Here is a 70,597-nt window from a genome sequence, read left to right on the forward strand (position 1 = left end):
CGTGGATATGCATGGTGATTTAGTTGTAAGAATATTTGTTATAGCATTGTTTCTAATATTTAAAAATCAGAAGTAATCTAAATGCCCAGTAATAGGAGCTTGTTTAAATAAATTATGGTATATCCAATCAGCACAATCCTATGTTGAAGAACAACGTAATCACATGGGGGATATTTTCACTGCAGAAAGTGGAAGTACTTTAAACAACCTACAAAAGTAAGTATAAATGATTAATTAATTCAATTAAAATAAGTGTTAAGTCTATCAGAATTGCCGTTGTGGCTTAGTAGGTTAAGAACCCCACTAGTATCCATGAGGATACGTGTTCGATCCCTGGCCTTGTTCTGTGAATTAAGGATCTGGCGTTGCCGCAAGGTGCAGCATAGGTCACAGATGGGGCTCAGATCCTACATCGCTCTGGTTGTGGTGTAAGCCATCAGCTGCAGCTCTGATTCGACCCCTACCCTGGGAACTTCCATATGCCACAGGTGCAGCCCTAGAAAGGACAAAAAAAAAAAAATCAAGTCCGGAAAAGATTTTTTGACTTGACAAATGAAAGCAAGATGTGGGTTTTGTTTGCTGGAAAATCATAACACTTTTTTTTTGGCCTCCTTTTTCTGTTCTCTTTTCATAGTTCAGATGATTATTATAAATTATAGCAAGTTTATATTTTTCGGATAAGCTTAAAAGTTTAATACTTTGTTGGATAATTGAGCCCCAGGGGAAATAATATTATTGTGAATGACCTTTCTCTAAAATCGGTTGTTTTCTCAGGTTCTTATTTCCAGTAGCTTGTTCATCACTCCTTTTGCCTTCTGTATGGCATGCATTTAGTCGATGTGTCACACATAGTTAAGTATATAAAAAGCCTATGTTTGAATTAGTAGAAGTGCACCATATATTCAGTTAATATTCCAACTTTAGTTGGACACCACTGCATAAGGCTTGCAATGTTGTTATTATGCTGCTGCTAAGATACTTGTAGCAGCTGGAGCAGATGTTAACACACAAAGATTAGGTGATGACATTCCACTCCATGATTCTGCTAGCAGCAGGCACAGAGATGTAAGTATGACAGAAAGATCAATAGTATGCTTTTCCAAAATATAAATTTAACCCAGTGTAATTTAATTCACTTCTAAGTCATACAGTCTCTTGTCATATTTTATTCATTGACTGATGGGCTCATCTTTATTTTATTTAATCTTTTTCCTACAATTGCTATCATATATTTAGCATTATCTTTTCATAAAATCTATTTAATTTGAAAATTAAACAACTTGGCAAAATTTTTATTTTAAAGGGCCATTCTACTGTCAGATATTTCAGTGTAGGTGTTAAAGAGGATTTTACTTATAATAAAAATTTTACATTCTCATGCTGCCTTTTTTTTTAAAGACTTGTTTATATTTAATGATCCCTCTGTTTGTAACATCTGTTCGTAAATTTTAGCTGACATTGTTTATTTAATATATTCAGATGGCTTATGTATGTAATAATAAGCACAATTTAATCAAACATAATTATATATGCTTATGCGTTTGATGGCATCTTCAGTTTGTTTTGATGTAATATTATGAATCATGCTGGTTTTTAAATTTCATCTGCATTTTCAGTCTCTGGCATGTTACTATCAAAGCCTTAACTGGTCTCTGTTGTAATGAAGCTCATGTTTTAAGTGTGTTTAATGCTTACTTCCTTTGCTGTAACCTGCTTATAGCCAGAGCAAATCAACCTGGGCACTGTTAGCAGTGGTTCTAAAGCATGATTTTGTTTATCAAATACTAAATAGTTGTTCTCTTTTACTTAATGTTTACTTTTATCAAAGAATCCTTGTATAGTTTAGAAAGTTGCAAAGTGCTACTCAGCTTATAAGGAAAACTGTAGGCCTCTCCCATCCCTCCCCACTTCCCAGTACCTTTAGCCCAGAGCCACTATTGTGGGTGTTTCTTCCAGTAGTTGTCTTTTTATTTAATGAGATATAAGCTTGTTTTGCTTTTTTAATTTATTTCATTTTTAATAAATCATCTCCATTAATTTTATTTAAAAAATATTTTTATTATAGTTGCTTTGCAATGTTCTGTCAGTTTCTGCTGTACAGCAAAATGACCCAGTTATACATACATACATACATACATACATATATATATATATATATATATATATATATATATACATACACATTTTTTTCTCACGTTATCCTCCACTATGTTCCATCACAAGTGATTAGATATAGTTCCCCATGCTATACAGCAGGATCTCATTGCTTATCCACTTCAAATACTATAGTTTGCATCCGCTAACCCCAAACTCCCAGTCCATCCCACTCCCTTCCCCTTCCTTTTGGCAGCAAGCCTGTTCTCCATGTCCATGAGTTTGTTTCTTTTCTGTGGAATGGTTCATTTGTGCCATATATTAGATTCCAGATATAAGTGATAGCATATGGCATTGGTCTTGCTCTTTCAGATTTACTTCACTTAGTGTGAGAGTCTCTAGTTCCATCCATGTTGCTACAAACGGCATTAGTTTGTTCTTTTTAAGGCTGAATAGTATTTCATTGTGTGTGTGTATCACATCTTCCTAATCCATTCATCTCCTGATTGACTTTGGGCTGTTTCCCTGTCTTGGCTGTTGTGAATAGTGCTGTAGTGAACATCCAGGTGCATGTGTCATTTTCAGTGAAAGTTTTGTCCAGATATATGCTCAGGAGTGGGATTGCTGGATCATATGGTAGTTCTGTATTTAGTCTTCTAGGTACCTCCATACTGTTTCCTTTTTTTTTTTTTTTTTTGAGTAAAGTATAGTTGATGTACAATGTTGTGCCAATTTCTGCTGTACAGCCAAGTGACATGTGTATATATATATATATATATATATATATATATATATATTCTTTTTTCACATTGTTATTGTAACATTCTTTTTTTTGTATTCTTTTTTTTTTTTTTTTTTAATCATGGACTTGGAGAATAGACTTGTGGTTGCCAAGGGGGAGGGGGTGGGAATGGGGTGGATTGGGAGCTTGGGATTAATAGATGCAAACTGTTACCTTTGGAATGGATTAGCCATGAGATACTGCTCTGTAGCACTGGGAACTATGTTTAGTCACCTATGATGGAGCATGATAATGTGCGAAAACAGAATATGTACATGTATGTGTAACTGGGTCACCATGCTGTACAGTAGAAAAAAAATGCATTGGGGACATACTGTTTTCCATAGTGGCTGTCCTAATGCTTTTTAAATTTCTAGTCACTAGTTATTGGCTTCCTACAAAGGATTTTAATAAACATCGCTGCTTGGAGACTCATAAAGTATACTATCATTGTATTTTTTCTTTTGGATTTTTATTTATTACCTTGGTTAATACACTGCCTTGTTCTAATTTTTCTTACTTAGTTTTCTATGTATCTATTTCTGTATTTTCTTACTCTCTCTGACCTAACTCTAAAATATCTCTGAATAAGGTTAAACATATTGATCAGGTTATTATTTTTGAGACTATCCTTGTAAATGAGATATCTTGTATCCTCTATTGAGACTAGCTACTCTCTAGATCGGTGGCATAGATGCTGTCTCTTTGCCATTAATCTCACATGAGATTCTTGGTCTCTCTGTGAGATTCCCAGTTTCTGAGTACCCGTCCAAACCCTCTGAAGGATATTAATTAAATGGTTTGTTGCACTTTCTGCATGATCATGGATTTCCCCAAGATTGTTCTAATCGCTCTGTTTTGGTATGTTTTTCAAGTTAAAGACCTTCTGCTAACTCGTGTTCATTCATATTTGAATGAAATTCTAAAAACCCTGATTGACAAGATGTGTGAGGTATGGAGCTTGTTGACTGGTGGTTTCTCTGTAATGTGTCTCGAGGACGAGATGGCTCTTTTGTCACAAGTGCCCTAAATGTCAGTATTTGTAAGTTCTTCCTTTGTACAGATAGTTTCTCCAAAAAGAAATACTCTACTTTCTTGTCTGAGTGACACAGGAATATCTTCCAGCATCCTGGAAGCCTAGAAGAGTTCTTAGATGACAGTGGTTAGGGGTGCCCAGGAACTCACTTTCCTCTGGAAACTGTTACTTAATCCTCCTGATTTAAGTAAATCCACTGTGTTGATACCTAAACCTAGAAACTTACTCTTTTTTTTTTTTTTTGTCTTTTTGCCATTTCTTGGGCCGCTCCCGTGGCATATGGAGGTTCCCAGGCTAGGGGTCTAATCGGAGCTGTAGCTGCCAGCCTATGCCAGAGCCACAGCAACGCAGAATCCGAGCCGTGTCTGCGACCTACACCACAGCTCACAGCAACGCCGGATCGTTAGCCCACTGAGCAAGGGAAGGGATCGAACCCGCAACCTCATGGTTCCTAGTCGGATTCGTTAACCACTGCGCCATGATGGGAATTCCTAGAAACTTACTCTTATTTTGAGAATAAACCCATCTCCTTCAAGGTTCATTCAACTGGCTGCGAGGGCTTGAGAAGTGAACCATAATCATTATAATTATTATTCCCCTAGTTCTTCTCAAAGGCCTGTGAAAGTTTGAACAGTTACATGACCACCGTATGCCAGGATCATCAGTACTCTATCTCATGACCCGTCTTCCTGCAGTCCAGCTCAAAAATCCTGTTTTAGAGTTCTTAGACTTGGCTCCTAGGACTGCTCTTAGCAGCATCTGCCATAGGTTGGGTACCTTGGAATTCCAAAAGAGAAGTCTGCACGTGATTGCAAAGATTGGGGGAGGGACGTGATCTCAGGAACAAACCTGTAAAGATTGGAGGAGGGACGCGATCTTAGGAACAAGTCTGTAAGGATGTGCCCACAACAGGGCAGGACAAAGGAACAGGCTAAACTGCAAAGCCGTTTCAAAGGCCTTTCTACAAAGGCCTCAGCCAGGCTCACAGGGGTTCTTGCTCCTAGGATGCCCTTCCTAGACAGTCTGATTTGAGGTAAGAGAGTCCCCATGTGGACCAAGCTGCTGTCAGCAAGGAGGTATAATCCTTAATTGATGCTCACTCACTGAGTGGGGCCAGGGATCGAAGCCATATCCTCATGGAAACTAGTCAGATTTGTTTCCACTTGAACCACAAAGGGAACTCCCAAATGGGACCTAATTAAACTTAAAACTTTTTACATAGCAAAGGAAACCCTAAACAAAACTAAATGACCACCCAACAGAATGGGAGAAAATATTTGCAAATGAAGCAACTGGCAAGGGATTAATCTCCAAAATATATAAGCATCTCCCTAAACTCAATATCAAAAAAATAAACAACCCCATCAAAAAAAAATTGGCAGAAGATCTAAACAGACAATTCTCCAAAGAAGACATACAGATGTGAAAAGATGTTCAACATCACTAATTATTAGAGAAATTCAAATCAAAACTACTACCACCTTACACCAGCCAGAATGACCATCATCAAAAAGTCTACAAACAATAAACCCTGGAGAGGGTGTGGAGAAGAGGGAACCCTCTTACACTGTTGGTGGGAATGTAAATTGGTGCAACCACTATGGAAAATAGTATGGAGATTCCTCGAAAAACTGAAAATAGAATTATGATATGATCTAGCAGTCCCACTCCTGGGCATCTATCTAGAGAAAAGAATGACTCAGAAAGATACATATACCCCAATGTTCATTGCAGCGCTCTATACAATTGCCAAGACATGGAAGCAACCTAAATGTCCACCAACAAAGGAGAGATTGAGGAAGATATGGTACATATACACAATGGAACATCACTCAGCCATAAAAAGGAATGAACTAACGGCATTTGCAGCAACATGGATGGACCTAGAAATTATCATGCCAAGTGAAGTTAGTCAGACCGTGAAACACAAACGTCGTAAGATATCACTTATATGTAGAAGCTTAAAAAAGGATCCAAAGAACTCATTTGCAGAACAGAAACTCATAGACTTTGAAATACTTATGGCTACCAAAGGATCCAGGTTGTGGCGGAAGGATGAGAGTTTGGGATGGAAATGTTCTAAAATTAGGTTGTGGAGGTGCCCTTGTGGCTCAGCAGGAATGAATCTGATTAATAGCCATGAGGATGCAGGTTCGATCCCTGGCCTTGCTCAGTAGGTTAAAGACTGCGTTGCCATGAGCTGTGCTGTAGATCTCGGCCATGGCTCGGATCTGGCATTGCTGTGGTTGTGGCGTAGGCCAGCAGCTATAGCTTTGATTCAATCCTTAGCCTGGGAACCTCCATATGCCACGGTTGCAGCCCTAAAGAGACAAAAGACAAAATAAATAAACAATAAAAGGGGTCAGGGACTGCTGGTGACAAGCAGAGTGCACCCACTGGGGCAAGGCCAATCCAACACCGTTGGTGAGACCTCTAAGCAGACACTTGCCATGCAGGACCTGCCATCAGACTCCCCAGCTCAAAGGCCCAACTGGGCTAGCTCACCAGTGGCAGCAGGGGCCTGCCCTGAACAGACTGACCCAGTGTCTGAGCTTGGCCATTGGTGAGCTAGCAGCAGGGACAGGAAGCTGCTTCAGAGGGCCTGAGGCTCCGACAAATGCCAAACAGCGTTCCTCCACTGGTATATAGAAGAACATGCTGTCACTCTCTGGGGACTTCTTTATAGGTCTCCTTGGAGAACAGGCCTCTCCCCACCCCCACGGGGGACTGATGAAGGTACATTTCTGAGCAGCAAGGCCAAGGGCTGACACTTAGGCTGACAGATTTTTGAGGCTTCGGGTGGAGATGGCCACAAAGGAGATTCTAAGGATTTGTAATTATGCAATTAAACACGCCCTGGAGTTCCTCAGGGCCTCTCAGATAAGGACTGACAGGAGACAGGATGAAGCCAGGTCTCAGCATCTGTGCACACACCCTGCCCTCTTTATCAAGTCCCACTCCTTATGAGAGATAAGCATCCATGCTGTCACTGAACTAGTTCCCAGAGAAACCAAACCAACACTTCCTGGGGACTCCTGGATCTGCTCTTTGCCTGCCCTATTCTCATAGCCTCTGAGGACCCCCTACTCTTGCTGCTTTTTTCCAAAAAAATCTCTCCTATGGACGGAGGTAACTTCCTCTTTGGAGGGCAGGGGGCTTCCTCCTCAGGCCAGCTCACCATCAGCCTCCAATGATCCCAGGAAATGGGAACCACCTGGCAGCAGGACCAGATTCCTGGGACATGATGGGGCTGCCTCTGTGTCACTGCACCCATCAGCCCTCAGCACTCACCTCAGCCCAAAGAGCTGACTCCTTCCATTTCTCAGGCCCCGGAAGGGTGGCTGGCATAAGGCCAGGTGAAGATGGGGGAGGTGCCAAGCCTGGAAAGGGGCAGGCCCAGGCCCAGGAGAAGGAGGAGGCAGCAGTGAGGGTGTTGGCTGAAGACCACAGTGTCTCAGTAGGGAAGGAGGGGCTGCAGGGGCTGGGGTATCTCAGGATCCCTGAGTGGCTGGGGCCAGAAGTATCTGAGGAACAGGCCTCCTTCGGAAATTCAAAGTTGAGCTGCTAAGCCACTGGCTCCTGGACTCTATAAGGCCAGATCGAAGACTGTAGACAGGCCTCTGGGGCTGCCACCCTCGAAAAGGATCGTTTTCAGGTGAGTGTGACATACTGCTGAACACATGGACTCCTAGCCTCAGTTTCCAGGATCTTTCTCACTGCCTTAACTTCCAGCTAGCAAGAGGGAGGCCCTTTCCCTGAAGCCAGGGACCTAGTGGTCCTCAGAGACAGCTGGAGCCGGAATACACACCTGCAGAAAGAAGGGGATGTCAAGTAGTGACCTCAAGGCCAGGACCTGGTTGGAAGTAGCTTGGCTGCTCCCACACCAGCCCATGGCTGCCTGATCTACCCCAACCTGATCTCCCAGCTGCCCTGTGAAATCCTGGGTACTCCAAAACCCCCATACCTAGCAGCCCGCAGCCCTCCCTTCTGGGCAGGGCTGACTTCGGGAGCCCTAGCTTTTGTCGGGATCAAATGGGAACCAGGACATGCTTGGCTCCAGGTCCCCAAGCATCCTGGGGCTCCTTTCTTCTCTGGGGCTCCTTTCTTCCTTGAAGGCAACCCTGAGTGCCCTCCCAAGAAAGGGACCCCAGAACGTTTGTATGTATGTATGTATCTTTTTAGAACCACACCCGAGGCATATGGAAGTTCCCAAGTGAGGAGTCGAATTAGAGCTGCAGCTGCTGCAGCTGCCAGCCTCTGCCACAGCCACAGCAGATTCTTAACCCATTGGCGGGGGGGGGGGGGGGGGGGGGGGGGGGGGGGTGGCCAAGGATTGAACCTGTGTCCTCATAGATACTAGTCCAATTCACTACTGCTGACCCACAGTGAAAACTCCCCAGAACTTAATTTAAAATATGACCTGCAACTGAGTCACAGGCCAGCTGGACTCACCTGTGGTTGGGCAGTTCCAAGCTGAAAAATTGGGGGCAACCAAGTGTCGCTGGAACCAATAAAATCTTCCTCAAATCCCATGTTCATATGTTGGCTGAGCTTCTTCCAGACTGAGGCCATCCTTGGGCACATTATTAATATACATTTATGTAGCAGCACCTGCACCCCTGGGGGTTGGGGGAGCGTCCTCAGAGATAAAGGCCACTGTTTCTTTCCCTTCAGAAGCTCATGGGATGGAACATGCAAAGGGAGAAGGTGACTGTGAGGTTCAGGGTGAGACCTTCTGCAGGAGGTCACCTGTGGATGGTAACCCTGGAGTGAATTACGGGGAAAGGAAAAGCTGGGGAAGGAAGGGCAGAAGGTGCCAGAGATGACGGGGGAAAACAGGCAGGGGCCAAGTCACTGCACATCCAGTGATGCAGAGGAACGTTCCCTGCCTTTCAGGGAACATCCAGGGCTGGGCTCCTGGGAGCTGAGGGTAGGGGGCACATCTGCCCCTTCGTATGGGGCTTCCGATGCATTTAATGGGCTGCCCACTTGCTCTTCTCTCCCTAGCCGTGTGGTGCTGGGCTCTGGTGGTGGTGCTGCTGCTGCTGCTGCTGCTCCCGCCGCAGCCGATGGCACCGCGTGCGAGCCAGGCCTGGCCTCTCCAGAAGTCCGTCGTTTTCCAGCTCACTGAGCAAGGCCCCTGGGTGAGCGGGGCCGGCAACACCACCGTCTTGCACTGCGAGGGGCTGGCCGCCGCGGGGGTCACGACCCTGACCCTGGCGAACCGCAGCCTGGAGCGCCTGCCCGGCTGCCTACCGAGCACGCTGCGCGACCTCGACGGCAGCCAGAACCTGCTGCGTTCCCTGAGAGCGCCCGAGCTCGGCCACCTGCCGCGGCTGCGGGTGCTGAATCTGCACCACAACTGCATCGCCGCGCTGCGCTGGGGCCCCGGCGCTCTTGCGGGCCTGCGCACGCTCGACCTCAGCTACAACCTGCTAGCCGCCCTGCCGCCGTGCGCCGGGCCGGAGCTGCCCAGCCTCCGCGTGCTGGCGCTGGCCAGAAACCAGCAGCGGGCGCTGCAGCCCGGGGCCTCTACCTGCTTCCCCGAGCTGCGCCTGCTCAACCTGTCCTGCCCCGCGCTGGGCCGCGACGACCAAGAGGGCATCGCCGACGCCACCTTCACCCGGGCAGGCGGCGCGCCCCTGGCCGCGCTCGAGGTCCTGGACCTCAGTGGCACGTTCCTCCCGCGCAGTGAGTGTGGGCGCCCGGAAACCCGGGGAAGGAGGACCGTGAACTTTCTCCAGGGGCGCTGCCCCAGGCACCTGCTGGCAGGACCGCTCAAAGACACCCTGCTCCGAGGTTCCCCAAGCCCAGACCACCCAGTTTGAAGCTCCCCACCTACAGTCCCTGAGTCCCAAGAAGCTTCACTCCTTGAGTCCCAAGAGGTGGGGACTATCTCCGTTCTGCATGGGAGGGAACCGGTGGACAGAAAGGGGAGTGGCTGGCGTGCGGCCTCACAGGTCATCAGCGATGCCTTCACATCAGAAGTCTGGCGTTCTGGGTCCAGAGCCCACACTTTTAGCTGCTTTGTTCTGCTCCCCAGCAGAGTTGGTCAATGCTTGTAGAATGGGGAGGTGGGGGGGGGGGATGCAACACCTCGGAGGCCGATAGATGAATTTGGTACCAAACATTTAGTTAACGTGAAGCACTCGATGCTCTGAGGATGCAGTCATTGATTTCTACTCCGTTGGCCAAAATTATTTCTGTGAATGTTGCATCCTTCAAACAAGATAAAGGAGGGAGGAAAGAGTGCCTCTTCTCCTGTACTTAACATATTCTGACTCTGATTCACAGGATTGGTTTTATTTTTAAAACACACTGTATCACCTGTTCCATCATCAACAGGAGAACAAAGAACAAGAGCAGGAAACAGAGGGGAAGCCTCGGGTTCTCTATTTATTAGGAGAGGCACGAAATTGGGTTTCTGGGCTGCCTCTAGCCTCGCTCCTTTTCTCGTTCTCCCTTGCATTCCCTCAAGATTTATCCACTCCAGGGAGACAGCAGAGTGAAGGCTGGGGTGCTTCCGTGTGGGGTTTATCAAAAGGATGGAGCAACAGCGGACTTGGAAAGTGTCCTGGGGCCAAGCACTGGCCCTGACTCTGGCCACTGTGTGGCCTTTAGCCAGTCTTTCTCTTCTGGAGCCTCAGCCACCTGGGGCTGGAAAAGGAAGGACCGGTTGTTTCTGAGGACCCTTCCAGGTGACATGGCCCACACATCTGAGATTCCCAAAGCTGCCCACTCTGCCCATGCTCCTCAGTGACCTTCACCAGTCACCTTGTTACTCTCCTCTTTTCCTTAATGCCAAGCCAGCCTCCTTCTGGGTAGTGGACAGCTTCTCCTCTGTGTTTCAGTTCAGGCAGGATGGATCAGAGACCTGCCCAGGCTCAGGTCCCTCTACTTGAGGAAGATGTCCAGGCTGAGGAACTTGGAGGGGGATATTTTCAAGATGACCCCTGAGCTGCAGGAGCTGGATTGTCAAGATTCGCCAGCACTTACCTCTGTCCATACACACATCTTTCAAGACACGCCTCACCTACAGGTCCTTCTATTCCAAAAGTAAGTTTTCCTGAATCAGATGACTGATTTTTGCCCATTGTAAGGAGTTAAAGAGGTGTAACTATTTAATAGAGCAGACTAGACCTTACTTGTCCTCCCTCTGCTCCTTCGAGTCCTAGCCAGTGTCTTGTTCTTCCTCATCCTTTTGGTGGTAATATGGGTATGTCCCAGAGAGTCCATCCAGCATAAAAACCAGGCAACTCAGTCCTGCCCAGAGCCACATTAGAACTCTAGACTCTCCGAGTCCCCACTGTGGCACAGTGGCTTAAGGATATGGCTTGTCTCTGTTGTGATGCCATTTGGATCCCCAGCCTGTTGCAGTGGCTTGAGGGTCCAGCGTTGCCACAGTTGTGACTTGGATTCAATCCCTGGCCCAGGAACTTCCATATGCTGTTGGTGCAGCCAAAAAAGAAAAAGAAAAATTCCAGGAGTTCTCATTGTGGCTCAGGAGGTTAAGAACCTGACATAGTGTTTGTGAACATTTGGGTTCAATCCCTGGCCTCGCTCAGTGAATTAAGGATCCAGCATTGCTGAAAGTCACAGATGTGGCAATGGATCTGGTGTGGCTGTGGCTGTGGTCTAGGCTGGCAGCTGCAGCTCCAGGTCTATCTCTAGCCTGGGAATGTCTATATGCTGCAGGTGCAGCCCTAAAAAACAGAAGCGAAACTCAAAACTCTCACGCAGACAAATTTTCCTTTAAGCCCAGGATGAAAAGCTCGCAATGGGAAGAGGGGATAAGGGCATCAGGATGGTCTCTATTTCTCCATCCACCTGCTTCCCCATGTGTTTATGAAAACCAGCCCCTTCCAGGCCTTGAGCAGATCCTACTTGCACCACAGCCACAGCAGTGCAGGATCTGAGCCACATCTGCGATCTACACCACAGCTCAGGGCCACACCGGATCCCCGACCCACTGAGTGAGGCCAGGGGGCAAACCCGCATCCTCATGGACACTGGTTGGATTCGTTTCCGCTGGGCCACAATGAGAACTCCATCCACCCTCCTTCTCAAGAGCAACTACTGTCCTGGCTTCCAGCAGGAAGAGCAGTGTCCCTTTGAAGATGATTTCAGGCGATCTCATTTCCTAGCACCCCCCAGCTGGGCCTTGGGAAGCAAGCACTGAGGCCTCACCATCACTCTCTTTGTAGCCACTTCTACTTTTGTATCTGCTAGCTCCAGTTTTCTTCACTCTGGGGCTTCTCATGAGGGGAAAGGAGATAGAATGTGCAAAGCCTTTAGCTCAATGCCTGGCACATTGTGTGCCCTCTATAACATAAGTGAAGATGACAGTAGCTGTGATGAAGGTGATAGGATATGACGGTGATGGTGGTAACGGTGACTGGGATGATGAAGGTAATGCTGGTGAACTGGTGATGATGTGGGTGAAAAAGACATCACCTCTGGCTCGGGCTCCTCCTTTGAGTTTCAGGCTGATGCAGCTTTGTTTAAGGTTATCAGATATGGAACCAAACTGCCTGTGCTCAATCCTGTCTGTACCACTTACTAGCTGAGTGATGTGGAGCAAGTTGCTTAATGCCTCTGTGGCTCAGTTTCCCCATCTGTGAAATGGGAATAATCATCAAATTCTCCCCTACTGGATTGTTGTGAGAGGAAATGCTTTGATACATGCCTAGAACAGTGCCTGGCACAGAACGAGAGGTTGGTGTTATGACTACTGGGCATCTCGTATGTCTCATAGGTCCTTCAGCATCTAGCAGTCAGCTAGATACAGGAGCCTGGAGTTCATGGAAGGCCTGGGCTGGAGGTACCTAACGGAGCATCCTCAGCACAGAGATGGCAGAGGAGGCATCAGGTGATAATGGTGATGATGCTGATGGAAATAGTGGTGAAGACACCAGTAACATTGATGGTGTTGATAGTGATGATGGTGGTGGTGGCGGTAATGACAGCAAGGACCCTACCTTTAGGGGGTGCACAGTTCAGTGCTGGCAGCAAACATCTGCCAATTGTCATGATGCATTGGGATCAGTAACAGGCACACACCAGGTTACAGTGTTATAAGGCAAGTGCGGTTAGTGAGCAGTTCCAACAGAATGGACGAACAAAAGCGATCCATGTCTTCAAAGGTGAGTTCAAACTCACCAGGTGGAGAAAGGCAGCCCAAACCCCAAGAAAAGCAGGCATGTTGTTCAGAAGTGGTGGTTGCTTCCTCTTATCCCTACGCTTCTCAATTCACTACCATCTGACCACCCACTTCAGCTTCGTGATGGAATGGAACCAGTGGCACTTCAGCTGCTCTGTCCAGTAGACACCTCTCTGTCCATCGAGCCTCTTGTTGAGTCTTTCCTCCCTATTGAAACTCTCCGTGTGATCAGAATGCTGCCTCGGTATTTCTCCAAGCTTCCTGATACGCCTTCTTAAGGTCCTTGGCTATTTCCACTTCTTATAACTTATTTTTGTATGTCATTTCCCACCCTACTTGCGCCTGCTAGCCCTGTCCCCACCCCTTTGTCTGATGCCATAGGATCTGGCAAAATGTGGGGTGTTGGTGGCATTCATTCTCAAGGGAGCCAGAGGCAAGCGGACTGAAGAGTCAGAGCACTTTTGTGCTGTGGACTTTTGTAGCAGTCTGTGAAACCTATGGGCTTTTCTCAGAAGAATGTTCTTTTTTTTTTTTTTTTTTTTCTTTTTAGGGCTGCACCTAAGGCATATGGAAGTTCTCAGGCTAGGGGTTGAATCGGAGCTGTAGCTGCTGGCCTATGCCACAGCCAAAGCAATGCGGGATCCAAGTGGTGTCTGTGACCTACACCACAGCTCATGGCAATGCTGAATCCTTAACCCACTGAGTGAGGCCAGGGATCAAACCCCCATCCTCATGGGTACTAGTTGGGTTCTTTTTCACTGAGCCACAATGGGAACTCCCCAAAGAATGTTCTTATATACATAAGTTATGTACACAGGATTCCAAAGAAGCCAATTATTGTCATCAAAATATTTTTAGGGAATTCCCAGCATGGCTCAGCAGAAATGAATCCGACTAGGAACCACAAGTTTGCGGGTTTGATCCCTGGCCTTGCTCAGTGGGTTAAGGATCTGGTGTTGCCGTGAGCTGTGGTGTAGGTCACAAACACGGCTCAGATCTGGTGTTGCTGTGGCTGTGGTGTAGGCCAGTGGCTGCAGCTCTAATTAGACCCCTAGCCTGGGAACCTCCATATGCTGCAGGTACAGCCCTGAAAAGAGGACAAAAGACAAAAAAAAAAAAATATATATATATATATATATAGTTTTTTAAACATGTTTTAGGAACATATGTGTATGACATGTGCTTCTTTATTTAACACCTTAAATAACAAAATTCAGCAACAGGTTCAATAACTTCCATAATTTTGATGATTGTAAATGACGGAAAACTACTGAAGAGTAATATCGTATATGTGTTATTTGTTGGTGATTCACCTGTGGTTTTTTGCTTCATTCACCACCAAAGCAGATGGCAAGTTTCTGTTAGAGGTTTGTGAAAGTAAAGATAATATACTCCATCCAAGTTCATAGGCCCTGTCTCTGAGGATCCCAGCTTAAGGATCCTTGCAATCCAGTCATCATATTCAGCCCAGGGATCTGTCTACATTATCATCTGATTGCATCTCCAGCCAAATGAGAACCTCTCCATGGCGGGAGGAGATGGTTTAACTCTTTGGCTAGCTCATCCCAGGCCCCCACTGCACACCCCTATCCCAATTCAACCCCTCTCCCTCCACCTCCCCACCCCACCCCATCCCATGCTCCACATGGGGGAGCATCCACTTTCTTTCCGGGAGCTCTCAAGCCTCTGAAGCTCATTAAATGCCATCTCGCCTGCTGGACCTGCTTTCCCTCTTCCCTGCCCACCTTGCTCCTGGCTCTGCTTACCTCACCCACAGCCTTCTGTGGAAGCTTATCTGTGACATGCTGGGGGACGTGTGGGCACCCTGGCACAGCCAGCACGCACTGGAGAGGGAGTGGGCACCCTCCTAGTTGCTCTGCCAACCCGGCATGCCCAACACTCTCCTCTCTGGCAACACTACCTGCAGGAAGATGAGGCCTTTAGCAATATTTCAGCCAAACAAGAGAAAAAGGATTGTTGAAGAGACAAGTGGAAACTTCTTCCACACCAGGGATCTGTCTGCTCAGATGCAGAGAACACGCAGGTGCAGACACAAGTCAGGAGCGCTGCAGACTCTCCCGTTCCTCCACATGCGGATGGTAATGCAGCTTGCCTGTGTCACATGCAGGTTACATTGGGTGGCAGAAAGGGCCACCAGACAAGGAAAGGGCTCCTTTTCCTTATTTCTAAAATGAGTGAAATGGAGTTCCTGTCGTGGCTCAACGGAAATGAATCTGACTAGTATCCATGAGGAAACCAGTTTGATCCCTGGCCTTGTTCAGTGGATTAAGGATCTGGCATTGCTGTGAGCTGTGGCATAGGTCACAGATGTGGCTCGTATCCTGAGTTGCTGTGGCTGTGGCATAGGCCAGTGGCTACAGCTCCAATTCGATCCCTAGCCTGGGAACCCTCCATATGCCGTGGGTGCGGCCCTAAACAAACAAACAAACAAATAAATAAATAGTGAAATATAATCTACCACATGATCTGACATAAATGATTTTATTTATTTATTTATCTACTTATTGGCCATGCCCGAGACATGTAGAAGTTCCTGAGCCAGGGATCAAATCCGAGCTGCAGGTGCAACCTATGCCACAGCTGCAGCAATGGTGGATCTTTAACCTGCTGCACCACACAGGAACTTCTGATCTGACATAATGATATCAATGAGATAATGTATCTGAAGCTCTAATTAATGTTACTTTCCCCCAAATATGATAATCCTTTTCCTCCCTCTTCAGGCAAAGAGAAAAATATTTCTTTTGCAAGATGAAGTGCTAAGTAAACTCCCATTCTAAGATTTCAACTCTAGCTCTGTGTGAAACCTGCTAAAAGTAAGCATTCACATATATATAAGCATTCACATATATTCATGTATATATATATACACACACACATATACATGGGTACGGCTTAAGTGTTAATATAAATGGCACACACATATATTCAGTGCTCCACAAGGAACACCCGGCAGACACCCACCAGCCAGGAGTATTAGAGCAGATGTAGGTGGTGGGTCCTTCTTTGCATCTGCATCTCCTCCAGACCAGCAAGAAGTGGGTGGAGATGAAGAAAAACCAACCTTTGGTTGGAAGAGGCATGAGATAAAGTGTAGCTCCTATTGCTCATGATGTTCAGATTATAACCAAGAATGTGGACAAGAAGCCAGGAGACTCCAGCATTTAGAGAGTTGAGGCCAAATGCTCTGTAAATTTCTGAGCAGTAAGAGCAGAGAATCAGAAGAGGGCCTGCCATGGCTAGGTGTGGTAGACTGTTTGCAAGATGGCCCCAGTAATTCCTCCCATCCCTGTAGACACACCCCTTTACAAGGTGAATTTGTGGCTCCTCCCATCAAGAAGTAGAGTCTCTTTACCCCTTGAAGCTAGGGGTGACCATGTGACTTGTTTAGGCCAGAGGGACATTAGCAAATGTGATGTAAGCAGAGACTTAAAAGCACTTGAGCAAGCTGGGGCTTGCCCTCTTGCTGGTGGGCACCCCTCCACCACCATGTTCTCAAGCCTGGGCTAGCCTCCTGGCTGATAAGAAACACATGGAGAGAGGCCCCAGCAAACCCAGTTGAGGCGCCATACACCTGAGGCCATCCTAGATCCTCCAGGCCCAGCTGAGCTCATAAGGACCACTGAGTCAACCCACAGAATCATGAAAAGAATGAATATTTATTATTTATTATTTTAAACTAAGTTAGCAAGAGCTAACTGATACCCTTCAGTGAGGCATCTTCCAAAGGACTGGTGTTGCGTGCCATCAGCTGCAGTCCAACTGCAATAGTACACACACAAGAGTGTTCTCATTAATTGAGAATTTCTGCCATTTGTTGTGGCTTGTCTGCAAAAATGATATCTTACTTTTGTGTAGAGGTTTACACTTATAAACATCTTCATCTTCACAGACTCTTTTTGATACACCCAGCAGGGAAGATGGTCTCCATGTGTTAGGAGGGGTGATATTGAATCTCTGTAGTTGGTATCTCTGTAGTTGAAAACAAAAATAAAAACCCAAAGTCATTAAGAGTTTGTTCAAAGAGATATCACCTAGCCCCTAACAGGATGATTTTCCCATGACACCTCCATTAATCTCTAGGTGTTGTTTTGACCAGATTGTAAAATCCTGACTTAACTGATTGTTGTGTCTTTCAGCTGCAACTTGAGTTCCTTCCCTCCTTGGAACCTGCATTCCTCCCACGTCCTGTTCATCAACCTCTTTGGCAACCCCCTCACTTGCAGCTGCGAGTTGTCCTGGCTCTTCATGGATGCAAAGAGGACTGTCCTAAGGAGGTAACACGTTTACAAAGCAAATGACTGAGGGTGAGGGTTAGCCCCCCCGCCCCGGAGCTGAAATTCTTACAGCTCATTTCTTGCTCCTGTAATCAAGGCAGTGTTGAGTAGGATCGCCGTCCTTCATGTAGTCACCCTCAGAGATGAGACCCAGGAGTCCGAGGCTCTGTCTCCCTCCCGGCCAGCCAGCCAACCAGTGAGCCAGCGAGAGGAGCAGAGAGGGCGGAGGAGCTGACTGAGGAGATTTAAATAGGCTGGGCCAGGAGGTGGTGCTCATCACTTTCGCTCACATCCCATTGGCCAAATGTAAAGTAGCAGGCCACGCCTGCTGCAAAGGGAGTCTGGGAAATGTAGTCTAGCTCTGTGCCCGCTAGGAAAAGAAAATGGGCCAAGTAAACAGCTAGCTTGTCTCTACACTCTCAACCTCTTCATTAACACCAGAGCGAGGAAGGAGTTGCCACTGTGGGGATCAAACCTGCGTCCCAGTGCTCCCAAGCGGCGTTATCCTTGCTCCATTTTACAGATGAGCGATTGGGGCCCAAAGAGGAGAGGTACTCGCTTGGATTCATGAAGCTGCTGGGTTGAGGAGGCAGGATCTATCTTCCTCCGAAAATGTGCTCTTAACAATCAGGGCCCCTCTGAGTTCCCCAAACGGAGCCTGGCCTCCTGGGTTATTTAATCCAAGGCCAGTAGGCCTACAGAACTCTCCTGGAGCAAGAGAAAAAGAATTCCTACTGAGGCGTCCCACTGGCTGCTGGCTGGAAGAGTTGTTTGACAGTGGAGAGCCATGCCCAGGCCAGCCACCTGGAGAGGATAGGGGCTGGGGACACTGCTGGTCTTGAGAACCCTCAAACCAGCTCCAGCAGTAATCTGTCCTCCTTGCAGCTCACTTGGAAAGCCCTATCCTGCAGGATACTTTTCTCACCTCCCCCCCAAGCTGGGATATCAAGCGGGGCTCAGTCTGCCCCCTCACCCCTTCATGCTGCCTCCAAAGACAAGCCAAGCATCCAGGTCCTTTGTAGTGAAGGGTCTCACTCTGGCTTCCTTCCTTCCTTCCTTTTTTCCTTCCTTTCCTTCTTTCTTCCCTCCTTCCTTCCTCCATCCTTTTTTCTCTTTCTTTCTCTCTCTCCCTCTTTCTTCTTTCTTTCCTTCCTTCTTCCTTTTTTCCCTCCTTCCTCTCTCCCTCCCTTTCCCTTCCTTCCTTCCTTCCTTCCTTCCTTCCTTCCTTCCTTCCTTCCTTCCTTCCCACTTCAGGGCATATGGAGTTCCTCAGCCCAGCCACAGTTATAACCTACACCACACTGCGGCAATGGTGGATCCTTAGCCCACTGTGCCAAGCGAGGGATCAAACCTGTGTCCCAGTGCTCCCAAGACGCTACAGATCCCGTTGCACCACAGTGGCAACTCCTTCCTCGATCTGGTGTTAATGAAGAGGTTGAGAGTGAAGGCACTTCACACCACTTACTACTGTTGATTTTGGCTATTATTTAAGTTCTCTAGGCCTCTACCTCCTCATTTGTAAAATGAGGCTAATAGTGCCTACCTCATGAGGTAGTGCAGAATCGATTACTTTATACAGTAAAGTGTTAACAATAGTGTCCTAAGCACATGGCAAGCACTCAAAAAATGCTAGCTAGTATGAGTATTGTTGCTAGTACTCACTGCCAGATAGACAAAGGACAGATATTGAGAGCATCTGGAGTGCCCCTCACGGTGCTCACCCTCTGCATTTGCTAGCCAAACTCTTTTTTTTTTTTTTTCACTGTCTTTTTAGCACTGCACCTGTGGCATATGGAAGTTCCCAGGCTAGCAGTTGAATCAGAGCTACAGCTGCTGGCCTATGCCACAGCCACAGCAACGCAGGATCCAAGCCACGTCTGTGACCTACACCACAGTTCATGGGCAATGCTGGATCCTTAACCTACTGATCTAGGCCAGGGATTGAACCCACACTCTCATGGATAATAGTTGGCCTCAGACTCGTTACCGCTGAGCCACAGCAGGAACGTCCTAGCCAAGCTGTCTTGGGCAATGAGTTACTCTTTCTGAGTTCCCATTTCCTTCTCTGCCCAATGGGAGTGGTGAGGGGAGCCTCCTTCACAGGCTGCCCTGAAGGTCAGCGATGTGATGCATTGAGTGTGTACCATATGGTACTGGGCAGATGTGTCACCAGGCTTGGGAGAGGGATGCCTAATGCCGAACACCTTCTAATTGGTCGCCCCCACCCCCAGGGCAGCAGACACCCATGTGCATACCAGCTGCAGGATCCAGTGGCACATTCTCAGTCCCTCTTTTGCTCTCCCAGCTGCTAAGTGTGTGCCATTCGGACCAACACACCACTCTCCTTGATTCCAACCCACGCTCCTTGGTCTACTCCATCCATGCACCATCCACACAGGATCCCTCCAGCCTACGGAGCACATCACCTTCTACTCAACCTGCGGGAGGTGGACAGAGTGTCACCAAGGTTCCCTCCCTCCTCGTGGATTCTCCAACACACCAGCTACGGGGCAGCATAGCCATGCCCAGGACCGGGCCATCCCCTCCACTGCCCTCTCTCCAGTAGGTTCCAGCAACTCTAGCGACTTCCCCAGGGCTGCGAGCACAGGGAACACCGAGACAGGGACCAAGCACCGACAACATGCTACCCGGCTCGGCCTGGAGCCTAAGATCTCAGCTGCCTCCACCCCATGGGCCAGCGAACACCCTGGTCTCTTCCCTGCCTCCCAGAACCCAGTGAGCACGCCCCAGCCCGCCCAGGGAACACGGGCCACCCCGCGGGCTCCCCGCCCGCGTCCTTCCGAGGGCAGACTTCCAGTCCTACTGCTAGACCACTCCAGCGAGGAGGAGGGGAGCGAAGAGGAGGTGGGGGCGCCGGGCCGAGGTGTACTTTGCGATTACCACCCTTGCCGGCACCTCCAGAAGCCGTGCGCAGAACTGCAGCGGCGCTGGCGGTGCCGGTGTCCCGGCCTCAGCGGGGAAGACACCCTCCCCAACCCCCCGAAGCTGCTGGCAGTGGCCGAGACCACCGACACGTCGGTGCTTGTGCGCTGGTGCGCTCCCAATTCGGTGGTGCGCGCCTATCAGATCCGCTACTCGCCCGAGGGCCGGCCGGGGAACCAGTCGGTGATGAGGGACGTCTGCGCCACGGCGCGCCAGCACGTCCTGCACGGGCTGTCGCCGGCCACCGCCTACCGCGTGTGCGTCCTGGCAACCAACCGCGCGGGCCTGAGCCGGCGTGGGGCATGCACAGCCTTCAGCACCGGGCGCAGTCCGGCGGTCGTCGCCTCAGGGCAGGGCGCCGCAGGCGGCCTGCTGCTCATCAGCACCACGCTGCTCGCCGCAGGCCTCTGCTGCCGTGCTCGGCCCCCACGCCTGCCGCGCCGCCACACGCAGCTGCTGGCCTTCCGCAACCCCGCCTTCGCCGCCGCGCCCTCGCCCTCCTCCCCGGCCCCGCGGGCGCGCGAGGTCTGAGCACCGAGCACTGGCCCTGCCACCTGCGCGCGGAGAGAAGGATGCAGGGGTCCAGGTTCAGGGATCCCTCGGCCCAGAGCGTCGCTCCCTCCTGGCGAGAGGGAGCACGCCTCAGGCACATGTGGCACTCGCCGCGCCGTTTCTCAGCCCCAGGAACCCCTGTCTTGCCTTCTGCTGCTACTCTGTTCCCAGAGATGCGATTGTTCATGCCACAGGGCATCGCTCTGTGTGGTTTTATTATTTTGTTTGTTTGTTTTGTTTTCCCCCAGACAGTGCCCCTCAGCATCCAGTAGAATAGAATTGTGTGTGGAAGTAGGAAGAGAGAAAACGGCGCAAACTGGCTTTTTTTTTTTTTTTTTTTTGTCTTTTTGCTATCTCTTTGGGCTGCTCCCACGGCATATGGAGGTTCCCAGGCTAGGGGTCGAATCGGAGCTGTAGCCGCCGGCACAGCAACGCGGGATCCCAGCCGCGTCTGCAACCTACATCACAGCTCACGGCAACGCCAGATCGTTAACCCATTGAGCAAGGGCAGGGACCGAACCCACAATCTCATGGTTCCTAGTCGGATTCGTTAACCACTGCGCCACGACGGGAACTCCGGCATATTTTGTTATATTGGAAGCGACATTCTCAAGTCATTTCAGGGAGATTTCCCCTATGGTCAAGCTCTGGCTAAGGATCCTGTTATTTCAAGAAATGACACCACTAGCGCCGCCCCGTGGATTTTTTTTTTTTTTTTTTTTTTGCCTTGGTGCACTTCGAAGTACCCAGACCAGGGCTTGAAACCGCGCCACAGCTATGGTGAAGTTGGATCCTTAACCCGCTGCACCACTTACGAACTGCGGCCCCCCTTTCCCCTGGTCCTAATGGATTCTTAACCTGAGAACTGGGGGTGTGGAAGAACTATCGGTTATGTTTGTTTCTTTTTTTTTTTTTTTGCCTTTTTCTAGGGCCGCTCCTGCGGCATATGGAGGTTCCTAGGCTAGGGGTCTAATCAAAGCTGTAGCCGCCGGCCTAGCCACAGCCACAGCAACGCGGGATCCGAGACGCGTCTGTAACCTACACCACAGCTACGGCAAAGCTGGATTCTTACCCCACTGAGCAAGGCCGGGGATGGAACACACAACCTCATGGTTCCTAGTCGGATTCATTAACCACTTGCCACGACAGGAACTCCCCGGTTATGTTTCTTGAATCCTGAGGTCTTCCAGGTTCATAAGTTGCATTTCTGGGTGTGGCCTCAAATGTGATTTGGGCTTTGCTGGCTTCCTGGAACTTCTGTGAAACACAGAAAAGGCTGTCTTTTCAAAGTCGGTGGGGCCTAAGACTAGGTGGGACAAGGTACTGTGAATTCTTTTTTTTTTTTTTTTTTTAGGGCCACACCCAGGACATATGGAAGTTCCCAGACTAGGGGTGTAGAGGGAGCTGTAGCCCATGGCCTATGCTACAGCAACGCCAGATCCAAGCCGAGTCTGAGACCTACACCACAGCTCACAGCAATGCGGGATCCTTAACCCACTGAGCAAGGCGATGGATCAAACCTGCATCCTCATGGATACTAGTCAGATTCGGGAACGCCAATGTGAATTCCTTTTTGAAGGAAGCACAAATAATCTCACTTTTGGGACTTTTTTTTTTTTTTAAGAGAGCAAAATGAAAACAAGGCTCTAGCCAGAGGCCAAAGAATTCCTCTGCTGATTGCACAAACCTTTTTTTTTTTTTTGTATGATTTGAATCTCACTGTGAGCTATGTCTCACTACACTTTTTCACTTCTATACAAACTTGGAGGGGCGGGGTGATTTTATTAAAATGGGGGTCATATTTCTAGATTTTAATTTCCTACATTGGCATTTATGTAAGTTTCCTGTGGCCACTGTAGCAGATTACCACAAACTAGATGGTTTAAAACAAGTTTACTCTCTTACAGTTCAGGCCAGAAATCCACAATCAAGAAGGTATCAGCAGGGTTGGTGCGTTCTGGAGACTGAGAGAGAATTGTTTCATGCCCTCTTCTAGAGTCTGCGGATGCCAGCAGTCCTTGAGGTTTTGGACTTGCAGGTGCATCACTCATCAATGCTTCATTGTCCTGGGGCATTCTGTGTCCCCTTCCTCCTTCTTCCTTATCTTTTCTGCAGCCTCACGAGATATAACTGACTCATACAATTGTTTAAGATGTACAATGCAATGACTTGGTACTCCTGTATATCAGGAAATAATTACAGAAAGGTCAGTGAACATAACTGTCACCTCATATAATTACCCGTGTGTGTGTGTGTATGAGTGTGTGTGGTGAGAATTTTAAGACCTATTTTCTTCGCAACTTTCAAATATACAGTAAACTGTAGTCACCATGCTGTCTCCTGGGGACCCTTTAGCCCCAGAACTTATTCTAAGTGGAAGTTTGTACCATTTGACAACCTTCACTTATTCACTACCACACCCCTGGGAACCACCAACCTACTCTTTTTAGATTTCACTTATGCGATCATACTAAACTCTCTTATTTCACTTAGTATAATGCCTTCAGGGTCCATCCATGGTTTTACTTATTTATTTTTTCTTTCTTTCTCTTTGGGTCATCCCAGGGTTGGCCCAAGTTCCCGGGCGAAGAATCAGATCCCAGTTGTAACCTAAACCGCAACTGTGGCAACGCTGAATCCTTAACCCACTGTGCCCGGCTGGGGATGGAACCAGTGTCCCAGTGTTCCAAAGACGCCGCAATCCGGTTGCACCACAGCAGGAATTCCTGAATCATTTTTATGTGTTAATACTTAGCTGGTGCTCAGACATGCTCAGTGTGCCTTTTGGGTGGTCCAGCAAGGGGACTTCCACCTCAAGCCTCACTGCCTCTGAGGCTATTATGAGGAAGCTACAGAAGGTTCCAGAAGGGGGAATGGCCAGCCCCAAGCCACCCTTCTCTTCCCTCTCACCACCTTCCATCAGATTCTGCAGCAGTGTCCCTGGCTGCAGGCTTCAGTATTTTCCAAGCCAAGGGTGACTCAGCAGCTTATCTGGGGACAAGGAAGCCAGGACCAGCGGGGACACCCAACAAGTGACACACTGACCCAAGGATGCCACAACCCAGAGATGTGAATTTTGCTTCTAACTTCCCATTTTGACACAGCTCAATAGGCTATGTTTAGATAATCTCACTGTATGATTCCATATTACACCTGGGTTAGAACCCAGGACAATGAGTGGCACTAAGCCTCAACCAACAGGGAGCAACCAGCACCAACCACTGTCCTCCTTGTCCTCTCCCTGCATCTCAAAATCTCCTAAACATATCACTTGCACGTGCCAAGTGCAACAAGAATAAGGCTTTTAAGTCAGATGGTCTCAAACCAATTTTTTTTTTTTTTTTGTCCTCTAGGGCCGCACCAGCAGCATATGGAGGTTCCCAGGCTAGGGGTCGAATCAGAGCTGTAGCCGCCAGGCTATGCCAGAGCCACAGCAACGTGGGATCCAAGCTGTGTCTGTAACCGACACCACAGCTCATGGCAACGCCAGATCCTTAACCTACTGAGCGGGGACAGGGATCGAACCTGTTTCCACATTGATGCTAGTTAGATTCGTTAACTACTGAGCCACAACGGGAACGCCACAAACCAATTATTTTTATCACTTGCAAGTGCCAAGTGATATATCTCAATGGACTTTAGAATCAGAAAACTCAGGCAACAGCAGAGGAACACAGGATGCCATACAGAGAAACCAAGCTGAAGGTACACTTTTTTCAAGCTCTTTTATTCCTTTAACATCTTAACAAAAGAGTCCTCAAAGTTTAAAAAAAAAAAAAAACCTTTGAAAAATATACAGTTTCATATTATTTACATAACATTTGAGTACAGGTTCCAATATCATACAAACACTGTTACGTTAAGAGATACAGTGGGAAGGCATGATGTAACTTACTGCCTTTTTTATGGGTAACAGATATGTTTTCATTTTCCAACTACTTTGCTACTTATTTTCCTGATGCATAAACTATTAGGCACCTGAGAGGTTGGAAGACTTCTGAACATAAACTTCAACACCTTCTATTTTATTATTTCCAAAGTTTACTGCATTTTAAATCTCTTTAGTTTACTTCATCCACAACTAAAGCTACTTTTATTGTCATTACCTTAAACATTCAAATATTAACCACATGTACTGTTAATGTGTACACAGAACTAAAAATCCAACATAAAACTGTGTAGCCAAGTGTATTGGATGTATATTTAAATCCAGGTAATTCCTTGTGAATGATCTAAATTCTATTAAAGAGAAGTAGCAACTCTTCAGTTTCCATGCTCTAGGCTTTTCCTTTTTTAATGTATTAAAAAATGACACCAATTGGAATAATTGCTGCCTTATAAATTAATCAAGAAACCTAAGATAAAAAATTCTAAATTATAATTTTATTTGTATTTAAAATACATTGGAAATTCTGCATATGCCCATGATCAAGCTTATTTTCAATGCACATTACTTAAATTTTGATGACATGGTTTGTTCTGACAAGTCCTTTTTCAAGCTGAACACCAAAATAAGGGAACTCTATAGATTTTCACTGGCCCTGCCGCAGCTGATGATGTATATGGCTTCTTTGCGAATGATGATGGATGACTTTCATCTGCCTTTTATCACCTGAACAGTTTTCCGACCATAATGATAATAACTGTAAGCTGATGCAGCTGTGGTGAAAGCTGTAAAACACCTTTTATGGAAAGAAAGAAAGTTTAAAGTCTAAAAAAAATGGTAACAATAAGAATCATAAAGAATGTATTTAAAAGAGTTACTTAAAAGTAAAGAAGGCTGTGTTGGTGTAATTCTTTTTTTTTAAATAAGAATCAAAATATACTGCCTTTTTTTTTTTTGTCTTTTTAGGGGCACACCCGTGGCGTATGGAAGTTCCCAGGCTAGGGGTCAAATTGGAGTTGCAGCCACAGCCACAGCCACAGCAACACTAGATCCAAGCTGCACCTGCAACCTACACCACAGCTCATGGCAACTCCAGGTCCTTATAACCCACTGAACAGGGCCAGGGATCAAACGTGCTTCTTCATGGATACTAGTCTGGTTCATTACAGCTGAGCCACAACAGGAACTCGCTAAAAATATTGTCAAGGTCAGCAGACAATATAATTGTTAAAATATTGGAGAAAATGTTAAAAATCCAGTTTCTATATTTGGATTGCTTCATAAATGCCTTACATTCTTGGAGTTCCTGTTGTGGCAAAGCAGAAACAAATCTGACTAGGAACCATGAGGTTGCTGGTTCGATCCCTGGCTTCCCTCAGTGGGTTAAGGATCTGGCATTGCCATGAGCTGTGGTATAGGTTGCAGATGCGCCTGAGATCTGATGTTGCTGTGGCGGAGGCCCCTAGCCTGGGAACCTCCATTTGCCTCTGGTGTGGCCCTAAAAAACAAAAAAAAAACCACCCCAAAAAAAGTACATTCTTATACATATCACTTTAAAAGAAGCAGAAAATGAAAATCAGAGAGGTTGTATTATGTAGTTTTTTGCAAGAAAGAAAAATTCCCCCTGAAAAGGTGTTGGGCTATAATCAGAAGATATAGGATGAATCAGAATGAATGTGCAGTTATATTTTAGAAAATAAAATGTTTAGAATGTATATCATTTTCAAAGATTTTTTTTTTGTCTTTTTGCCATTTCTTGGGCCGCTTCTGTGGCATATGGAGATTCCCAGGCTAGGGGTTGAATCGGAGCTGTAGCCACCGGCCTACACCAGAGCCACAGCAATGCGGGATCCCAGCTGCATCTGCAACCTACACCACAGCTCACAGCAATGCCAGATCCTTAACCCACTGAGCAAGGCCAGGGATCGACCCGCAACCTCATGGTTCCTAGTCAGATTCATTAACCACTGAGCCACGATGGGAACTCCTTCAAAGTTTTTTTTTTAGCTTAACTGACTTTAGTTAACCATTTCTGGCTCAGACTGTATCAAGCAAAATTTTAATTATCAGGTTAAAAGTATAGTAAAATACAGTGCTTCAATTATCAGTGTGGCACATCTGGTCTAAAGATTGAATCTGACATATTTTTAAGGCTATACATAACCTCAATAAAATAAAACTCCAACTTCCTCTCCCATCTGCCCCTTCACTAGGCTAGGCACACTCCTACACGTCTAACTTGTAAGGAATCAGATTCAGGGTCTGTCTTTCACCAGAACGCCCTCCCCTCAGGCTCTCTCCACTAATACCACATGGCTCAAATGCCACTTCCTCCCCAAGTTTCCCTCTTCCTACCTGGAAGTATCTTTCCCTTCCTTGAAGCCCCAACATATTATCAGTACCTCTCATCCCTTCTAACTTGTAAGAAAGCTCCTGTAACTTCTACATCTTATACTTGATAGTAAGCTTTTAAAAAATGACATCAGTCATAAAATATAGCTCACAGCTTTACCCAGTGTTTAATAAACATGACTAAGAACAAAGTAATTCTAGGACTGTCACAATAAGTCATTTTGTTGACATTCTCAGGGAGTGATTCTAAGTGAAGCTCACCACAGGATTTGAAGATAAATGCTGTCAGCATAATTGAAAACTGGAGCTGCCAAAGAAGCCGCCACCAAGATTAACTGGACTGCTGTGTTTACCTAAAAAAAAGAAATCATAAATGAACAGTACCAACCTGATCCTGTTTCAAGGTTATGAGAGTGAGGCAGAAGCCATCGCAGGGTAACACAGCAGGCCCTCAGCATGCTTGATGTAATATCCCTGCCAAAGAAGCTGGCATTCACACAAAAGGGGGAACTTCCCAGAACCCAGATTTCCTGGCACTTCATCCAGTGCTTCTTTCACTTGCCTACCTGTCAAAACTATGAGGTCAGAAAATGGAAATGCATTAACCTCCATAAAAGAGGCTCTCTGGAGGAAATGATTAGGTTTCCCTACCCTAAAAGACAGCATGGCGGAGAAAAGGAAGAAAACAGAACCAAGAAGATGCTCTGAAAGCATTCTGGGGAAGCAGGCAATATATGAACCTGTGGATGATATGTCTAGAGAAGCAGCTATGCTCTACCATCCATTTTGCAGCCAAATTACGAGGATCCCACCCCATTAAAAAAAAATAAGTAATAGCAGTTCCCGTCGTGGCGCAGCGGAAATGAATCCAAGTAGGAACCATGATGTTGCAGGTTCGATCCCTGGGTTAAGGATCCGGCATTGCCGTGAGCTGTGGTGTAGGCCGGCAGCTACAGCTCTGATTAGACCCCTAGCCTGGGAACCTCCATATGCTACAGCAACAGCCCTAAAAAGACAAAAAAAAAAGTAATAGAAATTGTCTGGAGAACTTCTTGCAAGACCAAGGAGATGAGACATTTGTCCCTGGCACCTCTTTATGCCACTTCCTATAAAGTGCTACACTCCAACTATTGTACTTGATACAAATATAAGTCAAATAAGTAAATAACAAAGTAAATAATCAACCCACATCTGTAGGTAAAAATTCACTTCAAGGAGTTTCTGATTTAAGAGCAATCGTCTCTCTGTCCCAAAGATGACCGGCACCCCTAACCTGTTAAACCTCTGTCACGGAGTTCTAGTCGTGGCGCAGTGGAAACGAATCCAAGTAGGAACCATGAGGTTGTGGGTTCAATCCCTGGCCTTGCTCAGTGGGTTAAGGATCCGGTGTCATCGTGAGCTGCGGTACAGATCACAGACTAGGCTTGGCTCTGGTGTTGCTGTGGCTGTGGTATAGGCCAGCAACTATAGCTCCGAGTAGACCCCTAGGCCTGGGAACCTCCATATGCCAGAGGCAAGGTACTAAAAAGCCAAAAAACAAAACAAAACAAAACAAAACAAACACCTCTGTCACAAGGGATGGAGCAAAAAGAATTATGAAAGCAAACTTGCCTACTAGTGAAACAAATGAGCCTTGAGAGGCATCAATAGTGTCCTCTCTGTGTGCAAAGACTGGTACAGGAAAACAGAGGGACAGCTGTAGGAGTTATTTATTTGTGAATAAAACTTTCTATCCCTTTCCATGTAATAATCAATCCTGAAAATAAAAGAACCTTAATATATGTGGTGTTTTCACCCTAGGGCGGGGTGAATAGTGAAACCAGAAAGGAATGTTCACAATCCCTCTGTGTCTCAATCAATATGCAATTACATTTTCACATTCTCCACCTCCCCTATAAATGGTGGCTCTAATACCTCACTCAGAAACTTAAATTCTCAGACCACCAACACAAAGCAAAACATTTATACTAAAGATTCAGAAAGCCTGGAAGACAAAAGAATTGGGTTAGTGACCCCACTTCCTATCCTCTAGAGTCAATTCATTAAAATTTGTCATTTTTGCTGTTCCAAACTGAGGTTTAGATTCATTATAAAAACCCACAAGGGAAAAATAATTTAAAAGGACATTACATGTCTCTTACCTTGCTGATGAAGGTTGGTTTTAACCTAGCAGTGGCATAGCAAGGATTGAAATACTTAGAAAGTGTTCGCTGGCAGAGGACAAAAAAAAAAAAAAAAAGTTTATTCAATTTATTGTTCAAGTTTAAAATACATTTTGTTATATGTAGCAGTTAATGTATATGTATATCACATGCCTGGCTATAGGCTAGATAAACCCTTTAACTGCATCTTCTATTATACTAAATGAGTAATAACTACATTCTTTATAAATCATACAGAGTACTGCAAATACATTTTTTAATTTACAGATTTCTCAATTCCTATAAAATTGTAACACAATAGTTAGTTATCATAAAGCCTGCTTGACTACATTTTAGGCTCAACAAATCTCCCTTATCACTATTCTCTTTATAGGCTAAAAAAACCAAAATGAATAATGCTGCCATTTTCACTGAGCTGGGAACCAAAAGATGAGGTTGTTATGCTCATGAGGTGCTTATAAATTATGCTATTCATACCTGCTCAAATATCTGCAGAATGAACAAGCACGCAAACAACCCACTCCATGCTCATGAAACTGTGATTTTAAAAAACAGTTTTTAGAGTTCCCGTTGTGGAGCAACAGGATCAGTGGCATCTCTGCAACACCAGGATACAGGTTTGATGCCAGCCGGCACAATGGGTTAAAGGATCCAGCATCGCAACCGTGGCTTGCATCTAGTCCTGGCCCAGGAACTCCATATGTATGCCTAAGGGCAGCCCCCCCAAAAATATATTAAAAAATAAAAACGAGAAGTTCCTGTTGTGGCTCAGGCGTTAATGAATCTGACTGGGAACCATGAGGTCGAGGGTTCGATCCCTGGCCTCGCTCAGTGGGTTAAGGATCTGGCATGGCTGTGAGCTGTGGTGTAGGCCAGCAGCTGTACCTCTGATTAGACCCCTAGCCTTGGAACCTCCATATGCTGCGGGAGTCAGCCCTAGAAAAGACAAGAAAATAAAAAAATTAAAATAAATAAAAAATAAATAAAAATGAGTTCTAGATAATCTACAGCAGAAGCTAAACTAGATAGGAAAGGGTGCTTAGTTACATAAAACACTCCTAAGAGTTTGCTGCTAGGTTCAAGGATAGCTAGTCTGAGTTTTATGGGCTACCATCTAAAACAATTTTGACTTAAACAAAGACACGATTAATTACTCATATATATATATATATATATTCACTGAACAACTACCATTCAAGATGACAGTTTTATTTAAATTTCCAGTAAGTGGACTGAATAAATGTTATAAATTATTCCCACAGACTTATGGGTACATACTACAGTATATGGAATGGATGGGTAACAGGGACCTACTGAATAGCACTGGGAAATCTGCTTGGTGCTTTGTGGTACCCTAAAAGGGAGATGAATCTCAAAGGGAATGAATGTATGTATATGCATAACTGGTTTACTTTGCTGTACACCTGAAACTAACATGGCTCTGTGGCATAAGTATACTCCAATAAAATTTATTAAAAAAATAAAGCAGGAGCTCCCATTACGGCTCAAAGGTAACAAACCCAACTAGTATCCATGAGGACACAGGTTTGATTCCTGGCCTTTCTCAGTGGGTTAAAGGATTCCTTTCTCAGTGGGTTAAAGGATTTGGCATTGCCATGAGCTGTGACATATGCAGGTCACAGACAGGGCTCTGATTCTGTGTTGCTGTGGCTGTGGTGCAGGCTGGCAGCTGTAGCTCCAATTGGACCCCTAGCCTGGGAACTTCCACATGCCACAGGTGAGGCCCTAAAAAGACAAATAAAATAAAATAAAATAAAAATAAAATAAATAAAATAAAAAAAAATTATCCCCATAAAGTGAAACTCAATACGCAATAGCAATTTTTTTTCTTTTGCCTTAAGTTATATGTAATACTAAAAAAAACCATTTTTTTTTTTTAAACAAACTCACCGGTGTTGGAAGAGTTCGATATCTGACATAAAAAACAGCAGCAATCAACATTATATCTCTTGAAATTATCATATAAGTAAGTGGAACTGAAAATCAAATATAAAACAACTTTGATTGGGATTTGGAAAATTATTAAAAGATTACACATACAATGGAGTCTAAGTAAAAATTTATAATAAACACTTCTTATTCAAGCCTGTTTTAGGATCCTTATAGTGAACCACTGATTTTTAACCTTTAACTTGCCTCTTTAACCTGTCTTCAAAACAAGGTGAAAGACAAACTTTGGCTTTTTCCTTGGGGGGAAAGGGAGTGCTGCACCTGGCAGCATGCAGAAGTTTCCAGGCCAGAGATCAAACCTGCACCACAGCTCTAACAATGCTGGATCCTTAACCTGCTGAGCCATGAAGGAACTCCCCGATTACGGCTTTTAAAGTCTCTGTCTGCTTTTCAGAATACCGATCCTCTCATCTCTTTTTATATCTTCTTCCCCCTGCATACGTTTTTAAATTGCAATTACCAGTGTCAGCTCTACTCGGACCTCACTATCTCCTTTGTTACTTCCCAACTTTGTGAGTCTGGAAAAGGATCACTATGCTCACTATAACTACATGGAATGAGATGGTAAACAGGTTGGAAAAGATGTTGGGACTCAAACAATTCTGGCATCTTAGGAACTCTGGCTGCTTGCTTCTGTATTCTAGATTATTTTATGAACAGTAAAATTTGCTACATGTACCACTTGTGGAGAAGCAAAACATTTTCATTTTTGCCTGGCCAGTTCCTATCCAGGCAATTGTTATTTTTTCTTCTGCTCATTCATTCAATGAATTCTAATTAAATATGAATTCAACTTGATAGTCTTCTTATTACCCCTAAGATTCTAGAACGTGTCCCTAGAGCCAGAGCCAGAACCAGTAAAAAGACATTTTAAATGGATACCCAAGGAACTCCTGCTCCCTTGTTGAGTGAGAATGGGAGGGCAGAGGTCTTGTTTCACTTTACCTCCCTCCATGTTGAAGGAAGTTTTAACCATGAATATATACTTTTATTAGGACAAAATATTTTTTAAAAAGTGGGAGTTCCTATTGCGACTCAGTAGGTTAAGGCCCTGACTTAGTCCTCTGTGAGGATGCAGATTTGATCTCTGGCTTCACTCAGTGTGTTAAGGATCCAGCACTGCCAGAAGCTGTGGCCACAGGTCACAGACACAGCTCAGATTCATGTATTGCCATGGCTGTGGCATAGGCCTGCAGCTGTAGCTCTGATCTGACCCCTAGCCCAGGAACTTCCATATGCCAGAGGTACGGCCATAAGAAGCAAAAAGAAAAAAAGGAACAAGAAAAAGGAAAAAATCTTGAGGCTAACACTTAGTTCGAATTGTTTAAATTACTCAAATAAAGGAATCATGCACATCCCTTCCATAATATTTTCAAACAGTTCTTTCTGCATTACTTTTAAGGCTATATTTATGGTCCCCTCCAATTTTGACATTCTACTGGTTTAGCAACTTAAAAATCTCACTAACTATACATTTAAAACTTAAATCTCTGCTGGTTGTGGCTACTTAAGCATTGATCCTTGGCCTAGTAGTCAATGACAAGACTATTTCAAAGAGAAAATGCTTATCCACTCAAGTTATGGCATTTGGAGCACATAGAAGACTTGGTTGTATGAGACAAGTAACAAAAAAAGGTAGCTAATATTTTTAGGAGGATTTTTGTGCCTGTAAACCAAATTTTTCTATAGTAATCAGTTGGCAAAATCAAATTAACCAGATTTTAAAATGCAGCAAACTCGGAGTTCCCATCATAGCTCAGTGGTTAACGGACCCGACTAACATCCATGAGGATGCAGGTTCGATCCCTAGCCTCGATTCTGGTGTTGCTGTGAGCTGTGGTGTAGGTCGCAGAGGGGGGCTCGGATCCAGAGTGGCTGTGGCTGTGGCTGTGGCTGTGATGTAGGCCAGTGGCTGCAGCTCTGATTCGATCCCTAGCCTGGGAACTTCCATATGCTGCAGCTGCAGCCCTAAAAAACAAACAACAACAACAACAACAACAACAAAAATGCAGCAAACTCATACAAATTACATAAACATAACATTAGAAGAAAACAAACACCTGTTATTGTAGTTTGTCACCACAGGGTGAAAAAGAATATCACTTAATCCTAAATAAGAGGTTCTGCAGAAGAGCAGGTGAGGCAATTTCACAGCCTGCAAAGCCTTGGGTTCTAATTCTATTAATGACCGAAATTACCATTTATTGAGCATCTGGCACTACTTAAACATTTTATACGTAACATGTCACTTAATCCCCAAATGAGCTAAATGAGAACCATCATTATTTCCAATTTACTCATAGAAAACAAGCCTCAAGTAGATTATATAACCTGGCCAAAGTCATCTATTAATAATACTGCCAGGAATGCATCTTTGGACTCAGTTTACCATCTGTAACAGTCTGGAGGAAAGAACTGTTTACAAAACCAGGGTTCCTCAAACTGATTTCATTATAGAATCACCTGGGCACAGCTTTGTAAAAGCACAGATGACAGTTCCCTGGGTGTTCTCAAGCAAAGCCAGCCTGCAACCGGGCTGTACCAGGTGATCTTTAAGGCCTCTGCCAAATTGCAGCCTGTATACAGACAGGTGCTCACTTTGACTTTGGGGGCAATTTTATCCAGTTCCCTGGCTTTTGAATCTTCTAACTATTCCTGCCTTCTCTCTCTGCCTTCCCTTTCCTTTTCTTCCAGGGCTAAAACAGCTTTCCTTTGATCTGTAGAAGTCTGATAGTGTGTTAGTGGGGTATAAAATGTGACAGGGACTGCTCCAAGGCTTTCCTCCCTATTTGCTAACTCTGAAATACAGTTTCAACAACAAGGAGGTACACCTTGGACAAATTTTATTAGTGTTCAAGAGAATGAAATCAAGTCATTTTATGCAGAATTGATCACTATCAATTGAACTGAAAATAATAAATCTGGAGTTCCCTTCGTAGCTCAGTGGTTAATGAATCTGACTAGGAACCTTGAGGTCGTGGGTTCGATCCTGGCCTTGCTCAGTGGGTTAAGGATCTGGCATTGCCATAAGCTGTGGTCCCAGACATGGCTCGGATCCTGTGTTGCTGTGGCTCTGGCATAGGCTGGCAGCTACAGCTCCGATTAGATCCCTGGCCTGGGAACCTCCATATGCCGTGGGTGCGGCCCTCAAAAAGACAAAAAAAAGAAAGAAAGAAAATAATAAACCTGGAGTTCCCATTGTGGTTCAGCAGAAACAAACCCAACTGGTATCCGTGAGGATGTGGGTTCGATCCCTGGCCTCACTCAGTGGGTTAAGGATCTAGCGTTGCCATAGCTGTGGTGTAGGTCACAGATGCAGCTCAGGTCCCGCATTGCTGTGGCTGTGGATTAGCTGACAGCTGTAGCTCAGATTCAAGCCCTAGCCTGGGAACTTCCATATGCTCTATTTGTGGCCCAAAAAAAAAAAAAAAAAAAGGGAAGAAAATAATAAATTTAACACACAGTCAGACTCATTTGTTTGTATTTTTTATGGTTATTTTCATACAACAAGAGCAGACTTGAGCAGCTGAAACAAAGACCACATGGCCCACAAAGTTGGAAATGTTTACTATCTGGTCTTTACAGAAAAAGTTTGCCAACCTTTGTTCTACATGTTAATCTTTAAACTAGGACCTCCTTCAATCCCTAAGGAACAGAGAGAGATCTCCTATCTACAGAACAGAGCTAAAACTACTAAGCATTCAGGGCCATGCCTGGTCCCTGCCTGTTCACCCTAGAGAGAAGCACACCACCCAACAATTTCTACCAATGTCTAGAGAGCACCCAATTAACAGTTTATGAAGTGAGCTGCTAAGGATCACCAGACATTAGCAGTCTCCATCAGGAAAGAGGGGCCAAAACAAACCCAAATAAAATGAAATTAGAAAGAAAAGAGATACAATGTAGGGGTTCAAAAAAAAAAATACGTGCGCACGTGCACACACACACACCAGAAAATCTATCCTGAAATGATGATATTCACCTATGAAGTAAGTTTTTTAAAAAAGAACACAGAACAATCATTTAAATTAAAAAATGATAGCAATAAAAATGTCAAAAGAGGAAGTGACAAAGTTGGGGAACTCTCCCAGAAAGAGGACAGTTTCCAGAAAGAACATAAGGGAGAAATTTTCAGAACTAAAGCATTAAGTTCTCAGACTGAAAGGGCCTATTTGGTATCCAGCACAGTGGAAGAGAGACTCCCTACAAACTGGTAGGATCTAGAACATACACCATTGTAAAATTTCAGACCTACAAGGAAAATGAAAAGATTCTGCGGTTCAGTTGCCATTAACACCTGACTAGGTAATAATCCTCTTCACCTGGAGAAGAACATTTAAAAAAAATCTTGAAAGTGAAAAGCTTACAAGATGCTAAGAAAGTATCAGGCTGTTAAAGAATGAGAACTCAGGAAAATAAGCCTTGACGCTAAGTCACTGTCCCTGCTGCTAGGGGAGTAAACTACAAAGCTGCATAAGGGTTCCGGTAGCCTTATGAGGGCAGGGGAAGAGCAGTCAAAGGCCAGAGCCCTCAGGTCAGGTGGCAATAAACCACCTCTAAGCTTTCCTTTTTTTTTTTTTTTTGCTTTTTTAGGGTCACACCCACGGCATATGGAGGTTCCCAGGCTAGGGATCAAATCAGAGCCACAGCTGCTGGCCACAACCACAGCCAACACAGGATCTGAGCCATGTCTGCAACCTACACCACAGCTCACAGCAACGCTGGATCCTTAACCCACCGAGTGCAGCCAGGAATTTAAACTGCAACCTCATAGTTACTAGTTGAATTCGTTTCTGCTTTAAGCTGGGATCTGAACAACTATTTCCACAGTGTCGGGAGAGGAGATGGCCCCCAGCAAACTAAGTCTTAAAGGAATGTCTCATCATTTGGCCATCTAGGTGGTCCCAGACTATTAGCATTCCTAGACACTAGGCAGAACTGAACAAAAAAAATCTCTGGAGAGTGATGCCATCATCAAAATATTCCTCCAAATTATTTTTCAAATATTAACACAATGTCAAAACAGTTATAAATAACCAAAGGAGTTCCCGTTGTGGCTCAGTGGTTAACGAATCCGACTAGGAACCATGAGGTTGCGGGTTCGATCCCTGGCCTTGCTCAGTTGGGTTAAGAATCTGGTGTAGGTGTGAGCTGTGGTATAGGTTGCAGACGCGGCTCGGATCCCGTGTTGCTGTGGCTCTGGCGTAGGCCGACGGCTATGGCTCCAATTTGAGCAGTAGCCTGGGAACCTCCATATGCCACGGGAGCGGTCCAAGAACATGGCAAAAGTACCCCAAAAAATAAAATTAAAATAACCAAAGACGGGGAGTTCCTCAGCAGGTTATAAACCCGACTAGTATCCATGAGGACCTGGGTTTGATCCCTGGCCTCACTCAATGGGTTAAGGATCTGGTGTTTCCATGAGCTATGGTGTAGGTTGTAGACTTGGCTCGGCTTGGAGTTGCCATGGCTGTGGTGTAGGCCAGCAGGTGCAGCTCCAATTTGACCCCTTCCATATGCCACAGGTGTGGCCCTGAAAAGAAAAAAAAAAACAAAATTTATTTTAAAAAAGCTGATTTCCTAGTACAACAATGGTAGTGAATAGACAATTGCATGGTACTTTAAGTGTGCTGAAAAAAAAATTATTATCAGCCTAGAATGCTGTACACAACGAACATATCCTTTAAGAATAAAGGCAAACTCAGACAAATACTACATCACTAACATGTGGAATCTAAAAGGAAAAAAAAAAGTTAAACTCACAGAAATAGTAGGAAATAGAGGTTGGTAAAAGGGTATAACTTTCAGGTAGTTCCCGTCATGGCGCAGTGGTTAACGAATCTGACTAGGAACCATGACCCCTGGCCTCGCTCAGTAGGCTAAGGATCCGGCATTGCCATGAGCTGTGGAGTAGGTTGCAGACGTGGCTCGGATCCCGCGTTGCTGTGGCTGTGGTGTAGGCCGGCGGCTACAGCTCCAATTCAACCCCTAGTCTGGGAACCTCCATATGCCATGGAAGCGGCCCTAGAAAAAAGGCAAAAAGACAAAAAAAAAAGGATATAAACTTTCAATTTTTAAGATGACTATGATCTGAGGATTTAATATATAAAATAGTGACTACAGTTGATAACAGTGTACTGTGTAACTGGAACTTAAATGTCCTCGCACAGAAAAAAAAAAGAATAAAGTCAAAATAAAAAATATTTTCAGAGAAACAAAGACAAGGATGTACCACTAGGAGACCTGTATTAACAGAATTTCTAAAGATATATCTTAGACAAAAGAAAAATGATTCCCAGTGGAATGTCTAAAATAACATCAAATATAAACCAGAAAAAAATCAAGTATGAAGATATATCTAAATGAACATTGACTTCATAAACAATATGTGGGTTGAAGAAACATATAAAATTACAGTATGATAACCTAAACTGAGACAGTAATAAATGGAGTTAAAGTACTGTAAGACTAAAATGAAGGAGTCCTTCAGGGCCCAGAAGGAGCACAGTCATCCCTCAGTATTCATAGGGGGTTGGGTCCAGGAACCACCCTGCTGCCCCCCGCAACAGACACCAAAATCTACAGATGCTCAAGTCCCTTATATAAAATAGTACAGTATACATAACCTGTGCATACCCTCCCACATACTTTAAACCATCTCTAGATTACTTAATACCTAATATAATGGAAATACTATGTAAATGGTTTCCAGTGTGCAGCAAAGTTTGGCTGGAATTTTCTGGATTTTTTTTTTTAATATTTTCAATTTGAGGATGGTTGGCTGAATCTGTGGCTGTGAAACCTAAGGATACGAAAGGCCAAATGTATAGATTTGTTAATATTAAATTCTGATAAGGTAAAAATTAATTATAATGTTGAGAATAGCCAAATGTTAACAGAACATAAAACTTTCCAACTTGGAGTTCCCATCATGGCTCAGTGGAAATGAATCTGACTAGCATCCATGAGGACACAGGTTCGATCCCTGGCCTCACTGGGGGTTAAGGATCTGGGGTTGCCGTGAGCTGTGGTGTAGATCGCAGATGTGGCTCGGATCCTGTGTTGCTGTGGCATAGCCCAGTGGCTACAGCTTCAATTCAAGCCCTAGCCTGGGAACCTCTATATGCTGCAGGGGCAGCCCTAAAAAGCAAAGCAAACAAACAAACAAACCTTTCCAACTAGTACAGGAAAAGTCATAATGATAAAAAATATGGGCCAAATAAAATAAAATGGAAGACTGCTACATAAATATTAGTAATCACAGTAAGTGGATTAAATGTTTCCTTTAAAAGACAAAATATTCTTAGACTGGATAAAATAAAGAAAACACATCTATCTATATGTTATTTATAAGAAATATCTAAAAAATAAAGATGTGGACAAGTTGAAAGTAAAAGATTTATCTATCATGCAGGGAGTTCCCGTCGTGGCGCAGTGGTTAACGAATCCAACTAGAAACCATGAGGTTGCAGGTTCGATCCCTGCCCTTGCTCAGTGGGTTAATGATCCGGTGTTGCCGTGAGCTGTGGTGTAGGTCGCAGACGCGGCTTGGATCCCGCGTTGCTGTGGCTCTGGTGTAGGCCTGTGGCTACAGCTCCGATTCGACCCCTAGCCTGGGAACCTCCACATGCCGTGGGAGCGGCCCAAGAAATGGCAAAAAGACAAAAAAATAAATAAATAAATAAAAATTAAAAAAAAAAAGATCTATCATGCAAATACTGACCAAAAGTAAGCTAGAGCAATATTCAACAAAAGAGACTTCAAGGCAAAAATCATTTCTGGAGATATAAAAGGTCATATCAAAATAAAACATTCAACTCACCAAGAAGACATAATAATTCTAATTTATATGCACTTAACAGCATGACTTCAAAAGACACAAAGCAAAACTCAGAGCTACAAAGAAAAAGTAATGGAAAACTAGACACGTAATAGGAAACTCTACTTTCTCAGTAACTAACAAAAAAGCAAACCAAATGTAAAAATAAGTCAGTAAAGAATTAAGTTTAATACCAGGATTAAAAACTTGAAAAATTGGACACTATGTAGAATAGCATACCACAGAACATGCTCTGTGATTTTAGCCCTTCAGCAGAGAGTATGCAGTCAGATTTTAGAAACATTTTATGCATTTTTCAAATGAATACAAGTTCTACCAACATATAAAGAAGGAATAACTGCAATCTCACACAAACATCTCCCAAGAATGGGGGATGGGGGAGTATACTCCTTAAACTCATTTTATGACCTAAGTATAAACGATATCTAGAAGTGAAATCTTCAACAAAATAGAAGTAAACGAAACCAAACCAAAATAGAAGTAAACAGCAATATCTTCAAAATATATTATAATCAAGTTGGATTTACAACAGGAATGTCAGGTCAATTTAATTTTAGAAAATCAATAATTTAATTTACCACACATTAAGCTTAATGGGAAAAAATAACACATGAAGAAAAAATTTCATAAAATTCAATTGCTAATGTAATAAAATTCTTAACAGGTGTTTTCTGCTGGCTCTGTGGGTTAAGGATCCGGCACTGTCACCACTATAGTGCAGGTTTGATCCCCTGGCCCAGAAACTTTCACATGCTGCAGGCACAGCCAAAAAAGTACCACCCCCAAGCAAAAACGAAGACAAAATGAACAAAAAAAACCAAAAAATTCTGAGCAAACTCTAAGTAGAAGTAAATTTTTTTCTTTTTTCCTTTTCAAGGCCACAAGTGCAGCATACAGAAGTTCCCAGGCTAGGGGTTGAACTGGAGCTGCACCTGCTGGCCTACACTACAGCCACAGCAACACAGGATCCAAGCCGCATTTGAGACCTACACCAAAGCTTAGGCCAACACCAGATCCTTAACCCACTGATCCAGGCCAGGGACTGAACCCATATCCTCACGGATGCTGGTTGGGTTATTACCACTGAGCCATGACAGGAACTCGCAGAAAATTGATTTTTAAGAGAGACATTTTTTAGGAATTTCCACTGTGGCCCAGTAGGTTAAGAACCTGACTATAGTGGCTTGGGTCTTGCTGCAGAGGTGCAGGTTCAGATTCCCAGCCTGGCTCAGAAGTAGATTAAAGGATCTGGCATTGCTACAGCTGCAACAAACACCACAGCCATGGCCTGGACTCAGTCTGCGGCCTAGGAACTTCCACACACCACCTCGGGTGCAGCCATAAAATTTTTAAAAATTTTTAATTAGAAAAAAGAGAGGGAGTTCCTGTTGTGGCTCAGCAGAAACGAACCCGACTAGTATCCAAGAGGATATAGATTCGATCCCTGGCCTCATTCAGTGGGTTAAGGATCTGGCATTGCGTGAGCTGTGGTGTAGGTTGCAGATGCAGCTCGAATCCCGAGGTGCTGTGGCTGTGGTGTAGGCTGGCAGCTGTAGTTCCAATTCAACCCCTAGCTTGGAACTTCCACATGCTGCACCTAGAGCCCTAAAAAAGAAAAAGAAAAAGAAAAAAAAAGAGAGAGAGAGAGAATCTTTTAAACCACCACCTAAAGATAATGTTTAAAAAATCTTTCTTCTTTTTTTTCTTTGCAAGGCCACAACTATAGCATATGGAAGTTCCTGAGCTAGGGGTCGAATTGGAGCTGCAGCTGCATGCCTACAAGACAGCCACAGCAACACCAGACCTGAGCCACATCTGTGACCTATGCCACAACTTGTGGCAATGCCTGATTCCCTAACCCACTGATCGAGGGCAGGGATCGAACCTGCATCCTCGAGGACGCTATGTCAGGTTCTTAACCCATTGAGCCACAATGGGAACTAGGGATAATGTAAAAAAATCTTAAAAGCTTTCTAATACAAAATATAATCATACATAAAGGAAAAGATAGCAGAATGGCATGAGACTTCTCAACAGCAAGATGGAATCTGTAAATCTATAGAACAGGGTCTTCAAAATTCTGAGGGAAAATAACCTGTAATTGAAAATTATGGAGGCTACAACTCTATTATCTGTAAAAAGGTCACCACACCAAAAACCTATAAAAGGAAAAGACAGAGAACTATAACTCAGATGAGGGAGAAAGGAAAAACCCCAGAAAATCAGCTAAGTGATGAGGAGATTCTTAGCCTCCAGGAAAAAGACTTTAGATTGTTGATGCTGAAGATGATGCAAGGCATTGGAAATAAACTGGAGGCAAAGATGGATAACATACAGGAAACAATGAGCAAAGAAATACAAGATATAAAACTTAAATAAGAAGAGATGCAAAATACAATAACAAATAAAAAACTCACTAGAAGCAACTAACAGCAGAATACAGGAGACAGAAGAACAAAAAAGTGAAGTGGAGGACAGATTAGTGGAAATTATGGATGCAGAATAGAAAAGAGAAAAAAGATTGAAAAGAAATGAAGAGAGTCTCAGAGAACTATGGCACATTAAACACACCAACATCCATTTTATAGGGGTGCCAAAAGGAGATGAGAGAGAAGGGGACAGAAAAAAATATTCCAAGAGATAATAGCCAAAAACTTCCCTAACATGGGAAAGGAACCACTCACTCAAATCCAGGAAGCACAACAAGTACCATATAAAATAAACCCAAGGAGGAATACACTGAGACACATATTAATCAAACTAACCAAAATTAAAGACAAAGAGAAAATCTTGAACGCAACCAGGGAAAAAAATCAAGCAACATACAAGGGAAACCCAATAAGGTTATCGGCAGATTTTTCAGCAGAAACTCTGCAGGCCAGAAGGGAGTGGCATGATATATTCAACGTGATGAAAGGAAAACACCTTCAACCAAGATGACTTTACCTAGCAAGGCTCTCATTCAGATTTGAAGGAGACATCAAAAGTTTCACAGATAAGCAAAAGCTGAGAGAATTCAGCAACACTAAACCAGCCTTACAACAAATACTAAAGGAACTTCTAGGCAGAAAAGGAAACATAGCAACAGGAAACAAAAATTCCACAAATGACAAGGCTCACCAGTAAAGGTATATAATACAGTAAAGACAGGAAATCATCCATGCGCAATTATACAACCAAAATCAGAAATCATGAGAAGAGGTGGGTACAAATGCAGGACACCGGAGATGAACTTGCAATTAAGAGAACAACTTAAAACAATCTCGTACACATACAGACCCTTATATCAAAACTTCAGAATAACTGCAAACCAAAAATCTACAATTGATATACAAACAAGAAATCTCTGGAGAAGAAATATATCTCATAGTAAATAAGTGCATAATCCACCATGAAGAGGGTCATTTGACATCATTCTCAGAATGCTAAAGTCTTCTTAGATCTGATTCTGATTTCCTCTCCATCAAAGAATTTATGATAATTATAATTTAAAAATACAACTGTATGATTAAATGATACAGTTCTACAATTGTATTATTAATTAAAAAAATTATGCACAGTTCAAATCTCAATCAAGTATGAAGGGTAGGATAAAGATAGTTTAGATATCTGTAGAATAAAGACATTGTACACCTCTAAAAACCTAGCTGCCATGTTGCATCCTAACACAGGAAGATTCCACTGCACCAAAAAGAGGAACATGGGAGCCTGAAAAACAGATCCAAGACAGAAGACAGAAAACAGAAGTTCCTAAAATGATAATGAAGGGAAGTCTCAGCTTGGACAGTAACCTACACCAACGCTATCCATATACCAAAACCTGGAAAAAATTTCTATGTACAACAGGGAAATACCCAATCTTTGTAAAACAATACAACAAAATACAAAGTAACCGAAAAAATGGGACATATGAAAACACACAACACATACACACACACATACACCTTCATTTTAATTATGGATGTTAACAGATGTTCCTTAGGATCTTTTTTCTACAAATTATCTAGATTACTTACAGTGTACCCCTGCCTCTTCAATACCCTCAACCATATACTTGACCTTCAAAGAAGTACATAAACAGTAATTTAATTCACTTTTAAATTTGCTGTGCAGATTTAAAAGCCTAAAGGTAGAGAAAGAGATCTCTAAATTGAGACTACACTAGACTGAAAGAACACTCTACTTCTTTCAATCAAATGTCAGTATTAGCAGAATATACCTCTTGGAAATAAACAGTTTAATCTGAATCAAAGCATAAAAACTGAGAAACACAACTCCAGTAGAAAACGAACAACCAGAAAAGCACTTACAAAATACAAAAGATCATAAAATTTTGATACAGAGTATTCAGGCAATGTACAAACTACACTTTTAATTTGAAATTGTGTAATAGTGTTTAAGTAATAATAATAACAATCTGAAATTTTATATATCTTTAGGATTTCAGAGCTCCCACTTAAGATTAAATTGAACGTAACAGACTTAGGAAAACTTTAAACTGCTTTCAAAAAAGGGAGACACTAAGAATTAAAATTGTTTCAAAAGGTTCCCTAAGGTAAAATGAATTGGCACTGTGAAATATTTGCTCAATTTTAACTTTAAATAAATTCACTAGGAAAACAACAGATTCTACTAGTAAAACAAAGACAAATTCTAAAGTAAAACAAATAGCTTGGCAAGCAAAACAGTTCAATAGTTTAAAATTAGGGAAACAGTTTAAAGTTGAAAAACACTTTTGGAACAAAAATTATTTGTCTCTCAATAAAGAGAAACCCTAAGCTGATGAATGTCATTCTTCCCTGTACTATTTACAAGTATGCATGACGGCATTCTTACCTGGAATAAGATCTGCATAGGTCAAGCTAACATATAAGACACTGATAAGTATTTTATCAGCAAGTGGATCAAGGGCACTTCCCAAAGCTGATTTTGATTGGCCCAGTTTCGAGCAATAAATCCATCCAACTGAAAATAGAAGTTTTTTTAAAATAAATTTCATAACAAGTACAGAGTAGATATCTTGAAGGTTAAAAGATACCAGAATAACAACTATACTTTCATAAAATGTAGATCAAAGCTCTTCTGTTTCTTACCCCAAAACCTGTTTTACTGGTATATGTTTACCTTTTAAATTACCAACTGGCCAGAAAATAACTTCTCTTTTCTATAGTACTTTTCTTTCTCAAGACCTTTAGCTATTTCTCAATGTTTTCACAATGTCCCTTTGTGGGATGAACAAATTCAGAGATGTAAAGGACCCAAATAAAACTCAATGACCACATGACTGACAGAGCTTGGACAAAGAGCTCCCTCCTGAGCCTTGGGCTATTTCATTAAGCCAAAATAGCTGCTTTTACTTACAAGGGCTACCCTTTAACTGTGATGTTTTCTAATTTTCATTCCTACCTACTTTTCTATAATATCCAGCTCCCTAAATTCTGTTATTATTTTTCAATTATTTTTTGTTTAGTGCCACTGTTAATTCCATGTGTACTACCTGTATTTGAATAAAAAACTCAAATTCTCTGTACCCAACCTACTTAAAATTTTTGATATAAAAATTATTTCTTCACTATTTGTAGAAACAAATATTTTATTTTTTTGCTTTTTAGGGCCACACCCGAGGCATATGGAGGTTCCCAAGCTAGGGGTCTAATCCGAGCTACAGCTGCTGGCCTACACCACAGCCACAGCCATGCCGGATCCTTAAACCACTGAGTGAGGCCAGGGATAGGACCTGCAACCTCTTGGTTCCTAGTACAATTCATTTCCACTGTGCCACAATGGGAACTCTAACAAATTATATCTTAAAGCAGAGGTCATACTTGGTTGTCAATGGGCCAAATGGGCCTGCAGGCTGGTTTTGTTTGACCCGCCCAGGCATTTTTAAAATATATATATTGATTGCCAGTATTAAAATAATCAGTCTTAACTCAAAATATCCAGACCTCCCTGAGGCCACAAAATGGACTGAAACCAAGTATTGCCTATTCCCATTTAAAAAGGAAGATATGGGAGCTCCCATTGGGGCACAGTGGAAATGAATTCGACTAGGAACCATGAGGTTTTAGGTTCGATCCCTGGCCTCACTCAGTGGGATAAGAATCCGGCATTGCCATGAGATGTGGTGAAGGTCACAGATGTGGCTCAGATATGGCATGGCTGTGGCTGTGGTGTAGGCCGGCAGCTGTAACTCTGACTGGACCCTCAGCCCAGGAACCTCCATATGCTGCGGGTGCAGCCCTAAAAAGCAAAAAATAAATAGGCAGATATTTGACGTTCCAAATCCCCACCTGGCATTTAATCATTTAACTTTAGGCTTCAACAAATGTTCGGATTTTCTAGTCCTATTTCCAAGGGAAAAGATCAAATTAATTTAGACATTATTCAACATGGTACATTTTAAAGGATAAGTAAGTTCTCCTTATCTCAAGTATTCCATTGACTTTTTCTTTTTCTTTTTTTTTTGTCTTTTTTTGCCTTTTCTAGGGCCGCGGGAGGTTCCCAGGCTAGGGGTCTAATCAGAGCTGTAGCCACCAGCCTACGCCAGAGCCACAGCAACGTGGGATCCAAGCCGAGTCTGCGACCTACACCACAGCTCACGGCAACACCAGATCCTTAACCCACTGAGTAAGGCCAGGGACCGAACCTGCAACCTCATGGTTCCTAGTCAGATTCGTTAGCCACTGCGCCACAACGGGAACTCCATCAAGTTTTTTGTTTGTCTTGTTTTTTTTTTTCTTTTTGCCATTTCTTGGGCCCCTCCCGCAGCATATGGAGGTTCCCAGGCTAGGGGTCCAATTGGAGCCACAGCTGCCGTCCTACACCAGAGCCACAGCAACACGGGATCCAAGCCGCATCTGCAACCTACACCACAGCTCACGGCAACGCCGGATCCTTAACCCACTGAGCAAGGCCAGGGATCGAACCCGCTACGTCATGGTTCCTAGTCGGATTCATTAACCACTGTGCCACGATGGGAACTCCCCCATCAAGTATTCCATTGACTTTTTGGGGGGTCACATTCACATGGCATACAGAAGTTCCCAGGCTAGGGATCAAACCCCAGCCATAACAATAACAATGCTGGATCCTTAACCAACTGAGCCACCAGGGAACACTTCCAATGACCTAAGGGACAGAGTGTCCTGCAGGAAAATAGTTAAGGACTTGCTCTTTGCAGTAGAACATAAGAACTGGCTCTCCCACTCACTAATTGTGGGCCTAAGCCTCAGTCTCCTCATGTGTAAACCGAGACAATGCTACCAACCTCAAAGGGTTGGCTGTCTCAGTGCATAATGTAACTACTACTTGTTCAGCTCTCAGCACTTAGTAAATCCTCAAAAACAGTTACTGGCTATTACTGCCTCATTTGAAAAGACCTATTTTCTTAGGTGTACCAGAGGTAATACTATCTAACAGGAAGTGCCTAGAATGGGGCGTTAAGGCCTTGGAGGATCCAGGTGTCAGTTCAGCTTCTGATATCAGGGAACTCAGCCTCCCCACCACCATCACCTTCTCACCTTCTTTGTTCCTCTACCCACACTAGATTCCAAGGTAACTTTCTATTCCACTCCCCCACAACCCTGCTTAAATATAACTAACCTGTACTCTGAACCTACACCTAGGCAGGTGAACTTTGTTCAGGAAAAGCACATAAATGAACTGACTGATCTCACTTTTTCATAATCACAAATCTCCCATGGGCATTAAAGCTGGCTGGCAAACCTACACCTACTCACTGTGTTTACCTTCTCTTTTTATACTATCTGCTCTTACCTCAACCTGAATCCCTCCCTTCCAAAACCTCCCTCTAGCTCTTGACCATGTCCATATTTCCTTGAAAAATAGGAACTTTGTTAGCACTCCTTCATATTCCCATCTCCGAATCTACCACCTACCAGCAGGTATTCATATTCTCGCTGCCTTCCCTGATCCCTGATCCCAGGCCTTCTCACCTTGAGTTGCTTCCTTCTTCCCACCTCCCCTGCATCATCAATCTCTTTTCATACTCGGTCTTTTAATTAGTTAATTAACAACAAAAATGTCCCCAGCATGTATCTCTTTAAAATCTACCCTTCTGGAGTTCCCGTTGTGGCACAGTGGTTAACGAATCCGACTAGGAACCATGAGGTTGCAGGTTCGATCCCTGGCCTTGCTCAGTGGGCTAAGGATCCAGCGTTGCCGTGAGCTGTGGTGTAGGTCACAGACGCAGCTTGGATGCCGTGTTGCTGTGGCTCTGGCATAGGCCAGTGGCTCATAGCTCCGATTAGATCCCTAGCCTGGGAACCTCCACATGCTGTGGGAGTGGCCCTAGAAAAGGCAAACACACACACACACAAATAAATTTAAAAAAAAAAAAAATCTACCCTTCTTGGGAGTTTCCTTCCTGGCTCAGCGGTTAATGAACCTGACTAGTATCCATGAGGATGTGGGTTTGATCCCTGGCCTTGCTCAGTGAGTTAAGGATCCAGCGTTGCCATGACCTCAGTGGTGTAGGTCGCAGATGCAGTTTGGATCCTGTGTTGCTGTGACTCTGAAGCAGGCCAGCAGCTATCTATAGCTCTGAATCGACCCCTAGCCTGGGAACTTCCATATGATGCCAGAGTGGCCCTAAAAAGCCTCAAAGTGACATCCATTGTTATCACCACCTTGCATAAGCTCACCAACCTGCTCTAAACGTCACACCCTCACTCATTAAGGCCACCAATGAATTCTACATTTTTAGCTTACCTGACCTCAGCACAATTGAAGCACTTTCTTCACTTAACTTCTGGGACACCTTATGCTCAATTTTCTTGCTTTCTCACCAGCTATTCCTTCTCAGGGTCCTTTACCAGCTCCTTCTCCACTGCTCCATCTATTACTCTTTTCTCTGACCCTTCCTCTTCTTTTACCATAGACTAGATGATTTCATCCAGACTTAACCTTCTATCTATACGATGATGACTCAAATCTATTTCTAACCATGACTTCCTCCAACCCCAAATTACTGTGTTCAACTAGCCAGCTGTTACCTCTATGTGGATAGGCATAACATGTCTTTTCCCACAAACCTTGTCCTACCCTGAGTATTGACCAACACAGAAAATGTTAACCTCCAGGCACCTACTTGTTGAAAACGAAAAAAGAGGTAATAGCCTAGTACTCATATTTAATTCCTCTCACTTGATATATCCAATCCATTAACATATATTCCAATAGTTCAGTCATGTACCCAGCGGCCACTCTAAAGGCATCAAAACCTCCATGGAATATGGTGCCAGTTAACTCAAGTTTCCACACTTTTCCTATATATTTAGAAAAGTGTAAATGAGGCCTCTCCCATTCAGTGAATACTGCAATCTCATGTGGTAAAAAAAACAAAACCCGACAAACATAAAAAGAACAAATCCAGTAACTGAAAAAGATCTTGTCTACTACCAAAAAAAAAAAAAAAAAATCTATTATCAGTACAATGGCCTTTGACAGACTTGGAGACCCTCACACTTCAGAGATAAAATCAGGGACAAAAGGAAAGACTGTAAGAATGGGGAGTGGTTATGACAGGAGCTAAACTCCAGGAAAGGGGGGGGGGTAGCCAGTTTGATAGGCTGTATTTGATGTGTATTAGGAAATGACATGTAAGAATGCAAATGCCCTCCCTCCTTTTTATCCTGCCGAATCTTTAGCTAATTCTATATTGCTCAGCAATGCTACTGGGCAGGTGGGATTTTGTTTCTATGAACCTCAAAGGGAACAGCTGATGTTACAAACAATGATGCTATTCAGCTTATAATAGAAAGTCAGTCTCTCTTTATTCGCACTAAATATTGAATAAAGCTTTTCAAACATACATCGGTTTAACGAGGCACTAAATCATTATTGCCTGTCTGGGTCCTCACTTGGATCTCAGACCAGCCCTGTACAAGAATATACAATATATATACCCAATATCTATCCTTATACAAGAATATGCAATATATACACACAGTTATCTATTTCTACATGCTTTCATACTTATTTAAAAATTTTCCTCTACCTTTCCCCCACTTCCTTGTGTTTTTGTAGGATATGCAGTTTTATAAACCATTTCAAATACTTTATGCAAAAGGATGGGTGATAAATACAAATGTCATACATGATAATGACTAGCCAGTCCACAAAAGCCTATAACACACAGTGCAGCCTTCTTATAAAATTATTTTCCAAGTTCTAATTTGAGATAACCTGAATAAATCTTTCCTTCCCTCCAAAATGACGGTGGGGGCAAGATACTCTTTTCTCCTCTGTCCCTCTGCTGGAAGAGTGGAAGAAACATGCCTAATGCCCACGAGGGCCAGGTCTTCTGCAAGGTGGTCAGAGGAGTGTGGAGCAGGAATCAGGGACCAAAGCTGTTGGGTGCCTATGATCTCCTGCCAGCATAAACCTGAGCAGGGATCTGGCCTCCACAAGCTCCCTGGTCACAGCAAGTGGCCCACTGTTCCCCTCTCCACCAGTAAAACCAACTACTGTTGCAGATCAGAGCATTTCTCTCTTAGATAAGTAGAAAAATAACCTCACAGCTTCTCTCCTTTATTACTATCCTTTAAGCAAGTACTGGCTCTTTGAGAATTTTTAAGGCTTTTTCTTTTATGAAGAAGTTAAAACCCACAAATTAAAAAAGCATCCTCTCCTATGTTCCCCTACAACCTCCACTTCCTTCCTTAGATCATATAAGGAATAGAGTCCCACAGAGATGCTAAAAGACAAGCCCATACAAGCACTAGGTGAAATTCATCTTAAGGATTTCCTTCAAAGAAAAAGCAGATTGAAGCTGTGTTATTTCGGTGAAGTAGCAACCTGGGATTTGCAGGGGAGTAAAAGAGGGGGAATGCCTTTACAACTTACCAAATCAGTTAGCCCAGCTAAAGCAAAAACTCCTAGTGCAATATTAAAATCTTCTTCAATAATCAAATAGCCCAAAACTGGAGCCAAGCCAATTCTCGTCATTGACAACATATTTGGGATTGTCCATGGGTTTTCATACTGAAACATAAAGACAACAAATTGAGTTAAATACCATAAATTCATACTTTATATACACTGTTAAAACACACTCATCAACTTAAAGGTTAGAAGGTACACAGACTTTAAATTTAGTACTTTAAATTGAGTTTTAAAATCCATTCTGTTGTTTTTACGGACACTGCACTAAAACTTAAGAATGCAGAAGATGAAGAAGTCATGTATCCAAACACAGATGTGAAGTAGGTGTTCCTCCTAAAGGGAGAAGGAATAAACATGTATTATCTACCATATAAGTCAAGCCTTTACTGTATGACTGCACCATTAGAGTTCAAAACTAAAAAAACATTTTGCTTTTAAACATGAAACTTGGGGAGTTCCCGTTTGTGACGAAGCAGAAACGAATCTGACTAGGAACCATGAGATTGTGGATTCGATCCCTGGCCTTGCTCAGTGGGTTAGGGATCTGGTGTTGCTGTGAGCTGTGGTGTAGGTCACAGATGCGGCTCGGATCCCACGTTGCTGTGGCTGTGATGTAGGCTGGCAGCTGTAGCTCTGATTCAACCCCTAGCCTGGGAACCTCCATATGCCAAGGGTGTGGCCCTAAAAAGCAAAAAAGCAAAAGAAAAAAAAAATTTTTCTGCTTTTAAACATGAAACTTGGGGCGTTCCCATCGTGGCACAGCGGAAATGAATCTGACTAGGAACCATGAGGTTTCAAGTTTGATCCCTGGCCTTGATCAGTGGGTTAAGGGCTGGTGTTGCTGTGAGCTGTGGTGTAAATCACAGATGTGGCTCGGATCTGGCATTGCTATGGCTCTGGTGTAGGCTGGCAGCAACACCTCCAATTAGACCCCTAGCCTGGGAACCTCCATATGCTGTGGATGCAGCACAAAATAGACAAAAGACAAAAAAAAGGAAAAAAAAAGTGAAACTTCAGTTCCTGTTGTGGCACAATGGGATTACCAGTATCTCTGGAGAGATGAGACAGAGGTTCGATTGCTGGCAGGGCACAGTGGGTTAAGGTTCCAGTGCTGCTGCAGCTGAGGCATAGGTCACAACTATGGCTTGGATCTGATCCCCGCCTGGGAACTCCATATGTCACAAAAAAGGCAGCCAAAAAAGAAAACATGGTTTGTTAAAGACACTTAAAAAAAAAAGAAGATAAAAGTGAAACTTTAGTTTAAAAGTGTCAGAAAAAAGCGAAATTATCAACCATGGGCATTTTGGCTGAAAAACAGAATAAAAAAACAGAGCTCTGTCACAGCTCAGTGGTTAACAAATCCGACTAGGAACCATGAGGTCGAGGGTTTGATCCCTGGCCTTGCTCAGTGGGTTAAGGATCTGGCGTTGCCGTGAGCTGTGGTGTAGGTCGACAGACACGGCTTGGATCCTGTGCTGCTGTGGCTTCGGCGTAGGTCGGCAGCTACAGCTCCGATTAGACCCCTAGCCTGGGAATTTCCATATGCTGCAGGAGTGGCCCTAGAAAAGGCAAAAAGACCAAAAAAAAAAAAAAGAACCACAAAAAAAAACAAATAACCTCCCCTCACTCCTCTACACATACCCATCAAAAGAATGCTAAATGCCACACACAGCGTATGGAGACATGAATAAAGAGGAAAAAAAATTGGGGGGGGGGGGATCTGCACAGCATATGGAAGTTTCAAGACTAGGGTCTGAATCAGACCTGCAGCTGCTGGCCTAAGACACAGCCTCAGCAATGCCAGATCCTAGCTGCACCTGCAACCTACACTGCAGCTCATAGCAACACCGGATCCCTGACCCATTGAGCGGAGCCAGGGATCAAATCTGTACCCTCATAGATACTAGCCAGGTTCGTTACTACTTAGCCACAATGAAACTCCAAAAACATTTTTTTTTTTGTCCTTTTAGGGCCGCATCCGCGGCATATCGAGGTTCCCAGGCTAGGGGTCTAATCAGAGCTACAGCCCCTGGCCTATGCCACAGCCAAAGCCACATCCAAGCAGCATCTGTGATCTACACCACAACTCAGTGCAATGCCAGATCCTTAACCCACTGAGCAAGGCCAGGGATTGAACCCGAAACCTCATGGTTCCTAGTCGGATTCATTTCTGCTGCACCACGACAGGAACCTCCAAAAACTTTTTTTTTTTTTTTTGGTCTTTTTGCTATTTCTTGGGCCGCTCCCATGGCATATGGAGGTTCCCAGGCTAGGGGGTCGAATCAGAGCTGTAGCCACCAGCCTATGCCAGAGCCACAGCAATGCGGGATCTGAGCCGTGTCTGCAACCTACACTGCAGCTCACGGCAACGCCGGATTGTTAACCCACTGAGCAAGGGCAGGGACCGAACCCACAACCTCATGGTTCCTAGTCGGATTCGTTAACCACTGCGCGCCACGGCAGGAACTCCCCCAAAACATTTTAATCCCATAATCTCATCACTAAATTGGAGAACTGCTGGAAGAAAATGGAACAATGAATCAGGGATTGAAGTCTTTAGGAAATAAAGAGAAACTTTGTAAATCTGTTCAAAATAGCCACAGAAATGTTAAGATCCCCAACTAGAAGCTGAGGACTTTCATGGCTTCCCTATGGGAGCTTTAAGATTCCTTGAAGCGTCATTTGGAGCCAAGGTGTTTTTGAACTTGGCACCAACCAAAGGGCTTTCTTGGCAGCTGCTCTGAAGAACATTCCTTCCTTGCCAAACAAAATCGGTTTCATGAGAGGGTGTTTCAACTTTAAAAAACCTCAGCCTCGTGGAACTAAGACACGCTGCGCAAAGCAGGTTATAGAAACATTACTACGAAAATGTCGTTCCCTAAACCTTGGATTCTTCTCTCCATTGAGTGAAGGCTGCCAACTCTATCGCATGGGACAAGCTCCTCACAAAATGAACCCTGCTTAACCTCTTTCTTGATCAGTAACCCAATGTGCCTGAACCTTATCTGACTTTTTAAAAAAGTGAGTTTCCACCTCTAAAGACCTCTTTTAAAAATGCCTTGACCCATTCTGCAAGAAAAAGGAGCTCTCTAAAAATATTAAGTTTGTGTTTATAACAGACCCGGGGTAGGAAACGTTCACCTTGGCTTGGAGGTATAAGGGGGTTATGCAAGTCAGGCCAAATACATCACAGAAAGCTACAGAAAAATTCATATTCTCCAGGAAACAATTACCAAACAAGCAGCACTACAAACCTCTACTCGGGGACCTTTTATTGAAAGTAAACTACATCATATTAATTAAATATTAATTAAATGGACCCATTCTTGGAACATATTCCAAATTCAAGTTCAAAGGTCCAAGAGTCCAGAGAAAAAAAGATAAGTCTGTTGACCATACTGTGGTACAGAATAAATCAAATACTTGATCCAGCATTACAGCAACTTGTGGGGGGAGGTGGGGCCCAGGAGATGCAGTTCATGACTGAGAAAAAGGAAAAATAAAGCAAAAGGTCAGAATAAAGAGGCTTAAAATTAATCTCAGAGATACCCATGGGGCAAAATTAAAGACAAAGTTGCAAAACAGCCAGATCATTTCGTTTGGTGAATAAGCCAGACTGAATGTTCCTGAATAGTGAAAGGGATTCTTTGCAGCTCCACAGAAAATATTTCAATTAAAAACAAAATACCTCATTAACTTCTAATCATTAAATCTGTAAAAAGTTTCTAAATTAAAATTTAGAGAGCTAATCTCAAATTACTCAACCAGATAACCTGTGGCATACTCGACCAACTACTGCCATTCTGGGAAGGACTTCAGCCAGGATATGGCAACCTCAAAGCAGCCGGCATTCAAACCGCAACATGCTTTAGCTATTAATGGAGCTGAGACCCCTGCCAGGATGTGGCCACCCCAACCCATGCTGTACAACTGATGAAAGCAACACAGGGGCCCACTGAAGACATAACAATTGAAGATGTAATAATTGCATGAGTCTTACTAACATGACATCAAAACCTCTCCCACACATGCACTGAAGTCTTCTGTTTGGTCAGCATATCAAAGGGTAAGCAGACAAATCTTTTCTTTCATTCCCTCAGAAAGAGAGTTTTAACTTTTCTCGATAATTAAAAGTTAAAGGCCCTTTCAATTACGATTTAAATTAGTTATTCTTCACCCCACAATATGTTGTTACCAAAGGTCAAATGATAGTTAACCAAACTTGCACAAGCAAAGAGAAAGGCCTGTATACCTTTCCGAAGATTCCCAGAGACTTGCCCTACATATTGGCGATTCGCTCCCGAAAATTGAAAATGCGCCTTTAATAAGACAGGTGAAGGCTATTTTTTCACCTATGCAATATCCAAAGAGGCGTTCAGCTACCTGTTGAACAGAGGGGGAGATTTAACCTGACCACCCAGACTCAAGGAGGACCTGGTTGGTACCCCTTAAATTCATTCCAACAGAACGACCAGCTCAAAACCTCTTCAAAGAACGCTACAAAAGTTTTGAAACAGAAGCATTGAACGTGGCGGGTCAGAACACGTTATTATCGTCCGGAACCCAGCTACGACCGAGCGGACCACTCCGACGCAGAGTCGCCCCTCCGCCTCCTCCTCGGTACGTACCAGGCTGGCGGCGCTCGCTGGACCCCACCGGCCGCTCCGGGCCTCGGCGGCGACGTCCTCTCCAGCCGCAGACCCAGGGGCCGCCTTCCGCGATCCCGAGCAATGGGCCCGCGGGCCAGTCCCGGGCAGGCGTAGGCCGAGCGCGGTCGGGCGCAGCCACCAGCGCTCTGCCAGGCAGCCCAGGCAGCAGGACGCGGCGGGCAGCACTGCCCCGCGGGCGCGCCCCTTGCCTGGCCGCACTCCCGGCGCCCATGCGGCGACGCGCAGGGTCCCCCACGAGGCGCGCGCCACCCGCGAGGCTAGCATGGCTGGGCGGCCGAGCCGCGGGGAGCGGCGGGAGCTCAGCAGCCCGGGGCACCGGCGAGCGGCTTCTCCATTCGGCCCCCGCAACGTCGGAGGACCTCGCCCGCCTCCATGCTGATTATCAAACCCCAGCACGTTCGACTTACACAGGTGGCCTGCAGCCGCCAAGGACGGACGCCTTCGCGACGCTTTTGCGACACCGTTGCCGATGGGCTTCCCGGAGCCCCCGGCGGTAGCGGCAGATGTCGCGTGCCATTAAGTCCCGTGGGCACCCGGTTAGCTGCCCGGCGCGGCGCCGTCTGACGCCCACCGGTCAGTTCTGGGGTCTGTTGGCGGGAGTGGGAGTGGGGTAGGGGGTGTGGCGGCGAAGAGGGGAACAGGCAGGGAGGGACAACAGCTCGGCCGCTGTGGCCCGGAAAGGACAAGAGCCCGGTGTGCACGGCTGCGGGGGGCCTCCTGGAAGCCTAAAATGTGTTTACTAAAATGCATGGTATAGAAAAAGTATTTCATCCTAGGTCTCTGTTCTTTCCCTTCTTTTCGCGTCGGATGTCAAAAAAAAAGGTATTAAAAAATGTCAGTAATAGCAATTACTTTACCTGAAAGCAGTCGTCTACCTGAAAAAAAGTTGACTATGTTATAGCCAGGCTATAGTGCATCATCCTGTTTAAAACTCCCTAGTTCCCGTTGTGGCGCAGTGGTTAAAGAATCTGACTAGGAACCATGAGGTTGCGGGTTCCATCCGGCCTCATGGATCCGGCCTTGCCATGAGCTGTGGTGTAGGTTGCAGACGCAGCTTGGATACCGAGTTTGCTGTGGCTCTGGCGTAGGCCGGCGGCTCCAGCTCCGATTGGACCCTTAGCCTGGGAACCTCCATGTGCGGCAGGAGTGGCCCTAGAAAAGGCAAAAAGACAAAACAAACAAAAAAACAAGTAAAATTCTTGACAACTCTAGGATGGGTTTCATTAGCAACTTACTTTTTACAGATAAGGAAATTAAGGCCTAGGTTAAGAAACGTGCTTATTAGGGAAATAGCCAAAATAACTTAAGAATAGCTCATCATTAATTGACTAGCTAATGTTTATACATTACTAGTTCATATAGAAATTATGTCATGGATTATACTGATTATGGATATATTAATATATATTAATATTGCAATGTTATAGAACTATTTTCTTGTTGAGTTCTGTCAGGGTGAATTTGAGTGGTTCTTGCACTCTACACCACTCACCTCAGCCCTGTCTGTGATAACAGACCCACACTGAAGTTGATCTTAAATTTAGTTCAGGTAGTTTGGGAAACACCAATTCAATATGAACATCATATTTACCCAGTGTTTATCAAAAGAAATCTTCAATTTCTGTGGAATTCCTGTGGTGACTTAGCGGGTTAAGAACCCTACTAGTACCATGAGGATGCGGGTTTGGTCCCTGGCTGCACTCAGTGGATTAAGGACACAGCATTGGCTTGAGCTGTGATATAGGTGGAAGACACGGCTTGGATTTGGCATTGCTGTGGCTGTGGTATAGGCTGGCAGCTGCAGTTCTAATTCAACCCCTAGTCTGGGAATTTCCATATGCTGCAGGTGCAATTTAAAAAAGCAAAACCAAAAACCAAAAAACCCTTCAGTTTCTTATATATATATTGAAATGCTGATATTGAGAGAAAAATTTAAATGCTTGTACTAGCAACGTAAAAAGGATTAAAAAAAAAAAAAAGAGTTCCCACTGTGGTGCAACAAGATCCAAGCCATCTTGGGAGCACTGGGACTGAGATTCTGTCCCCTGTTAGGTACAGTAGGTTAAGGTTGGGGCATTGGCCTAGCTGTGGCTTGGGTGGCAAATTCCTGGCCCAGGAACAAATTCCTGGCTGCCTTGGAGCAGCCAAAAACAAAACAAAACAAAAGCAAAACCCAATGATACTGGAATCAAATACCTACAACTCCTATGTAGACTTTCTGAATAATCCTGTCAAGGGGGAGTAGGCAGTAGTTCAGTCTCCTCTCCTTTCCACTGAATTGCCTTTACTCACTCTTTACAGTTTCTCCTAATTGGACATTTTCTCATTGTCTCTTGGGATTTTTCTTCTCTCTTCTCCATAAGCGGTTCAGTCCTGCTGCATCTGCCTCTAATAGTCCCACTGAGGACAGGATCTTGCTTTTCATGTTTTTTTTTTCCATTTGTTGTTCTGATAGGTTTTATTTCTATTCCTTTTGCTATTTGTCTAATCTTGTTTTTTTTTTTAAATTCTAGTTTAATGTTAAATTATTTTTTCAACTTCTGTACTATCAATTTATGATAATCTAGTTTTATCCAGGGCCATCAAAATGATACCATTAAGAATAGCACCTGAGCTCTTCAGTTAGTTGCCTTATTATTATTATTTTTTTAGTTGCCTTATTTTTTGCCTATTAAAAATAGAAGAGGAGTTCCCATTGTGGCTCAGCGGGTTAAGAATCCAACTAGTATCCATGAGGATGCAGATTTGAGCCGTGGCCTCAGTGGATTAAAGATATGGTGTTGCTGCAAGCTACAGCATAGGTCAACGATGTGGCTCGAATCCAGCATTTCCATTGTCATCCATGGCTGTGGAGTAGGCAGGCAGCTGAAGCTCCAGTTCGACTCCTAGCCTGGGAACTACCACATGCCTCAGGTGCATCCCTAAAAAAAAAAGAAAAAAAAAGTTAAAAAATTAAACCATGAAATATCATTAATAGTTTTCTGTTTAAGACACAATTTTAGGATTTCCTGTCGTGGTGCAGTGGAAACAAATCCAACTAGGAACCATGAAGTTGCAGGTTCAATCCCTGGCCTCACCATGAGCTGTGGTGTAGGTCACAGACATGGCTCGGATCTGGCATTGCTGTGGCTCTGGAGTAGGCCAGCGGCAACAGGGAAGCTCCACATGACTCGGGTGCGGCCCTAAAAAGACAACAGACAAAAAAAAAAAAAAGACACAAATTTAGTCATATTTGTATATTTCAGTGTATGGAATTACATTATACTAAGTTGTAAGGTTTTGTTTTTTTTTTTTTTCTGTCTTTCTAGGGCCGCACCCACGGCATGTGGAGGTTCCCGGTCCTTTGTCTAATCGAAGCTGTAGCCGCCGGCCTACACCACAGCCACAGCAACACCGGATCCGTAACCCACTGAGCGAGGCCAGGAATCAAACCTGCAACCTCATGGTTCCTAGTCAGGTTTGTTTCTGCTGCGCCACGATAGGAACTCCCCCTAAGTTGTAAGTTTCTAAAATATAACTTTTGTCTATGTAGCAATTTCATTATGTTTTGTTTTTCACTTCAATATCAAATTAGAGAAAAAATTAACCCAAATAAAATGAAACTCACACTTAATTTTTTGTGATTTTTATTTTTTTCCATTATAGCTGGTTTACAGTATTCTCTCAATTTTCTACTGTATAGCAAAGTGACCCAGTCATACATACATATATACATTCTTTTTCTCATATTATCCTCCATCATGCTCCATCATAAGTGAGTAGATATAGTTCCCAGTGCTATACAGCAGGATCTCATTGCTTATGCATTCTAAAGGCAATAGTTTGCATCCATTAACCCCAGGTCCCCAGTCCATCCCATTCCCACTTCCTCCCCCTCCCGCTTGGCAACCACAAGTCTGTTCTCCAAGTCCATGGAAACTCACACTTTACATATAGTATCTAGGAAATAGGAAAGTGTTGGTCAAAGGGTACAAACTTCCAGTTATGAGATTAGTAAGTTCTGGGGCTCTAGTGTACAGCATGTGACTACAGTTAACAATGGTGTATTATATACTTGAAAGTTGCTAAGTAAATAGACCTTAAATGGTGCACACACTCACACATACAGATAATTATGTGAGGTGATGGAGGCATTAACTCACCTTATTGTAGTAATCATTTCCTAATGTATGCACATATCAAATCATCATATTAAATTTATACATTATATCTCAATTTTATCAATAAAGCTTAAAAATTGAAAATATAGGAAACTACCATTTATGTATATGTAATATATTTAGAAAGTCAGCTTTACAATGGACTACTGATGTTACTAAATCTTTGTAAAGTAGGGCAATAAAGTTTCTGACAGTTTGGTCTAAAGGTCAATGACAACTCAATACATAGGATTAAAAAGTAACGGTGCTTCCAACAAAACATTTCCTTAACATTTTAAGGCAGGAGAACATCCCACTATCAGTCTTTGATCTCATTTTCTAGAACATGACAAGTGTCAACAAATGAACAATCTCAGGTGAAGGCTGGAGAAATTGCAGAAAATAGGAAGACAATCTCAGATATAAGCTCTTAAGATACACACAGTAAATAGGAGTGGAACATATTTACTAATACATTCAGTTTGGAGGAGGGCAGGGGGCAGAGGAAATCTAAAAATTCTACAGTTAGTGTTTGGTTTAAAATAAGTTAATTCCCTATATTATAAATTCTCTAATTTCTGTCCAAGAAGATTAACTAAGTAGATGCGTAACTCACATCTTTGAAGGGATCGGGAATCTCTGTCACCGGATTTTTCCCAAAATTAGGAAAATAAACTTAGAAAAGTAAGTCTGTATCAAGAATCCAAATATTGAAACTGAGAAGGGCTTTGTGGGGTTCCTGGGCACAAGCCTTTCTGTGTGCCCCATTTCTTCTTTTTAGGGAATAAGCTTCAGCCTCCATGACCTTCCCTGTTCCAAAGGGCAGGTTCAAACTGTTGTCTATCAGGGAAGGAAGAGGATGCAGAGAAAATGGATGAGCAGTTTAGAAACAATAGTGCAGGGGTTCCCCTTGGGGTGCAAAGGTAATGAACCAGACTAGTATCCATGAACATGCAGGTTTGATCCCTGGCCTCAATCAGTGAGTTAATGGATCCAGCATTGCTATGAGATGTGGTGTAGGTCACAGATTTGGCGTTGCTGTGGCTATGGCACAGGCCTGCAGCTGTGGCTCCAATTCAACCCCCAATCTGGGAACTTCCATATGCCATGGGTGTGGCCCTAAAAAGACAAAAAGGAAAAAGAAAAAGAAATAATAGTGCGGCCTAGGGGCAGGGTCCTGGTTCCTCTTCAAGGAATATACATCACAATATCTTTGAGTTCTGCAGAACTAAAACACCCATCAAATGAAAACCAGAAAGGAGGACCACCAGAACCAGTCCTGGCCACTAAACACCAGGTTTGAAGAAGAATAAAAGCTTGCCGCTAGCTACCCTGATCCTTATCTGTGACCCTACTGTCTACTCCCACACTGTAAAACCACCTCCTAATCTCTCCCAAGGGAGGACACAGTCTAGGGCATTAGCCTGTGTGGCCACCTTTCTGGCAAAGCAATAAAGCTATTTTTTCTCCTTCACCCAAAACTCTGACTCCACTTGGGCGGAGGCCAAGTTTTGGCAACAATATCCATATATAAACTCTAAGTCTCTTGCAGAAATTAATTTAAAATTTTTATCTCTTCCTGATTTTTATCTCTTCACCCTTTTTATCGGAATTATTTTTTTAAAAAATACACTGGTCAGGTGTTCTATCCCAGCTTCTTTAGTCAATCATGTAAGTTCTAACAATAAGAGAACAAAAGAAAAGGGACAGAGGAGATCCCATTGGGGCACAGGAGAAACGAATCCGACTAATATCCACTAGGATGTGGGTTCAATCCCTGGCCCCTACCTCAGTGGGTAGGGGATCTGATGTTGCTGTGAGCTGTAGCATAGGTCCCAGACAAGGCTCAGATACCACACTGCTGTGGCCGTGGAGTAGGCTGGCAGCTGTAGTTCCAATTCAACCACTAGCCTGGGAACTTCCATATGACACAGACGCAGCCCTAAAAATTTTTTTTTAATTAAAAAAATTAAAGAACAGGAAAAGAGAAAATGTTGTAAATAATTAACCTTGAATAATTAGCCAATTGACAGTGTGCTTAAGTTAGTTCCTTGAGGCAGTAAATGCTAACAATAGCTTCTACTTAGTATCTATTGTGCAGTCACAGTGGAGCTATACCATGTATGGCTCCCTCCTTTGATCCTTTGCTGAGGAAGTTGTGAAAATAAAACCCCTGCCCCTAAAGGACAGTATTGTCTTGCACTCTTGCTTTCCTTGGTAAGCTGTAAAGTGCTACAGGTCAGGCTGTGCTGAATATAGGTACTTCTTAGCTCTGTTAAACGTTCCTGGATCCTGGTTCTGGGCTTTTGAAAATTCTGCAACCCACTCACTCTTTCCCACCTGTCACTTCTCTTCGAAGCATAAGATTTTTTTGTTTGTTTTTTGTCTTAGGGCCACACCTGCAGCATATGGAGGTTCCCAGGCTAGGGGTCTAATCAGAGCTGTAGCTGCCAGCCTACACCAGAGCCATAGCAATGCCAGATCCAAGCCGCATCTGCGATCTACACCACAGCTCACAGCAATGCTGTATCTGTAACCCACTGATCGAGGCCAAGGATGGAACCCACAACCTCATAGTTCCTAGTTGGATTCGTTTCCACTGCGCCACGACGGGAACTCCCCAAAGCATAAGATTTTTAAAAAGTAAATTACCCAAAAACTATTCATTTATATTTTCTGTTGATAAATTGTCTGTTGATAAACATAGAGATATGTTTACTTTCCCTTATATCAGACATATCATTAGTTATAGTGTTTGTTACTTATTTTAAGTTGTTCTGAGACACAATAAACTCTGTTTCCTGGGACCAGAAGCAAATAATTAAATTTGAACATGAATGGGTCTTATATAAATAATAATTGGAAGTTAAAAGCAAACCAGGAAAATGAAACTATTTCTTGAGGAATCAAGGAGACTTCAGTTTTGTAGGAGTGAACTGTAATACCCCAGAGGTATTTTGAATAACTAGTAACCCAAATAGGGTATAGGTTTAAACCATTGTAACGAATACATGAACCAACAGTCTAAATAGGATTGGATTCAGAATTGAAGCACATGTACATAAAATTGTTAGGGGACCATTGACCAAAATTGCCCACTTTGAAGGAGTTCCCTTCGTGGCTCGTGGTTAACATATCTGACTAGTATCAATGAGGACGGAGGTTCGATCCCTGGCCTTGCTCAGTGGGTTAAGGACCTGATGTTGCCGCAAGCTGTGGTATAGGTCGCAGACGTAGCTTGGATCTTGTGTTGCTGTGGCTATGGCATGGGCAGACGGTTACTTAGCCTGGGAAACTCCATGTGCTGTGAGTGAGGCCCTAAAAAAAAAAAACCCAACTGCCCACTTTGGCCAAGCACGTCAATAGCCACTTGCACGAATTTTCTCATAGCAGGAGGCCCTGATAAAGAACAAGGTGCTGCCCTGAAGACTGAGAGGACTTGGGAGGGGCCAGCAGGAAGGAGAAGATGACCAACCTCCCAGGATCCTTGGCGCTGGAATCCATCTTGGCTGAGAGTTGTGCACACCCCCAAGAAGGACCGTGGGCCAGACCAAGTATGGCCGAGCAAGATGATTGGCCAGAGACAACCCAGAAATTAACCCCATTCTCATAAAACCTGAGGCTGCAAGGCACGTGGCAAAGCAGGTCTCCTGGGCTCCCTTGCCCTGCTGCTTTCTGCCTGGGCACCCCTACCCAATAAAGTCTCCTGCTTTAACAGCACATGCGTCTCCGAGTGTTAGACAAGAGCCCATTTTCAGGCCCTGGAAGGGGCTTCCCTGCAACAACATGATTGGATTCAGAATTGAAGCACATGTACACAAGAGAAGACATTAGTGGTAGGGTCAACCTCCTCAGGACTTGCAGAGATGAACGCTGCCAAAAGTCTCTAATTTAGATTCCTCTTTCAACTACCCAGAGGTCTAAACTAATTCCTTTTTTGTCAGCTACTAGTGCCAACCTTTTATCATTTTTTGCTAGAATTATGTGAACAAGTAAGTTGTTAGAATTCCCATTGTGGCTCAGCGGAAACAAAATCTGACTAGTATCCATGAGGATTCAGGTTCAATCCCTGGCCTTGTTCAGTGAGTTAAGGATCCAGCATTGCTGTGAGCTGCAGCGTAGGTCACAGACAAGGCTGGGATCCGGCATTGCTATGGCTGTGGCATAGGCAAACAGCTACAGCTCCAATCCAACCCCTAGCCTGGGAACCTCCAAATACTGTGGTGTGGTCCTAAAAAGACAAAAAAAAAAAAACAAAAAAAAAATTAAGCTTTTGTATAAAAGTTTATAAAAAGTCATTGAAATGGTTCATTTCTTACAGGAACCTTTAAGGGAAGTAAAAACACTCACAGATGTCGCAATGCTGGATTCTTAACCCACTGAGTGAGGCCAGGAATCTAACCGGCATCCTCTGGATACTTGTTGGGTTCTTAACCCACTGAGCCACAAAGGAACTCGTAAAATGGATTCTTGTAATATCGTCATAAGGGCTGGAGGAATGGCTCCATGCTGGGTCTCCAGGATTGACTCCCAGGAAAACACAGAAGGTCTTGCTTGCCAGGGGAGCTGCTACCCCCACAACATGAAACGGGGAGAATCAGGACCTTACAACGTCACTCAACTGCCTCCTAAACAACTTCTAGAATTCTGCTGTAGAGAAATTAAATGTCTCCTCAATGACACATGCCAGCAGTAAACAATAAGCAAGAGGAAGATGGCTCTTCAATTCTATCTTTTGAATGTCACACAAGGACATCTAATCAGTAGAACCCAATTCAGGCTCAGAACTCCAGCTGCAAAAGGACTTTGGGAAATGTAGGGGTTTTTTGCTTTCCAGCCTCTGCATCGTAGGAAGGCACACTAGGAGGATAGAATGGATGTTGGGTATCAAATCACTTTATTATTATTAATATTATTATTATTATCATTATTGGTCTTTTTGTCCTTTCTAGGGCTACCCCTGCGGCAACGCCAAATCCAAGCCACGTCTTCGACCTACACCACAGCTTATGGCAACGCCAGATCCTTAACCTACTGAGCGAGGCCAGGGATTGAACCCGCAACCTCATGGCTCCTAGTCGGATTCATTTCCACAATGAATGGGAACTCCATCAAATCACTTTATTTACTACCACCCATCTATCTCTTTGGCTTGTCAACATGCATACATGTTAATTCTATCCATTATTAAACATCTGTATAACAATGACAATGATTAACATAATGCAAAGACCATAATTCTCTTTTTTATAAAAGGGGAGCTATAAGGTTATCTATCACTCTCCATGTGGTGTTTATTCCTATACATTCAGCTTGATAACCTCTATCCTAAGGACTAAATTATCAAGTTGACTGCTACCAATATATTTTATTTCAAATAATAGGGGAGAGAAAGAGGGGAGGCAAATTAGTTAGTGTATGAATACAGATCTTCTTTCTAAAACTGGTCATGAGGTTCTAGTTCATATTTAGAACTATCTTCCTCCATTCCCTTTCTTTATTCCCTTTTTGCTCAGTCAGCTGGCCTGGATTCTCTACAAGGTAGGATGATAAACCTTGGTCAGAGTTCCCTCATGGCTCAGTGAGTCAAGGCTCTGAAGTTGCCACTGCTGTGGCTCTGTACTGCAGTGACATTGTCACTGCTGTAGCTGTGGCTTGGGTCTGATCTCTAGCCTGGGAACTTCTGCATGCCATGGGTGCAACCAAAAAAAAAAAGTTCATTCTTGAGGAGTCTGAACCTGAGCCCTTAGTGATCCTTCCTATAGTCTCTCATCACCTCCTTTTTTTTTTGGCTGTGCCTCGAGCATATAAAAATTCCCAGGCCAGGAGTTCCCGTCGTGGCGCAGTGGTTAATGAATCCGACTAGGAACCATGAGGTTGCGGGTTCGGTCCCTGCCCTTGCTCAGTGGGTTAACGATCCGGCGTTGCAGTGAGCTGTGGTGTAGGTCGCAGACGCGGCTCGGATCCTGCGTTGCTGTGGCTCTGGTGTAGGCCAGTGGCTACGGCTCCGATTAGACCCCTGGCCTGGGAACCTCTATATGCCGAAGGAGCGGCCCATGAAATGGCAAAAAGACCAAAAAAAAAAAAAAAAAATCCCAGGCCAAGGATGGAACCTATACCACAGCAGTGACAACAATGCCAGATCCTTAACCGTTAGGTCACCAGGGAACTCCTCCCTTCTATTAGTGGATGTAAACATATTAGGAGCTGCCCTAGAAGACCCTCCAAGTTCTGGAAATGTCTTCCGTGTCCCTATTTATATTAGTGACCTAATTTTCTCCTAGTTACCAAGGGCAAACCCGTGAATCCTTTTTTGTTTTCTAGAGCATGGTCACAAAAGCCCAAAATATTTAGTGGAATCATTGCCCTGTTCTCTGGTAGAGGTATTTTTTCCTAGTAAAGCCCAGTTTTATGGGCAAGCAAAGCAAAATCTTTATGTTTTTTGTTTATTTGTCTTTTAGGGCAGCACCTGCGGCATATGGAGGTTCCCAGGCTAGGGGTCAAATCAGAGCTACAGCTGCCAGCCTACACGGCAGCCACAGCAACGCTGGATCTGAGCCATGTCTGCGACCTACACCATAGCTCACGACAATGCTGGATCCTTAACCTACTGAGTGAGGCCAGGGATCGAACCTGATTCCTTATGGTTACTAGTTGGGTTCATTACTGCTGAGCCACAAGGGGAATTCTGCAAAACCTTTTTGAATTAGTCATCAGAAGTAACAGTGATACAACATTGTAAATCAACTATTCTTCAATACATTTTTTTTTTTTCCTTTTTAAGCTGCACCTGCAGTATATGAGAATTCCCAGTCCAGGGATCGAATCTAAGCCAGAGCCAGAGTTATGACCTATGCCACAGCTGCAGCAATGCCCAGATCCTTAACCCACTGTGCCAGGCCAGGGATGGAACCAGCAATGCCACAGAGACAAGTCAGATCATTAACCTACTGCACCACAGAAGGAATTCCCTTCAATAAAACTTTAAAAAAATGAAAGAAAAAAAAAAAGTAACAGTGAGTTCCTGTTGTGGCTTATCAGGTTAAGAATCCAAATAGTGGGAATTCCTGTCGTGGCACAACAGAAATGAATCCGACTAGGAACCAAGAGGTTGTGGGTTCGATCCCTGGCCTCACTCAGTGGGTTAAGTATCCAGCGTTGCCACAAGCTGCAGCATAGTTCTCAGATGTGGCTCAGATCTGGCGTTTCTGTGTCCGTGGTGTAGGCCAGGAGCTGTTGCTCTGATTAGACACTTAGCCTGGGCACTTCCATATGCAGGTGTGGCCCTAAAAAGAAAACAAAGTAACAGTGACAATGTGTTACTCTTGTTCTAGACCCATGTATTTTGGCTGTGGGAGAAACAGCACCATAAAGTGGTCACTGGTTCAGTGACAATTCATCCTGTAAGACAGTACCCCAGTCTGCTAGATATTTTCCCCTAGCTGGCTCCATAACTGATTTTTCATTGTCCATTCCAGCAATCACTAAGGCCAAATTGCTCTTAGGTGATGGGGTACATGGTAAAGACAGTACTCATGAACTTCATTCAACCCATTGCTTTATTTCTTCAGTTGTAAAATGACTTCCTGGAGTTCCCGTCGTGGTGCAGCAGAAAAATCTGACTTGGAACCATGAGGTTAGGTTGAGGGTTCGATCCCTGGCCTCGCTTAGTGGGTTAAGGATCTGGCGTTGCCGTGAGCTATAGTGTAGGTTGCAGACGTGACTGGGATCTGGCATTGCTGTGGCTGTGGTGTAGGCCAGTGGCTGTAGCTCTGATTGGACCCCTAGCCTGGGAACCTCCATATGCCGCAAGTGTGGCCCTGAAAAAGAGGGGAAAAAAATGACTTCCTTAGTGATATGTGGGAATATATGTGGGATAAATGATGGTGAATAAGTTCAATAAATTCACATATGGCACTGCTGAAAGAAGTAAGGCAGCAAGAGCAGCTTATTCAAAAGAAACCCGGAGTTCCTGGTGTGGCACAGTGGAAACGAATCCGACTAGGAACCATGAGGTTGCAGGTTCCATTCCTGCCCTTGCTCAGTGGGTTAACGATCCGGCGTTGCCGTGAGCTGTGGTGTAGGTCCCAGACGAGGCTCGGATCCCACGTTGCTGTGGCTCTGGTGTAGGCCAGTGGCTACAGCTCCGATTTGACCCCTGGCCTGGGAACCTCCATATGCCTCAGGAAGTGGCCCCAGAAAAGGCAAAAAGGCAAAAAGGCAAAAAAAAAAAAAAAGAAATAAAAAAAAGAAAAAAGAAACCCACTTCTGGAGTTCCTGTCGTGGCGCAGCAGAAACGAATCCCACTAGTATCCATGAAGATGTGGGTTCGATCCCTGGCCCCGCTTAGTGGGTTAAGGATCTGGCGTTGCTGTGTAGGTCGCAGATGAGGCTTGGATCCCACGTTGCTGTGGCTGTGATGTAGGCCGGCAGCTGTAGCTCTGATTTGACCCCCAGCCTGGGAACTTTCATATGCCGCAGGTGTTGCCTTGACAATCAAAAGAAAAAAGAAAAAGAAACATAAACCTGCCTCTTACTTCCAGAGAGAACAAATTGCTGCCCTCTCTGGACCCAATGGAGTTGATCTGCCACCAAGTGGCAAGCTGGTCCCCTGAGGTATGGTGCTGTGTTGTCTCAGGTGAGCTTGCTCTGCGGTCAAGTTAGACACTCAGCAATGGTGACAGTCTAGGTCAATCTCGGTGAAGGGAAGTTCCTGTTGAGCACATGCCTAACTGCAACCCATAGCCCCACGGTCATTTGTTCACGAACTCGTTGGGCAAGGACTGGAGTGGGTGGAGGAAGAGACTAGCTGATAGCCATGGAATAGGTGACATCTGTTTAGTTTCGAAGCTCCTGTGTTAAGCATTCACATGGACACAGATATTCTTAAACTCAGTACATTCTGAGAAGCTCATTCACAAGCGTCTTCACCAGACTGACTTTTGTTCATTCAGCAAACATCTTAGGGAATGCCTGTTGGTGCAGATACTAGTTACAGGAACAGGGGACTTAACAGTGAAGATAATAATTACAAATTCCTATTCCCATGGAACTTACATTCTAGTAGGATGAGAAAACAGAATAAACAAGATGAATAAACTATATATGTAATAGATTGTGTTGACTGCTACAGGGAAAGCAGGAAAGGAAGATGGAGTTGAGAGGAGTGCAATTTTTTTCCTCACTCCCACAGCATGTGGAAGTTCCAGGCCAGGGATCAAACCCAAGCCACAGCAGTGACAACAATGACAAATCCTTAACCACTAGGCCAACAGGGAACTCTGGGAGTGCAATTTGAAAAAGAATGTTCAGGGAAGATGTCATTAAAAAGGTGATGAGGAGTTCCCATCATGGCTCAGCAGAAATGAATCTGACTAGCATCCATGCAGGTTCGATCCCTGGTCTCGTTCAGTGGGTTAAGGATTGCTGTGAGCTGTGGTGTAGGTTGCAGATGTGGCTCAGATCTGGCATTGCTGTGGCTGTGGCATAGGCCAGCGGCTACAGCTCTGATTTGACCCCTAGCCTGGGAATCTCCTTATGCGGTGTGTGGCACTAAAATGAAAAAAAAAGTGATATTTGATTAATGACCCAAAGGAGCTGAGGGGATGACCCATGTGGCTGTCTGGTGGAAAAGCTTATCAGGTAGAACAGCAGCATGTGCAAAGCCTTCGGTAAGAATGTGCCTGGGGTGTACAAGGACCAGCAAGGAGGCCAGTGTGGCTGCGGCAGAGTAAGGGAGGGGAATGAGAGCAGGAGGAGTTGAGGTTAAGAGTGTGAACATATGAAAGACATTGTGGGAGTTCCTGTTGTGGCTCAGTGGGTTAGCAACCCATCATAGTATCCATGAGGATTTGGGTTCCATCCCTGGCCTCACTCAGTGGGTTAACGATCCAGCATTGCTGGAGTTGTGATGGGGCTGGTATCTGGTGTTGCTGTGGCTGTGGCGTGGGCCTGTAGCTGCAGTTCCGATTTGACCCCTAGCCTGGGAACTTCCATATGCTGCAGGTGTGGGACTAAAAAGGAAGAAAAAAGGAACTGTAAGCCATGTCAAGTATGTTTGCTTTTACTCTAAGTTAAGCACAGGTGTGACATGGTCTACTTATTGTCACCAATCCTCCCATCTGGTTTCTTATACCCCCTGACTATTTGGCTAATCTACATGATGTGCCTACTGGGGAAAAGTCCTTTTCCCATGTTCTTCAGCACACTGTGTTGTCCTGAGAGATTCAGCACTTTTGGCTGGTGCCAGACATCATGCAGAACCATCCATAAGCCAGACTCAAAATGAGGTCCTTGATGGTGCAGTGGGTTAAGGATCCAGTATTGTCACTGCTGTGGCCCAGGTTTGATCCATGGTCTAGGAACTTCCACATGACATGCGTGTGGCCAAAAAATAAATAAAATTTTATCTTTTAAAATTTTTATTTTATTTTATTTTTATCAGGCCGCACCCCCAGCATACGAAAGTTCCTAGGCTAGGGGTTGAATTGGAGCTGCAGTTGCCGGCCTACAATACAGCCACAGCAATGCCAGATCCAAGCCTGAGACCTATGTCACAGTTTCTGGCAACACCAGATACTTAACTCACTAAGTGAGGCCAAGGATCAAACCCAAGTCCTCATGGATGCAAGTTGGGTTTGTTATTGCTGAGCCACAATGGAAACTCCAATAATTTTTTTTTTTTAAATTTTCCTTTTCAGGAATTCCTGTCATGGTGCAGCGGAAATGACTCTGACTAGGAACCATGAGGTTGCGGGTTCGATCCCTGGCCTTGCTCAGTGGGTTAAGGATCCGGTGTTGCTGTGAGCCATGGTGTAGGTCACAGACGCGGCTCAGATCCCAGGTTGCTGTGGCTGCGGCGTAGGCCGGTGGCTACAGCTCCGATTAGACCCCTAGCCTGGAAACCTCCATATGTCATCGGTGCAGCCCTCAAAAGACGGAAAAAAAAAAAAAAGTTTCTTGTTCAGTCAGTTGAACCTTGGCAACTCCATGAGGCTCCAGATATGGAAGGAGGGACGGTATGACAGGACCAGACACAGAGTGTGTGCCACATTCCTGGAAACACACTGGGCCTTTGAGACCAGCTCAAGCCTGTTCTTCCATATGCTCTTTCACTTTGGTGGGTGCTGCTACACTGACCCAACATCACAGATTGGTGGATGGCCAGTAGATGAGGGCTCCATAGAAGGCCTGGAGCTGTTTCTGAAAAGGACGAATGGTAACTTGCTGAAGAGAGTGTGGCCTTATGCCAGTTCTGGAGGCTTACGTCATATCTGTCCTGTGAGGACCTGCCTGAACCAGGCTCCATAGAAACTGAGAGCACCAACATCACAAAGATGTTGGCACTGCAGCTGGGACCAGCTGATGAGCCTTCTCCTGCTCTGAGCCTGTTTGGGTCCTGGACCCAATTCCAGTGTGTGAAGTGGAATTTTCCCATACCACCAAACAAGTCTCCAGATACTAGCTGGATGTCCTACAGTTGAACTCAATTCTGCCACCCTTGAGATAGCATCAGATCCCACAGGTGAGGGGCTCAGCCCAACAAGACTGCTTTTGACTTCAGACACACATTCCAAGTCCAGGTGTTTCTTGTCTGTTTGTCTTTTGAGGGCTGCACCCATGACATATGGAGGTTCCCAGGTTAGGGATCCAATCAGAGCTGTAGCCACTGGCCCACGCTACAGCCATGCCAGATCTGAGCCGTGTCTGTGACCTACATCACAGCTCAAGGCAACATCGGATTCTTAACCCACTGAGCAAGCCATGGGTCAAATCTGCATCCTCGTGGATAGCAGTCAGATTCAT

At 44.3% G+C, this 70,597-nt stretch overlaps 2 protein-coding genes across 2 annotated transcripts; one reads left to right on the top strand and one right to left on the bottom strand.

Annotated features, from left to right (window-relative positions):
* Positions 1-8,866: 8,866 nt before the first annotated feature.
* On the top strand, positions 8,867-20,843 carry LRRN4 (leucine rich repeat neuronal 4). Its single transcript, XM_047770202.1, is given in 5 exon segments — positions 8,867-9,602; positions 10,763-10,967; positions 17,232-17,376; positions 19,609-19,848; positions 19,851-20,843. Coding segments are annotated over 5 exon segments (2,319 nt in total).
* A 4,382-nt stretch (positions 20,844-25,225) lies between these two features.
* On the bottom strand, positions 25,226-55,067 carry CRLS1 (cardiolipin synthase 1). Its single transcript, XM_047771697.1, is given in 8 exon segments — positions 25,226-25,546; positions 27,364-27,455; positions 29,244-29,312; positions 31,176-31,261; positions 43,912-44,004; positions 44,007-44,040; positions 49,945-50,082; positions 54,612-55,067. Coding segments are annotated over 8 exon segments (906 nt in total). The 5' UTR covers positions 54,918-55,067; the 3' UTR covers positions 25,226-25,458.
* Positions 55,068-70,597: the final 15,530 nt, after the last annotated feature.

Source organism: Phacochoerus africanus, chromosome 3 (genome assembly GCF_016906955.1).
Source record: "Phacochoerus africanus isolate WHEZ1 chromosome 3, ROS_Pafr_v1, whole genome shotgun sequence".
Lineage (NCBI taxonomy): Eukaryota > Metazoa > Chordata > Mammalia > Artiodactyla > Suidae > Phacochoerus > Phacochoerus africanus.